This window comes from Prionailurus bengalensis, chromosome E2, assembly GCF_016509475.1.
Source record: "Prionailurus bengalensis isolate Pbe53 chromosome E2, Fcat_Pben_1.1_paternal_pri, whole genome shotgun sequence".
NCBI classification, from domain to species: domain Eukaryota; kingdom Metazoa; phylum Chordata; class Mammalia; order Carnivora; family Felidae; genus Prionailurus; species Prionailurus bengalensis.
In genome coordinates, this window is record NC_057352.1 from 6,806,404 (window position 1) to 6,868,704 (window position 62,301).

Genomic DNA, 62,301 nt, shown 5'->3' on the forward strand with positions numbered 1-62,301 from the left:
GTCGGTTAAGCGTCCGACTTCAGCCAGGTCACGATCTCGCGGTCCGGGAGTTCGAGCCCCACGTCAGGCTCTGGGCTGATGGCTCGGAGCCTGGAGCCAGTTTCCGATTCTGTGTCTCCCTCTCTCTCTGCCCCTCCCCCATTCATGCTCTGTCTCTCTCTGTCCCAAAAATAAATAAACGTTGAAAAAAAAAATTTTTTAAAAAAAACAAAAAAAAAAACAAAACAAAAGAGAATTGAAATAAAAGTTCCAAAAGAGATATACAAACATGTTCACAGCTGCACTATTCAGAAAAGCCAAAGGAGGAAACAAAATGTGTAAACATACAATGAGAATATTGTTCAGCCATTAGAAGGACTGAAATACTGACATATAGTACAACATGCATCAACCCTGAAAACACTATGCTAAGGGAAAGACACCAGAAGCTGAAGGCCACATATTACGTGATTCCATTTACAGGAAATATGCAAAAGAGTCAAATTCAAACAGATGGACAACACATCAGTAGTTCCCACAATGTGGGAGGTCGGAATGTGCGTGAATGGCTAATGGGTGGCGGATGTCCTCTTGCAGAGATCAAAATGTCAGGGACGGAGGAGCTTGGGAACTCATGACAGCATAGGAGGAGATCACCACATCCCACATTTACAACTAGACAACATGCACATCCAGGTCAATATATCAGAGAGCGATCCGAAGACTGGCAGAGCAATCTCCACAAGTAAATATAAAGAAGGTACATTTGAAAGACTAGGAAGGCCACAAAGGCAGAAGGAGGCTGCCGACAGAACACAGTGAGCTCCGCTCACAGGGAGGACAGAGAAACAGGCCCTCACACTGGCGTGTTCACATCGGTCAGACAAATCCCCATAACGTCTGGCTTTAAAAACCAGAGGGGCTGAATTCTGTGAGTTTGTAAAACCCAGTGGGACTTGAAGGCTGGAGCTTACACAGTCAGCTCACTCAGCCCTGGGTGAGCTGGGGGGTGAGTAATGGCTGAGTCCCAGCCATTAAACAGATAGCAGCCTGCACAGAGAGGCACACGAACATGGCAGTTTACCCACTGCCAGGGGAAAAGGGAGGCAGATCTGTTCATAGTGATTTCAGAGCAGGTCGGGGGACCTCTTTAAACATGAGGTAGCTGGCAGCTGTCATTTTCCTCTCCCACCCACCAGTTAAACACAGAGCCACCCGCAGGAAGCAGGGCTGCACAGACACTTGTAACCTCAGCCAAGGGCTCAGGGCAAATTTTGTTAAAGTTGCCCACAGACCCACACAGGGGCAGCACCCAGTCACACACCCTCAGTCACTGTCCCACACTGGAACCACCCCCCTGTGCCCGACAGTGCTGGTACACAGCCTCCAGCTGTCACCATGCTCAGTGGGACCTGACATAGGACTGGAGGCCCAGGGCAAATTTGCTACCACCGGTGCCTGGCTCCCAAATTCCCTGGCAGGCACTTCCCCTCACAACTGGCCTCCAGGGCCCCACTAACACCACAGAGAGCAAGTACAGTCCACAACAGGCAGAGAGTCAGTGCCCACAACCACACGGAAAGGAAAAGTGAACCAGACACAACAGCAGGGGGTCAGCGATACGCATAAGATACTCTCCCAAAGTGCCAGGTTCTGGTTAGGAGAGGACACTGCACCATGGGCCAACTCCAGAACCTCCTCTCCATACGTCACTACTTTCAAGAGCAGAAGACACAGTTGACTTTCCTAACACACAGAAACAGACACAGAGAGGCAGTAAAATGATGAGACAGAGATAACTATCGCAAACAATATAACAGGACAGGCCACTGCCAGAGATCTAAGCAAAACAGATACAAGTAACATACCTGATAGAGAACTGAAATCAATGGTCATAAGAATACTCACCGGACTTGAGAAAGACCGGAAGACACGAGTGAGACCCTTAATACGTATTGAAAGAACAACACAGCAGGGACAAAGGGCTCAATAAACACATGAGAGGGGCACCTGGGTGGCTCAGTCAGTTGAGCATCTGACTTCGGCTCAGTTGATGAGTTCGAACCCCGCATCAGGCTCTGTGCTGACAGCTCAGAGCCTGGAGCCTGCTTCAGATTCTATGTTTCCCTCTCTCTCTGACCCTCCCCTGTTCATGCTCTGTCTCTCTCTGTCTCAAAAATAAATAAACATTAAAAAATGTTTTTTAAATAAAAATAAACACATGAGAAACACATCTGGTGGAAGGAATAGCAGGATTGAAGAAGCAGTGACCTAGTGACCTAGAATTAGTGACCTAGAAGACAGAGTAATGAAAAGTAAAGCTGAACAAAAGAGACAAAAAGATTTATACAAAACAAGAGCAGACTTAGGAACTCAGTGACTCCTTCAATAATAATATTTGTATTACAGGACTCCCAGAAGAAGACAGAAAAGGGAGCAGAAAATTTATTTGAAGAAATAATTACTGAACATTTCCCTAATCTGAGGAAGGAGAGAGACATCCAGGTCCAGGAGGCACAGGGAACTCTCATCAAAATGAATAAAATCAGGGGGAGTGGGTGGCTCAGTTGGTTAAGCGTCTGACTCTTGACCTTGGTGCAGTTCATGATATCACAGTTCATGGGGTCGAGCCCCACATCGAGCTCCTTGCTGAGGGCATGGAACCTTCTTGGGATTCTGTTTCTCCCTTTCTCTGCACCTCACTTGCTCTCTCTTGGTCTCTCTCTCAATATAAATGAAGAAACTTTTCAAAAAGTCAATAAAAGCAGATCCACCCCAAGACCTGGTGTAATTAAATTTGCAAAATATACTGATAAAGAAAGAAATCTTACCTAAAGGGCCACAAGACAAAAGAAGTCATTAACTTATGAGAGGTAACCCATAAGGCAGCAGGAGATTTTTCAACAGAAACTTGGCAAGCCAGAAGGGAGTGGCCTGATGCATTTAAAGTGCTGATTTGCAAAGTCCACAGCCAAAAATATTCTATTAAAAAGGCTATCATTCAGAATAAAAGGAGAGACAGAGTTTCCCAGACAAACACAAACTAAAAGAATTTGTGATCATTAAACCAGTATCCTGCAAAAAATATAAAAGGGGAACACTGAGAGCAATGGAGAGATCCTAAGTGACAGTATAAACGTAGGGAGCACAAAAGCAGTAAAAATGAATATTTCTGTAAAAAGTCAATCAAAGAACTCACAAACAAATTGATATAAATATAATAACATATGCCTAAAATCTGGGGAGGACATAAGAAAAGGAGCAGGGGCATCTGGGGCTTGACAATAGTCTATTTACTGAACAAAATGCCAAGTACACAACTGTGATCACTTTGTGAACTTTCCTTGAGCTACATACTTATTACCAGTGATTGTGCCTTTATATTTTTTAAAAGATTTTTTTGTAATTTTTTAGAGAAACAGAGAAAGAGAGAGACAGACAGACAGATAGATGGAACTCACAAGCCAGGGAGAGGGCCAGAGGCAGAGAGGAGAGAGAGAGAGAGAGAGAGAGAGAGAGAGAGAGAGAGAATCTCAAGGAGGATCCACATTCAGTGTGGAGCTCAATGGGGGACTTGATCCCATAACCCTGGGATCAGGACCTGAGCCAAAATCAAGAGTCGGACACTCTACCGACTGAGCCACCCAGACACCCCAGGCCTTTGTATTTTTCAAATGAATCTCACCATTCAAAAGACGGGATATGCTAAATAGAACAGTGTTGTTCTTCTACTGGAAAGGCAGTGTTGCACACTACATAATGCAATGACATTGTGCTTAGCTTTTAAATGTATGCTAAAATTTCTAGGTAAAACTAAGGAGCAATATTACAACAATGATACAACTTCCCAAAGAGTACTCAATTATTGTATAGAATTATAACGTCAAATTATATTCAAATATTCATACAAAAACACAGATGAAAAGAGAAAATAAACCCCATTGAAACCAAATGTCAAACTGTTATATTAACCTTAAATAGACTAATTTATCCCTTTATTTTCTTTCACAGAAAATACTCATTTATTGGAAAATAATGTTTGTTTCATGATGAGAGTCAAAAAATAACACCATAAGCAACGTAAAACCTCTGGCGCTGCTTTTGTAAGGAAACAGCTGAGAGGCTTCTGTGTCACTTTGGGAGCAGACCATCCTCAGGATCTCTGCGCTCCTGTGACAGCTGTGACACAGCATATATGGGCGGTATGTGGCTCCGGTCCTGCTGGAGGCCCAAGGAGCCTACATGGTCCACACAAGATCCTCTGGCCAACAGCATCACAGAGAATTTGAGGGCAGCAGGGAACCACTTCTGAGAAGGGACAGCAGGGGACAGCCTTGTCCCGCCTAACACTGGAGTGTAGACCAGTCTCTTAGACTCATGGTCCTGCTGGAGTGGATGCCCACTGGCCTCGTGCTCAGTTTGTTGCCCAAATGTCTCAGCCAACAAAAACCCGAGACTCTTCCCAGGACAACTTGACCCACCAATTCTCACTGGTGTGGCCAAAGACAAGAAGGAAGTATCTGTGGTCTCAGCCCCTAAAGGCTGCTGGCTGAATCTTTGCACTTCAAATCCTGTCCGTACTGGAGAAAGCAGCCAGGGTGAGCACCTCAAGCAGTAGTTCGGAACCACAGAAGAAGAGCAAGATGCTGTTCATGATGCCTTCCAGGAGGAGCATAGAGGTCTCTAGTCCACATAAATAGAATGGATCCATGTCCCTCCCTTTCAAATGGCTCTCCCTTCAGGGCTCCCAATGGAGTGGAAGTCTCCACCATAAACTATTCTCTTCACTTTGGAGACTCAAGTGTGCACCTCCAAAAACTCTTTCTTGCCATTATTGTCAAATCACCTTCACAAAGGAGAGAAATTTTTCTTCTCCAGATGCCAATTCCATGGAACTCCTGGCTTTGAAGATTGTCACAATCACCTGACGATGGAAAAGAATCAGCTAGGGGCGCCTGGGTGGCTCAGTCAGTTAAGCGTCCAACTTCAACTCAGGTCACGATCTCGCGGTCCATGAGTTCGAGCCCCGCGTCGGGCTCTGGGCTGATGGCTCAGAGCCTGGACCCTGCTTCAGATTCTGTGTCTCCCTCTCTCTCTGCCCCTCCCCCGTTCATGCTCTGTTTCTCTCTGTCTCAAAAATAAATAAACATTAAAAAAAAAAAAGAATCAGCTAAAATGTAATTCTATGCTGTCCACTACCCTCTCCAGTCCAACCTGTACATTTCTCCCTGAAAATGTTTCCACAAGCTCACCTCCCATGCTCCCAAACATCATACTTCACATGACTGACTCCCGCCCCTCTGGTATGACATGTACACAATTATACCTGGCTCCCCAAAGCTTTACTTGCTGACTTTATTTTCCCTCCAGCACTATTCTCTGCAGTGTCACTGATGACCTGGTCCATTTTCATGCTCTTTCTGGTTTTATTTTTAAGATTAAATTTTTTTTTAAGTAACTCTACAAACAACATGGGGCTCAAACTTACAACCCTGAGATCAAGAGTCACACACTCCACTGACTGAGCCAGCCAGGCACCCATTCATGCTCCTGTTCTTATAATTCCATGCCTACTTCACTTCTGGGAAATTTACTGTGACAAATTTAATGGACACGCTCAAAGCCTTCTCAATGATATCCGGATTGTTTCAGGACCCGGATATTACACTGCATAATTTCTGAACTCTTTCACTGCAAGCATTTAGCACAACTTCAATCACATGAATACTTAAAGATAACTATGTTTCATTACAAATACTATTGCAACTTATTGCTTAATTGAAGAAGATGCTCAATATGTAATGTTTACCATTCTCGGGTTAGCCTCTCATCATTGTACTGGGGACTCTGAGAGTGAGGAATGAACTACCAAATGAGTATCACCGAAACACTTACAATTTACATCTTACTCATAGAATGAGGAGACTTTATATTCTTTGTCCAGGAGAAGCAAACTGTGGATACCCTGGGGTCACGACTCATGAGCAGAAAGGGGCTGATAGATGGAAAACAGAGAGTGAATCCTGAAGCAGTGATCCAGAGAACCCAGCTGGGATTTTCAAAAAGACCCAAAATAATATTAAAGATAGAAGAAAAGGTGTTTAAGCAGACAAAGGGGCTCATCAGGAGAAAAATGGTTTTGGTGCCTGTGGACACAGGGGATGATGTGGCAGAGACATTGGTCTGATGAATCTGTTGGACCTCCTGCTTGTGCCATGATGAAAACCATGCAGCCGCTGGCCCAGAGCACAAGCCCCAAATATAACACATCAGGGAATGATAACAATGCTGCATACAATGAGTCCCCAGCTTTGTCACAACAAACAGCTGAACAGTATCCAAACATTTTCCTGTTTGTGATGTTTTTGTTGCTCAAAGTATGGGATACTACTCAAAAATATGGGATACGGTGTGTTTACCAGTATTTGCAAGACTCAGCACAGGACAAATGAAGGGACAAGGCACTTGAGAGCTTTCCCTTAAGCGCTGCCCATCTGGAGTTCCAGGCGCTGATCGTGATGGCCTGAAAGACACTTGAGAGGCAGGTCGCACCAATGGACACACCCCTGGCTACGCCCTGAACATAAGGGGAAAATTTACATCCAAAATCACTGAACATGTTATACCACCCAAAAGATGACACTGTATGGTGTATTCCAAGAGAGAACAGGACCAGAATGTTGGCTACAATAAGCTTCTTGAAAACCAAATCTGTGGGCCTTGGCCTACACCCAGCGAAAGAAAGGAGGTCACAGTGGTAAAGAAGAGAGAAGTTCCCCAGGATTCCAAGCACAGTCTGCACTAAGAAGATCACTCCTACTGCCAGATCCCTGGTGGCCATGCTGTGTGTCCTCAGTGACTGATATTATCTTCTGGGCTAGAGGATCCTGTGTGGGAATAAGAGGCAGGGGCCACATGAATCATGTCAGCTGAAATCCAATATTCTCCACTCACCAACACTTCCTACTTTCAAATAATTAAAGTTCTTCAGTCATTTGAGGTCTTCCAAGACATGCATGAACAACCATTACAGAAGTATGTGTGAATCACTGTTATAACGACCACCCAGATGGTCACTTCTGATTTCTCACAAATACATGAGGCAGGCATCATTGCAATCCTTGGAAAGATGAGGACCACAAAAGCAGAGACTCTCTCTGAATTTATTCACAATTGAGGGGCAGAGCAGGAATTGGAACCTGGGGGGCCGGTAACAGTTAGTGTATTTAATCCATAATATGCAAAAATACTACTTAGCTGGGTTCTTCAAATAAACCAGATCTAAATTAGTTTTATGTCTGCACATGGTCATTTCAATTTATAATGGTGTTATTTTATTTTAAATTTTTGACAAGTTTCCACTTATTTATGAAGTATTTTTCAATAGGTAAACATTAACTGTAAATCCCACCCTAGAGACCTCAGTAAACTGTAGATGCACAGACTGTAAACTACAACGCTGCAGGTTCCTGCCCCGTGACAACCTGGAATTAATGAATGTGAGAGGGCTCAATATTGGAAACGCAACAGAAAGAATCATTTGCTTTCATTCCAAAAACAAAAGTGCAATACCACAAGACATAGGAGCTCTGTAAGTACTGTCTGATTAAACTGTGTGCATTAGAAACAAAATTAGTACTGTCTCCAATGTATACACACACACACACACACACGCACAATTAATGCCTGAGTTAAATAAAATTAGTAGCAATATAGCAAGCTTTGTGAAAGATACTGAAATACAAGACACATGGAAAAAAATGTTAAGGCAAGAACTTTGTATATTGTATAAGTGAAATAATCTGGAATCTGGATTGGTATTATATTATGTTGGTATTATAATAATATTTAAAATTCATTTTTTATTTTAGAGAGAGAAAGAGAGCATATGTGTGGGAAAGAGGGCAAAGGGTGAGAGACATAGAGAGAACCTTAAACACGCCCCATGCTCAGCACCAAACTCAATGCGTGGCACCATCCATGACCCTAGGATCATGACCTGAACTGAAACCAGGAGTCGGACAATCAACCAACTGAGCTACTCAGCTGCCCCAGGATTATAATATTTTTAGGCAGCAGAAGTATCACAAGATGCATTTGAGCCTAAAAATCTTGCCCTGAAACCTAAGTTATATTTTACTTAAAAGTTGTTTCCCTGACATCACTGGGAAAAGGCTGTCTATAATCAATTGAGATACAATTCTTTAATCTTTTAAGGCATCACAGATGTAGACTTAGAGAAAACATTTCAACTCTAGCAACTGTGATCAGATACACTTTTTTTGCACACAACCAGATTATTACTATACATGCATCCAACTATTTAGTACAAATATGGATGTGTTGTAAGTGCACCTTAGAACCTGACAATTATGCCTACAGTTCATTAAAATAGACTGAACAACATACTGATTCCACAAATACAGCCCTTAAGCACATTAAAAATCAGATTTCATGACCATTTGGGTGAAACCACATACTCACTGTCAGTGAGGATTACACTACACGCCTTAGGAGCCATCAGGGTTGGGTGTAGGTCTAGGACCCCATCTCTCTATACCAGCTCAGTTCCTGGCTCAGGAGGTAATCCAGCTTCCCATGTGGCTTTGGCACTGAGCCAGATTCAAACGCAGAAAGCCCCCTTTGTTCAATCTGGTCACTTACCTGGACTCCTGACACAGTTCCTTCCCTTACAGAGTCTACCTCTCAGATGAACACAGAGAAAACCCACCTACTTCTTCCCGCTGCCTGCATGATAGGCTCTGTGTGATGGTCAGAGAAGTGAGTACGTGTGCAAGATGGGCAGCTGGGCCCTGAGATGTCTTTATGACTCTGTGACCGCCCCCTCCACTCACAATGGCAATTAGCATTTCACCTGAAGCAGCACTGACAGTGACAGGCTTGGGACCTGAGAATATTTTTGCAAACTTTCTCCCCACTGTCCAGTTACCAAGAACAACTACAAGTTTCTAGCTAGCACCTCTAGAAACCACTGGTGTGTGGGAAAGGACGCAAAGCCTGAAAGAAAGAAGAAGCCTGGGCAGGAGCTCACCATGGGCCCAGAACAGAGAGCGCTGGACAGGAGAGCGGGCATGAGTGAGACACGGAGTCCAGGTCAAGGGCTGGGGTGACAGGGTTGAGAGAGAGAAGTAAAGGTTTTCAAGTTATAAACACATGGCCTGTCAGGGGGAAGAAAGGACATGGCATCTGACCTGGTAATCAGTATTAGTCTGAGAAAGACTTTTTTTTTTTTAAGTTTATTTATTTATTTTTTAATTTTTTTTAACTTTTTTAAATTTATTTTTGAGACAGAGAGAGACAGAGCATGAACAGGGGAGGGGCAGAGAGAGAGGGAGACACAGAATCGGAAGCAGGCTCCAGGCTCTGAGCCATCAACGCAGGGCTCAAACTCACGGACCACGAGATTGTGACCTGAGCTGAAGTCGGACGCTTAACCGACTGAGCCACCCAGGCGCCCCATTAAGTTTATTTATTTTTAGAGAGGGAGAGAGCGAGCAAGTGGGGGAGGACCAGAGAGAGAGAGAGAGAGAGAGAGAGAGAGAATCCCAAGCAAGCACTAGGCTGACAGCGCAGAGCCTGAAGCGGGGTTCAGTCTCTCAAACCCCAAGATCGTGACCTGAGCCAAAATCAAGAGTTGGATGCTTAGCCCACTAAACCACCCAGGTGCCCCAGACTTTTTCCCTTTGATCTTCAAATCTCTAGGCCTCTTTGTTATTATCTGGAAAAACCATACTTTGCAAAGAGGCCTATTTTATGCCATTAAAATACCCATACCTTTATGGATTGCATTGTGTCCCATCAAAATGAAATGTGCTAGGGGCTAGCCTGGGTGGCTCAGTAGGTTGAGTGTCCAACTTCAGTTCAGGTCATGATCTCACGGTTTGTGGGTTCGAGCCCTGTGTCAGGCTCTGTGCTGACAGCTCAGAACCTGGAGTTGGCTTCACAGATTCTGTGTGTGTGTGTCTCTCTCTTTGCCCCTCACCCACTCGCACCCTGTCTCTCAAAATAAATAAATGTTTAAAAACAAAAGCAAAAACAAAACAAACAAAAAATTAAAATGAATGTACTGAAGTCTTGTCCCCTGGTAGCTCAGAATATCTAAAGAATACGACCTTCTTTAGAAATGGAATCACTGCAGATGATATGAGTTAAGATGAGATCACACTGGAGAAGGGTACACCTAATCCAACATGACTGGCATCCACAAAAAAGGGAAAATTTAGGGGCTCCAGGGTGACTCATCAGTTAAGTGACCAACTCTTGATTTCGGCTCGGGTTGTGACCTCATGGTTCATGAGATGGAGCCCCAAGACAGGTTCTGTGCTGAGAGTGTGGAGCCTGCTTGGGATGCTCTCTCTCCCTCTCTCTGCTCCTTCCCTGTGTGCTCGCTCGCTCTCTTGCTCTCTCTCTCTCCTTCTCCCTCTCCCTCTCTCAAAATAAATTAATAAACATTTAAAAAAACAAAAAGGGGAAATTTAGAGGCAGACATGCACACAGGGTGAATACCACATGAAGTTATGATTCCACAAGTCAAGGAAGCAGAAGCTGGGAAAGTGGCCTGGAGCAGACCCCCCAGGACCTTCACAGGGTGCACGGGCCTGGGGACACTTTGATCTTGGACGTTTAGCCTCTAGAATGACCAGACAATACACTTCTGTTGTTTCAGCCACTCCATATAAGGTCCTTGTTATGACAACCACAGCAACTGTCACACCTTCCCTTCCACCTGCCTCCCCACAGGCAGACGGACATGAACGCAGAAAAGGCCACCTTTCTATGTCCTTTGCCACAGGGGGGATTCAAACACAAACAGCTCTGATCTGAAGGTCATACCATGAGTTTCTCCTCTCCTGTCTTCAGAGACACTGCCCTCCTAGAAACACTCAAATCCTGCTACAGCACTGGGGACCAGACTGTACCAAGATCCTCCAACAAAACTCAGGCACAGTAACCCCTTTTACCTCCCCATGGGTCAGAGTATGATGTAGATTTACATTTTCTACTTTACATTTTCGGTTCAACTGTTCAAAATGAACAGTGACCATTTAATAAAAGGTAAAGGGTATCCGGATGGTGGAATCTTGCATGTTACAGCCATTTGGAAGGTCAAGTTCGCAAGTATGCAGAGAATGTGAGAATGTGCGAAAATGGTGAAGTCATCCCATCTCAAGAACCACTGAGACCATCCTCATGTGCACAAAGCAACGTGACCAATTATCCACCCCCCACCATGTGTGGAAGAGCCAACATTTAACTCTTTTTTTTTTATTAGGAAATATCACTATGTTTTCCCAATAATATAGGAATATTGTACATTATTCCCCCCAAATACAGAGAAACTTAAAGCTCTTAGAACCCTACCCAGAGGGGCGCCTGGGTGGCGCAGTCGGTTAAGCGTCCGACTTCAGCCAGGTCACGATCTCGCGGTCCGTGAGTTCGAGCCCCGCGTCAGGCTCTGGGCTGATGGCTCAGAGCCTGGAGCCTGTTTCCGATTCTGTGTCTCCCTCTCTCTCTGCCCCTCCCCCGTTCATACTCTGTCTCTGTCCCAAAAATAAATAAACGTTGAAAAAAAAAAAAAAAAGAACCCTACCCAGATAATCACTATCAATATTTTTTTTCATTCAACGCTTTAAATGTGAAACAAGGAGGGTTCTGATAACATGAGTCATTAATCATTTCCATTGAATAAACAGCAGTTTCGGGAATTCAGGATCTATTTCTATTGGCATAATGATACCGCTTTCATACACCTCCAGACAAACTCTCAACCAATTTGTAGGAGAAAGTAGGGGGTCAAGGTTCTGAGACTGCAGATACATCCAAATGTTTGGCCTTTTCTTATTGAATGAATGAATGAATGAATGAATGAATAGGAAAAAAGGAATGTTTCAATCTTATAAATTCATACCCCCTTTCCTGCTGTGCTCCTGAACATACTATGGACATGAACTCTCCTGTGCTTCTTACCCAGGCCTGCTCCCCACTCACTTGTGAGCATTCTTCCCTCCCCATTATCTCCCCTCATCCCCACAGAGACCAGCGGGTGCTATACTCTCAATTTCGAGGCACAGCTTGTCCCCTTGTTCCATCAGGGACCCTCAGTGCCCTGGGACCACACCAAATGCTTCATCTCCTCCCGAACATTTCTAACCCCTGACTCTCACTCCCACCCTCCCCTCCTGGCACCTCCTTCTCCTGAGCCCCCTTTTCCCAATGTTCTACTTCTTACCCAAAACAGTCACATCCCACACACTCAAAGTTTCCCACCACACTCCCCACTTCCAGTGGCAAAGCTCAGAGTACTTTTTCAATGCCGAACACATTAAATGTTGCCATTGTGGCCTATGGTGAGGAGTCCAAAGGGCAATTAGGATCCTCTTGTCTTGCCTCACAGGACTGGAGATATGCATGAAACTTTCGTCTCTGAAAATGTTACTGGGATACATATCCACCTGGTGACCATGTGAGTGACTGTGGGCAAGTGGGACATGTCATCTTGGTGGGTGTGTGCATCGTGAATGCGTCAGAAACATGGACATCTGCATGGGGTGAGTGTGCGTGTGAGGGAGTGAGAGAAGGACTTATTTCAGTACATATTTCAGTGTTTGAATCTGTAAGCGTGCATGTATACGTTTGCACACAATCTGAGTAAACACTGTGTGTGCATTTGTGTGTTTGGAGATGGGTTGTCAGACAAATGGCTCTCTTCCCTGATGTGTCAACTAGGGTGTGAGTACAGAAGAATTAACCACACCCAAAGGGAGGTGTGGCCTTTGCCTCTGCTGCAGGGAGAGACCTCTTGAGTGTTTAATGTCCTGCCCCACGAAAGTGTCTTGGCTTAGAGGCTTCTCCACCAGACTGCCTAACACTGGGATTTACAATGGGCCTTTAGGCCAAAAGTATCATGTCAGCTCTGGAAGGGCTGGAGACGAAAGGTATCAGCTCACCTTGGGGACATAATGGGGACTAAGGTCAGCCATACAGAAGGTAAATGGAACAGCTCTACTAAAAACTCTGGGCACCAAGGCTTGGGTGAGCCTCCATTGTTGGCAATACTCCATGTTTGGCAATAGTCCATGTTAACCCAACTCAACCCCAGAAAGCAACACTCCATGACTCCACAGAGAGAGGACAATGAGGGGATCCACACTGGGTACATTTCCTGGACTCTGCCCCATGCATCTCTTCCCCATCCTATGTTCATCTGTTCACTTTCCCTGTAATAAACCACAACAGTGAGGAGAACAGTTCTTGATCAGTTCTGTGAGTCCCTCTAGAGACCTACGGAAACTGAGTGAGGTTTGGGGAACCTCCAAACCTGCTGCTGGGGTCAGCTGTGAGTGTGGTCTTGTGTGGACCGTGGTCCCTCTAACTTCTCAGCTGGAATAAAATGCTCAGGGGGAAGGGATGGTAGACATAGGCCAAATGGTGACTTCTCTATTGGAAAGCCTCAAGAATCTATTTTGGCTCTTAACTTTAGGTTTCTTCACTCATTACATACTCAGTGAATGCTCCCTAACGAAATTTCAGCATAAGTCTAGAGAACTCTGCTAACCATTCACTGCAGCTGAACTAAGGAAGTAGCACTGGCTTCTCTGATCGTTCAAAGAATGGTACAATCTGCCTGTTAAACTGGTGCTTTCACTTGTGACAGACATTTCATGGACATCTGTCTCGATGGATTGTTGGTTTGTTTGGACTTCCTCACACAGTTGGGATTGAGACACTATTTTTCTATAAAATTTCTCTATCATCATTTCCAAGTCAACTTGTACTTAGCTCTACTAATGAATCCAATCATTTCTAAGATAAATGACTCATGTCAAGTTTTCACTTTTACTCTTCTGTCACTGGACACTGTTTTTAGTTACTTTCTCTGAGATCACTTATCTTGAATACTTCAAAAATGATGCAGCTCAGGGGTTGAAGATTACCACTCAAATTGATTTGGGGTAGAGAACTTCTGAAGGATGCAGTGAATCCAGTAAGATACACCTGTTTTGCTGTCTCCCGTGAGTCAGACCTCAGGATTTCCTCTCTCTTTCCTAGGAGAACCTGTCAGCCTTTAGAGAGCATGAAAAAATAAAAGGGCCGATTTGAAGATATTCAGAAGGAACTTTTAATTGGTCCTGATAAGTACCAACTGGGAAAATGTTTTTTCATGAAGATTCTCAGCTCCACAAGCCTGAACTGTAACTGTGTCTATAGGAGAGATGGTCATTGCACTTTCCGGGGAGGTGAGGTCACAAATTCACAAACCTTTGTCTGAGTCTGGCTGCCTCTTGCAGACATGAACTGGCTGTCGTGACCTCCACACAGAACCAACTGTCCTGACAACAGGAAAGATTCCAGTGAATATTTGTATTTCAGTCTAAGAGGCAGAGTTCTTAGGAAATGAAATCTGAATAAGTACTTGTGTGACCAAAAGGATTCTTCTGGGGTAGAAACAGATCCAATGGTTGATCTAGAGGAGGGGGAGGAATAATTCCTCAGTAAGGAACTGAGAAAGTGAAGACATGGGTGTCCTAGTCCCTACACCCATTCCTGATCCCTCCTAATATAATGTAATGAAATTCTTACCAAGAATGATCGTTGGTGAATGATACTAGTGATAATAAAATGGGTTTTCATAGCTTCTCAAACACTGTAGTTAAGAAATTGATGTGCTATTCACATTCCCTTACAAAAACCATGGGCTACATTCACTGTATTATGAGAGATGTACTTATAATGCCTTCATGCTTATAATAAAGAGTACAACAGAACTATCAGAATAACCTCACTTTGTGCAGAAACCATGTATCTGAATTTATTTCTGGAATAAAGAAAGTGTGTTGTAAAACTCTAGTTCTGGGTTTGTGAGACACTTGAAACAGTTATTGTGTCTCTACTGAAAACATGTGCACTTTCGGTGCTCTAAAGGTTACCATGAGACTGCTTTCCTGCTTCAAGTTAGGGAAGCAGCATTTGGGGAAAAGTGAACTCACTCATTATGGTTTCAGAAAACACTTGGGAGGACCTAATGCATGTATATTATTCTCTCTGATTTAACTATATTCTAACCTCAATCCCAAGCTCACTACTCACTTCACTATGATCAACTTCTACTGTGCATAAAATGTCACATTCGTGTTATGTATGTCTCTTGTAGTTTACCGCACTGCACAAATCCTGCCCCATAGCTAATAGTTACACTAACTTGTGCATTAAAAAACTAAGGAGTATGTGATCTGAAATAAGTAATTATTTGGCGTCCGGCCTGCCATGTTTTATCACATATTAGTGTTTCATGCATCGTGATTTAGGAACAAAGTGACATTGTTCCCTAATGTCCATTGTATCTGTGCTCCAGCAGGACAGCAAACAAGGCTTTCTGCTGCCAAAGTTAAGAGTGACACAATCTTGTGTTGATAAAATCCAACTTGTGCAAGGGCAGGTTACTTTAGGATGATGCTGTGATTAATGGATCTGTGTTTTAGTAGAATCCTCAAAACTTCATTCATATGTCACATTGAATTATACAACAAGTAATTAAATAGAAATGGAAACCTGTTACAAACAAAACTCCCAACGATGTAAACTACAATATCAAGGTCTAAACCTAAAGAGAGAGGTGAATTATGTCAAGGCACAGCTGACATAGTTGGTTAGTGGAGCACAGTGGTCAGAGCACAGTCTATGAAAACTTCACTGTCAACTTCTGGTCCCCACTCTGGGGTGAATTTAGACAGATCGCTCAATTGCTCAACCTCTGTGTACCAAAATTCTCATTTTCTGTACAATGAAAATTATGCAATGCCAATGCGTACCTCATTCAGGTATTAAGACCTACCAAAATACCAGAGGTACAGCATGATAGGACGAATCATGCAAAGTAATGCTGTATAAATATTTTAACTTGAACTCTTGGAATCTCCTTAACAATAACCACAAAAACTTAATTATTTCTCAATGAAAATCTTGGACTTTATTTGATATGATTAATATTGTCCACACGATGAGTGCTCAGGCAGGCTCTTCAAGCTCTCAAGATGATGATCAGTCACTGGGAACTGACTGATTGGCATCAAAGCATTTGCCAATAGGAATGGTCCACTTAGCACAGACCATACAGGGATTCCGGGCACTTTCTCTCTTCCTTACTGCCATCTTTTCCTTTTCCACCTTCATTACAGATTCAGGTCCACAGTTCTGATCTGCAAGTACCTGTTGGCATCCACTTTCTGGCCATTCTCCTTAAAGGTATTCGAAGATAAAAACAGCAAAACACTTCCTCAATGCTTCGGAATGTAACTTTGTTTTCTATCCACGCAATGTTAACAGAGCGTTTCCAATGGCACCACTGGCCTCCTAAGCATCTCCAGCCATTCTGATCAGCTCAAGTAATGACAGGCTTCACATTTTCTCTTTAATATTTAAATCAGTAATAGATTCAGAATTGATTTATCCCATGATGTATCTAATGATTCACATTGTGCTTTTTCCAATGTTAATAGCAAATTTCAGTTTTCTGAAAATGTTGTATTAAGCATATACTAAGCTGACTTTTCCATGGAATATCCTGGTACTTCTCTCCATCTCCTCCTGCCTCTTTAAGTCTCTGGCAATCCCACAGGAGCAAACCACCAAAGTTGCTCTTGATGTCAACATTTTCAATGAGTCTTTTTGTTCACAGGAATGACTGTTGCTCTAATATAAAGGAAAATGTGTTGAATGGCAAAATAGCTTCTAGGGATTTGGCAATAGTAATACTATTCTTATCACAGACAATAGTTGGAATCCTGGGCAATGTCTCTCTTCTTCACCATTATCTAATACCACACTGAAGGCAGGTTGAGACCCACAGAATTGGTTCTGAAGCACCTGATTGTATCCAACTCCTTGGGCATTCTCTCTAAAGGAGCTACCCATGCATTGGCAGCTCTGGGATTGAAATATTTCTTCGATTATTTGGGATGTAAACTTCTTTCATAAGTTCAGAAAGTGGGCAGGAGGGTGTTCATTAGCAGCACCTGCCTCTTGAGTGTCTTCCAGACCATCATGATCAGCCCCATGAACTCCTGTTTGAAGGAGCTTAAAGTCAAAGCCCCAAAGTACATTGGCTTCTCCATTTCCCTCTGTTGGATCATGTGCCTGATAGCAAATTTTATCATTCTTCTGTATGTGTTGTATGTGTCTGGGAAACGGAGGAGCAGAACATCATAAAGAAAAGGGATTTTGGATACTGTTCTACATTCAATCATGAGACAATCACAGTTTCCGTATATGCAGTGTTGATAGTATTTCCTGAAACTTCCTTGTGTGGGCTCACAATCTGGGCCAGTGACTCCATGATTTTCTTCCTGCACAGGCATAAGCAGTGGGTCCAGCACATTCGAACCACTAATGTCTCCCCCAGATCCTCTGCTAAGTCCAGAGCCACCCAGAGCACCCACATCCTGGTGAGCACCTTTGTGTCTTTTTACATCATATCCTCTATCTCTCATGTTTATATTGCTTTTAGTTATAATCCTACATGGTGGTTAATAAACACCTCTGCCCTAACTTCTATATGTTTTCCAACTGTCAGCCCGTTTCTGCTTATGAGATGAGTTCCTACTATAACCGGCATCTGCTTTGTGAGGGTAAGAAACACAAAATCCCCTACTCTTACCAGAAAAATGTAAATGCTATGTTTTTGCATAAAACTCAATTGTTTATTCTCATCAGACACAAAAAGTCAATACAGAATCCGAAAGAGAAGACACATATCTTTCTAAGGTGGAGCCTATAAGTATTTGGGATCCTCAGATGCCTGAATGTGGACACTACATAAGCATAGTCAAGGTGAATGAATCAGGGTAGCCTCACGTGGCGAATAAGTTTAAGAATTCTCTGAGCTTGCACCAATGGGTTAACAAGGCTTAGGATGGAAAGCCACCAGAGGGCAAAAGTGCCCCCAGCATAGAACAAAGCAGAGAGAGGAAGCCGCTGTCACAGGACAAAAGCATCTAAGACCAGGAATAGGCAGAAAGCCACTGCAGCAGAGCTAATTAGTGAGAAAAATATCTTGTTCATCCTGAGGTAGCATGCCCTATCTTAGCCCCTAGAAAAAAAAAGATAAACAGACAAGGTGCCTGGTGCCTGCAATAAACGGCCCGTCTACTCAATGCCAGGACTTTGATTTGTCTTGACCCTAACTCCTAACACCAAATACCTTCAAAACCCCCTTTCTCTCACACACACGAGTTAATGATCACTGTTTTATTGTCTCTTTCTGCAGGTCCGTCACGTTTGTAAGTCCTTTGATCCTAATAAATACGGAGCAAAGACCCTTACTCAGGGCTGTTGTCTCTTCCCTGACATTAGCCTCTCTCGTATTCAATTCTGCATCCACTCTCTTGCTGGACAACAGAGAACTCCAGCCTCAATGTTGGCAACAGCCTTGTCCTGATTAATCAGAGCACTTGAACGAGTGATAAATTCATGGGAAATTCTGCCAGGAGCTAATACAGTCCAGAAATGACTGCTGGATATTGTTGGAAGACAGGTCTACCATGGGTTTCTCATTATGTTCATGTCTTATGAACAGAAGTATGGACAGCTTTTCTTCTAGACCGTTTCCTTATGTGTGTTTAGAAAAGGTCCTTGGAAGACAGGGACCGTGTCACTCTCTGGAACATTAGGCTGACTTATTTGCTGTACAGGGAACAAAGATAATGTCTTCCTCATGGAAAAGAGTACAACAGATGTGTTAGCAGTTCTCTTTAAAAGATCTCATTTTGCTGTACTCAGGCCTCCATGGTTGTGATGCAAACACACTGCATGTGTAGCACTCATCTGGGCCCCTCAGCATCACCATGATTGGAATTAGGTCAGAACAAGGAAGGGAGCCAAGAGAAACTTGCTATCAGGATGTTCACGCTGCCTGCTGTGCCTTGAGCAATAAAGTGTTTTGTTTTCATCTATAAATCTCCCATTTTTTGCCAGTAGCTGTAAGAGTTACAGGCCAGGGGTGCCTGGGTGGCTCAGTCAGTTGAGTGTCCAACACTTGATTTCGGCTTGGGTGATGATCCCAGCGTCATAGGATCGAGGCCCATGTCAGGCTCTGTGCTGAGCTTGGAACCTGTTTAAGATTCTCTTTCCCTCTCTCTGTACCCTCTCCCCTGCTCACAGTCCCTCTATGTGTACAAAATGGAATGGAATGGAATGGAATGGAATGGAATGGAATGGAATAAAAATGAGTTGCAGGCTAATCTCAAACACTCACTATTCCTGAAATAACCATAGCTGTCACCCAAAACAAACAAAAGATAGATCCAGAGAGAAACACATAGATGATAGAAGATAAATAGATAGAACTCTTTAAAAGTTGGATTATCCTGAAGCAAAAGCTTACCTACTCTCTAAATCACAATAAATTTAGGTGTTCAGGTCAGGACGAGACTTGAAAGAGCCAACTGATCCCTATCCAAATGTAGAAGAATATAGGTTGTTTGGGCAGGCTGATGACATGGCAGAGAGAAGAGCAGGACCAGCACTGCATAGGAAGAGGGCAAAGACCAAGACACCTCCTAGGCAGAGCAGCCCGGAAGGACCATGGAAACAAAACAACTACTGAAAGATGATACTGAGCACCTGGGTGGCTCAGCTGGTCAAGCGCCCAACTTCACCTCAGGTCATGATCTTGCAGTTCATGGGTTCGAGCCCTGTGTCAGGCTCTATGCTGACGGCCTCTGATTCTGTGTCTCCCTCTCTCACTGCCCCTCTCCCACTCACGCTGTGTCTCTGTCTCTCAAAAATGAATAAACAGGGGCGCCTGGGTGGCGCAGTCGGTTAAGCGTCCGACTTCAGCCAGGTCACGATCTCACGGTCCGTGGGTTCGAGCCCCGCGTCGGGCTCTGGGCTGATGGCTCAGAGCCTGGAGCCTGTTTCCGATTCTGTGTCTCCCTCTCTCTCTGCCCCTCCCCTGTTCATGCTCTGTCTCTCTCTGTCCCAAAAATAAATAAACGTTGAAAAAAAAAATTTAAAAAAAAAAAAAAAAAAAATGAATAAACATTAACATTTTTTTTCAGTTAAAAGGTATCAATTCTTTGCCATAGTGTACCATTGTACCTTTCTCTCATTTCTACAATGTCTTTTTAAAATCCACACAGGTCACAGATGTTTTTCTGTGTAAGTGGATTCTTTAGGGAATGTTCACTGGAGCCTTCACTTTGATGCCTGTCCTTATACACAGCACTGTCTACATTTATGGGGAAGGTTGAGGTGAGAACACAGAAGATTCTGATAATATAAACTCCTGGAAATAAGCACAAATTCCTGGGAAACCTTTAGCCTTTCAAGGTTATAGAACTGGTCAGGTAAAACTCGAGATCTCCAAAGGATGAAGTTAGACCCCCGCTGATATCTGGGTCATGTGTAGAATAGACAGAGTTACCCCAAGCACAATGTTTTCATGATGGGAGAAAAGAAGTGAAATAAATGGATGTCCAGAGATGAGCAGAGAGATCAAGTTGGCTCCCCAAGGCTCAAATCAGCTATGCTGAACCGTGGGGATACTGATATAATTTTTTGTGTGCTGTCTTGAGGCTCCCAGTTGGGAGGCCCTGGTTAGAAGCTAATCATCTCCCCCTTGCTGACCAGCTGATTAAATCCACCATCAAACCACACTGAGGTTTCTGGCACGGTAACTTGTCCAAACCCTAACCTCATCTCTTCAGCTCCATGGTAGTCTTGAAAAACAACCACCGAGCAACTAGAGTAACACTGAAAATCAGCAAACTAGCAGCCACTGGAGGGGGCAAGAATGTCTCTGGAACTCCTCAAAAGCCCAACCCCAGAAAATTTTCACTGTTTAACTTATCTGTTAGCTTGCTGGAAATAATACATCTCATGGTTTGTCTTTCTTTGATCTGACACAGATCTCTGATCTCAGATCTTTGATCTGATCTCTGCGAACACTCCTACCTGTGGGCATTCATTGGAAATAGTCAGTGGCTAATGTTTACAACTGTAGAGTTTGGAAAGTGACAGCATGTGGGTATGTGATATAGTAGGATAAGAAGGAGGCACACAGGAAGTGGGAGAACAGGATAGCAGGGTGATGTGAGGACCTGGAGGTGTGGGGTACAGACAACACGCAGGAAGAGGATAAAAGGCAAAAGGGTGTTCAATGCTGCTCAGGAGTTAAAGTGCAAGGCCAGGTTTAAGATTATGAGGGGATTAAGTGTGCAGGGAAGTTAAGAGTAAGAGAGTTAGTTACTAGGATCTGGGTGGAAAAGGTATACAGGGTGTAATGGTAACAAAGGGAATAATGGCAATGGAGAGGTGATGGGCAAACATGGTAAAATATAAGAGCTAAATCTATGAACGTCAAAAGAAAATATAAAGGTCCATCGTGATGATTTCAGATTTGATTGTGGTTTCATAGACATGACAGCAAAAGCACAAGACACAGAAGAAAACCTATATAAACTGTACTTCATCATGATTAAAAACCTTTGTACATCAAAAATACTATCAAGAGAGTGAAAAGACACCCAACAGGAAGGAAGAAAACACCTGCCAATCATATATCTGATCAGAGGGTAGTATCCAAAATATAAAGAACTCTTATAACTGAACAACAAAACAGAAACACAATTTATTAAATGGCTAGGGGTGCCTGGGTGGCTCAGTCGGTTAAGTGTCTGACTTTGGTTCAAGTCATGATCTCGTGGTCCATGGATTTGAGCCCTGGGTCGGGCTCTGTGCTGACAGCTCAGAGCCTGGAGCCTGCCTCAGATTCTGTGTCTCCCTCTCTCTCTGTCCCTCTGATGCTCTCTCTCTCTCTCTCTCTCTCTTTCAAAAATAAATAAACATTAGAAGATTTTTTTCAATGGCTACAGGATTAAACAGGTATTTCTCTAAAACAGTACACAGATGGCCAACAAGCACATGAAATGACACTCAATGCCATTAGTCACCAAGGAAATGCAAATCAAAACAACAATGAGCTATACCCATTAGAATTGCTACTTACAAAAGCAAAAAAAAAAAAAGTTCTGGTGAAAACATAGGGAAATTTGAACAAAGGAGCACTGTTTGTGGAAATGTAAAATGGTGCAGCTGCTATAGAAAATAGCACGGCAGCTCCTCACAAAATTAAGCATAAAATTACCACGTGATCCAGCAATTTCATTTCTGGGTATATACCCAAAAGAATGGAAAGCAGGAATTCAAGCATATTTTACACCAATGCTCAAAGCAACATTATTCACAATAGCCAAAACATGGAAACAAACCAAATGTCTATCGATGAATGAACAAAATATGGTGTGTACACACACACACACACACACACACACACTCGAGTATTATTCAGGTTTATAAAAGAACAAAATTCTGATATAGGCCACAACCTGGATGAACTCAGAGGACATTATGCTACATCAAAGAAGTCAGACGCAAAGCACAAATACTGGATGATTCCACTTAAATGAAGTACCTGGAGAGGTCAAGTTCATACGAAGTAAAATCATGGTTGTCAGGAACTAGGGGGAGGGAAAATGGGAAGTTATTGTTTGATGGGTATAGAGTTTTAGGGCTGAGATGTGGGAAAAGGTCCATAAATGGATAATGATGACAGCTGCACATTAAATAATGGGAATGTACTTATTGTCACTGTATACTTGTAAATGATAAAAACGGTGAGGGTCAGGCTGGCTCAGTAGGTTGAGTGTGCAACTCTTGATCTGAGGTTTAGGACTTACAGTCATACGTTGGGCATAGAGCTTACTTTATAAAAAGTATCAAAGTGGTAAATTTTAAGTTATGTATATTTTACCATAATTTTAAAAAAAGGCACTAACAATCCACAGTGAATACCACTTAAACCCACCACAATGGGTATTCTATAAAACAAAACCTTAAGGGTCCCTGGCTGGCTCAGTCAGAGGAATATGCGACTCCTGATCTTAGGGTCATCAGTTTCTATACCATGTTTGGTATAGAAATTCCTTAAATAAATGAAAAACTTTAAAAAATAAAAAAAAAAAGAAACCTTAAAAATAAGACATTTTGGTGAGGATGTGAAGAAATTGGAACCCTCATACATTAGTGGTGAGGATGGAAAATGGGGCAGCCACTGGGGTTATTCTGTAAGTTAAATGTGACCAAACAATTCCACCCCTAGATATGTACTCTAAAGAAATAAAGGGGTGAGGGTTGCCTGGGTGGCTCAATCCTTTGAGCATCCGACTCTTGATTTTGGCTCAGGTCATGATCCCAGGGTCATGGGATTAAGCCCCACATCGGGTCCCACTCCACTGAGCATGGAACCTACTTAAGATTCTCCCTCTCTCTCTCTCTCTCTCTCTCCCTCTGCCCCTCTTCCCTGCTTGCTCTCTCTCTCTCTAAAATAGAAAGAAAGAAAGAAAGAAAGAAAGAAAGAAAGAAAGAAAGAAAGAGGTGAAGGACATCAAAGATACAAACGTCCAGGTATAAAATAATTAAGACATAGAGATGTAATATACAGCATGGTAGTTATGGTTAATAATAATATACTGCACATTTAAAAGTGCCTAAGAGGGGCGCCTGGGTGGCGCAGTCGGTTAAGCGTCCGGCTTCAGCCAGGTCACGATCTCGCGGTCTGGGAGTTCGAGCCCCGCGTCGGGCTCTGGGCTGATGATGGCTCAGAGCCTGGAGCCTGTTTCTGATTCTGTGTCTCCCTCTCTCTCTGCCCCTCCCCTGTTCATGCTCTGTCTCTGTCCCAAAAATAAATAAACGTTGAAAAAAAAAAAAAGTGCCTAAGAGTAGATCTTAGAAGTTCTCATCACACACAACAAAATTTGTAAACAATATGATGACAGATGTTAACTAGACTTACTGTGGTGATCATTTTGCAATATATACAAATATCAAATCATTATGTTATACACTTGAAACTAATATAACAGTATATGTCAATTATACCTCCATGAAAAAAAGAGCTGAAAAAGATGTTGAAACAAAAAGTTTACAAGAAAGTTCACAGCAGCATTATTTATAATATCCAAAGGTGGAAAGAAAACATCACATAAACATACAATGAGAAACTTTTTCAGCTATAAAAAGGAATAAAAGACTTATAAACAGTACAACGTGGATCAATCTGGAAAACCATATGCGAAGGGAAAGAAGCCAGAAATAAAAGGCTACATTTTATGTGACTCCATTTATAGGAAATATACATAACAGTCACACTCATAGAGATAGAAAGCATATTAATAGTTCCCATGGTTGGGGAAGGAGGGAATAGGAGTGAACTGATTAATGAGTATGGGAGGTCCTTTTGCAGTGATGGAAATGTCATGGACCAAGATAATGGTGATGGTGGCCCAGTGTTATGAATAGACTACATGCCACAGCATTGCACCCTTAAAGTGGCTCAAAGGGTCAATGTTATGATACATGTATTTTACCCCCAATTTAGGAAAGACACAGACCATAGCAATCCCACATCTGGGCTCTAGTGCATTATACCCAAAGCACCTCTCCACATAAGGGCAGGTGCATAAGGCTGTTTATTGCTTATTGTAGGGGAAAACTGAGATTCCCCTGAAAACAGTTCTAATTCCCCTTCTGTTAGGTCGAATGGAGCTCGGTTGGTTTCTGCTAGTGTTGAGATGAACGATATTATGGCTAAAGGTCATGCAGGAATAGTCAGATGTACTCTTGGGTGGTAATTAGTGTGACTAGTGTAAAGGATCCACTTATTAACAGTACTGATAGGAAAACAATGGCGAGTGTGACTTCGTATGAGATTGGGCTACAGCTCGTAGGGCACCAATTAGGGTGTATTTGGAATTTGAAGCTCATCCTGATCATAGGATAGAGTAGACGGCGAGGCTTGATATAGCTAGCATAAATAGTACTCCTAGATTTATGTTAATAAGTGGATATGGTATGGGTAAGGGGATTCACATGGTGAGGTCTAGCATGAGGGCTAGGATGGGTGCTATGATGAATATGAATATGGAAGATGTAAGGGGTTGGAGAGGTTCTTTAGTGAAGAGTTTTACGGCGTCTGCAATAGGTTGGAGCAGGTTGTATGGTCCTACAATGTTTGGTCCTTTGCGGAGTTGTATATATCTTAGTACTTTGCATTCAACTAGGGTTAGGAAGGCTACGGCAAGGAGAATGGGGATAATTAATGAGAGGATGTTGATTATGAACATATTGTTAGGAAGAGGAATTGAACCTCTGATAGTAAAAGTTTAAGTTTTATAAAATTACCAGGCTCTGCCACCCTAACAAACCCGAGCTCTATGGGTGATGTTGTTGAATAAACTGTCTAGATTAAGATTATATCATCTATTTGGTTAAAGGCGCTTTGGTAAAGTGGGCCTTATTTCTCTTGTCCTTTCGTACTGGGAGAAATTATTTAATAGATAGAAACCGACCTGGATTACTCTGATCTGAACTCAGATCACGTAGGACTTTAATCGTTGAACAAACGAACCTTTGATAGCTGCTGCACCATCAGGATGTCCTGATCCAACATCGAGGTCGTAAACCCAACTGTTGATATGGACTCTGAAATAGGATTGTGCTGTTATCCCTAGGGTAACTTGTTCCGTTGATCAAGTTTTTGGATCAATAAGTGATGCGATGCTTTCAACTGGTTAGTCTAGATGTAAATCACTCGGAGGTTGTTTTATTCTCCGAGGTCACCCCAACCTAAATTGTTGACTCATGTAGAGGTCTGTTGTCCCTGTCGGTTGATTGATAAGGTCTCTTTGAGTCAGTTAATTAAAGCTCCATAGGGTCTTCTCATCTTGTTGTAATATTCCTGCCTCTTCACAGGAAGGTCAATTTCACGGATTGGAAGTAAGAGACAGTAAAGCCCTCGTGTGGCCATTCATACAAGTCCCTATTTAGGGAACAAGTGATTATGCTACCTTTGCACGGTCAGGATACCGCAGCCGTTTAACTAATGTCACCAGGCAGACAGTGCCTCTAATACTAGAAATGCTAGAGGTGATGTTTTTGGTAAACAGGCAGGGCTTGTGTTTGCTGAGTTCCTTTTACTTCTTTTAATCGTTCCTTATTTGCATGCCTGTGTTGGGTTAACAATTGGTTTGATATTCGGTTTATGGTTAGGCTATATTTATCTTGTTAACTATCAGTGGTTATCCACTCTGATATAAGCTTATGCAAGGAGAAGTATTTCTTGTTACTCATATTAGCATTATTGCTTCTATTGTTGAATAGATTGACCCAGTATTAAATTAGGAGTTAGCTGCGTTTTTTGACATTAAGGTGTTTTGACTGTTGAGCTTGAATGCTTTCTTAATTGATAGCTGCTTTTAAGCCAACTATGGTTTATGTTTGTGCTTACTCTCTAAAAAAGGCTGTATCCTAGTTCTAAAAAGCTGTACCTTTTTAGATTATATTTTAAACTTACATTAGAATTTTAGGAAGTTTTGGGGGTAAGTTTAAAGTTGAACTAAAATTCTCTTCTGGGTAACCAGCTATCACCAGGCTCGTTAGGCTTTTCATCTCTACCCACAGATCTTCTCACTATTTTGCAACATAGACGAGTTCATCCTGTAAAGATTGTTCATGGATAACTCGTCTGGTTTCAGGGGGCCTAGCTAAAGTTCTCTCTGTTAGGCTGTTCTAGCTAATTCATTATGCAAAAGGTACAAGGGGTAATCTTTGCTGTGTAGTGCTTTTAATTTTTCTTTCATCTTTCCCTTGCGGTACTTTCTCTATAGAGCCAAGTTAAATTTCTATCTCCTATACTTTTTTTTTTAATTTTTTTTTTCAACGTTTATTTATTTTTGGGACAGAGAGAGACAGAACATGAACGGGGGAGGGGCAGAGAGAGAGGGAGACACAGAATCGGAAACAGGCTCCAGGCTCTGAGCCATCAGCCCAGAGCCTGACGCGGGGCTCGAACTCACGGACCGCGAGATCGTGACCTGGCTGAAGTCGGACGCTTAACCGACTGCGCCACCCAGGCGCCCCACTATCTCCTATACTTTTAAGGGTAACTAAATGTTTTATTTTATTGTCTAGTGTTAATTGAATTTATGGGTGTTTGAGCTAGCTTTGGCTCAAGATGATGAGTTTACTATGAAATCTTCTGGGTGTAAGCCAGATGCTTTGTTTAAGCTACATCTTGTTTATCCAAGCACACTTTCCAGTATGCTTACCTTGTTACGACTTATCTCCTCTTGTGGGTTTAGTGATTTGAATAGGTTTCTTTAAGGGTTTTGTCACTTGAGGAGGGTGACGTACGGTGCGTGCGTACTTCACGGCCCGATTCAATTGAGCTCTCTATTCTCAAATTTACTACTATATCCTCCTTTAGTCCTTAGTTTCATAAGGATTTTCGTGGGTGTTCTAGTTATAGAAAATGTAGCCCATTGCTTCCCATCTCATGGGCTACACCTTGACCTAACTTTTTTGTGTTAAGATACTTGTGCTTACTTTTCTTCCTTTTTAGGGTTTGCTGAAGATGGTGGTATATAGGCTGAATTAGCAAGAGATGGTGAGGTGTATCGGGGTTTATCGATTATAGAACAGGCTCCTCTAGAGGGATATAAAGCATCGCCAAGTCCTTTGAGTTTTAAGCTGTTGCTAGTAGTTCTCTGGCGGATAGTTTTGTTTAGTTAGACTATCTATGTTTAGGGCTAAGCATAGTGGGGTATCTAATCCCAGTTTGGGTCTTAGCTATCGTGTGGCTGGAAGTGTTAAAGTTACTTTCGTGCTGTATTTTTACGCTAACTGTAGCTTCTTACAGCCTAGTTAAGGTTTAACTTTAGTATGAGTTTTTCTCTGTAACACTCTGTAACCTGGAGCCTACCAGAGGAGAGTGACTGACTAAGCATTACAGCCATTAACCATTTGGTATGGAAACATCACATGACAGATTCTGAAGTGAAATGAGCAAGTTGCGAAATAATACACAAAGTGTTATCCTATGATTGTAAAACAAAAATAAAAATAACAACTAGAAAACACTTTTTAAAAAAGCCCATGGAGAGCAGGGAGCCCCCTTACCTCCCATAGACTACAATATGGACTCACTACTCAGAAACCTACCTCCTTGGGAGCTTCACAGTAGGATTACCTGGGCTACTTTATTGAACCCTGCACCTGGACTACTTTATTAAACCAGTGCTGATTCTGGGCCCTGCCAAGACCAAATGACAGAATCGCCAGAGGAGGCACACAGGTGATGGTAGTTCCCAACACTACCCAGGGATCACAACAGGACGTCAGCACTGAGAACCACTTTGCCAAGCATGGCTTCTCCAACTTTAATGTACAGACCAATCACCTATGGATCTCCTAAAACAGACACTGGGGCCCCACATGCAGAAATTATGATCTTCCACTTCCTTTCAATCGGACTCTTTGGTCACATTTCTGCAGGGTGTCCAAGTGAAGTCAGTGGGGGCTGGGCTGGCTTCTGCTCTTGCAGCAACCTTTGAGATCTCAGAACCAGCCCCAGTCTACAGAGGTCAGGGAAGGGTCACTTGGTATGCGTGGGTGGTCCCACCAGGGACTCTGAGGCCTCAGATCATGTTTGCCTGGTCTGGGAGAACATCCTGGCTGACCCAGGGCATGTAGATGCCACTGCATGACCAGGTGGGGAGAGGAATAATGAGATTCAAACCAATTCTAGCAAACGCTAACCAAATTTAAAGAGGAAGGGATATATCCCAACTTACTCTATGAATCTAGCACTCCTCTGACACCAAAATCATTACAAGAAATCTATAGAGTAGCATCTCTCATTAACCAAACATTAGCAAATAAAATGCCACAATGTATTTTAAAAGACATCTTTGATGCAGGGTACAGTAAAACCTTGGTTTGCGAGCATAATCGTTCCAGAAACATGCTTGTAATCCAAAGCACTTGGATATCAAAGTGAATTTCCCCTTAAGAAATAATGGAAACTCAGATGATTCGTTCCACAACCCAAAAATATCCATATAAACGTGATTACAATACTGTAATATAATACAAAACAGTAAAGAAAATACAGAATACAAAGAAATATAAACAAATTAGCATGCACTTACCTTTGAAAACTTTCACAGCCGGTGTGAGGGAGACGAGAGAACGGTTATTGTGTAGCAAGACTCTCACCATCACTAACGGAATCACTGCCATCTATTGGCTCAATGGAATCTTTTTCTTTTCGTTCAACTTTAACAAGGAACCTATCCAGTGACACTTGCTTTTGCCTCCTCTTGAGGATTTCACGGAAATGTGACACTGCACTGACAACCACCCACAATCCCGCAGGGAGAGAGAGAGAGAGAGAACGAATTGTGATCATGTGACACTTGGCATCAAGTACTAGTAGTATTGCAAGACATTGCTCGTTTATCAAGTTAAAGTTTATTAGAAATATTTGCTCATCTTGTAGAACACTCACAGAACAAGTTACTCGCAATCCAAGGTTTTACTGTACTTGTTCGTAGGAATTCAAGATTAGAACATTCAAAACTCAAGCCATGTATGTAATTGACCACATTAAGAAACTAAAATGAAGAGTCCCATGATCATCTCAATAGACATACAAAAAGCTTTAGACAAATGCCAGCATCCATTTCTGAAAAAACAAAACAAAACAAAACCTCCCAGCAAACTGGTAACAGAAGGGAACTTCCTCAACCTCAATCTCACAAAGAAAATCAATGAAAACATACAGCTAACATTGTATATTTAAGTTTATTTATTTATTTTGAGAGAGACAGAGACAGTATGAGTGGGGGAGGGGCAGAGAGAGAGGAAGAGAGAATTCCAAAGAGGCTCCTCGTTGCCAGCATAGAACCTGATGCAGGGCTCAAACTCATAAAACTATGAGATCATGACCTGAGCCAAAACCAAGAGTCAGACGCTTAATCGACTGAGCCACCCAGGCACTCCTACAGCTAAGGTTATATTTAACAATGAAATACTGAGTGCTCTGCTCTAATATCAGGATTAAAATTAGGATTTCTCTCCACTTCTAGTCTACCTTGTTCTGGTTGCGCTAGTCAGGGAAGAAAAAGAAATAAAAGGTCTCTCCTCTGGAAAAGAAGTAAAGCTCACTTCCCTCACAAATGACAAGGTCATTTACATAGAAAACTAGATGGGATTTAAAAATAAATTTTTTTAGTTTTATTATATAAAATTTATATTTATATAAAAATAAATAAGTAATATTATTATTTAAAAAATATTTTTTTTTAACTTTTAAATAGTTTTAACTACTGACCAAGGAAGAATTTCAGGATGAATGGACTACTCCGGCTCCTGAGTTCATGGCTGCTCCACCTGTGGTCCCAGACCTGCTCTGCAGGCAGGCATGTGTCTCTGTGCCTTTTCAGCAATTCCCCACCAAAGACTGGAGTGCTCAGCACCCCGCTGAAGACTGGGGTGCGGCTCCCCCTGTTCAGGCCACCGAATGGGTAGTAATGACCACTGAGTGGTCTTAAGCTGTTCCTGTATAATCTGTGGAACAAAATTGAAATACAATTGATGGAAAATAGATGGTTTCTCTGAAAAATAAATAATAAGAGCTCCTAAAATTAATAAAGTTGTTTGGCAAAGTTACACAAGATCCATAGAAGCATTTCAAGCTTTGTTTCCCTGTAAACACTGCTTTAGCTGCAGCCCACAAAGTTGGACATGTACCACTTATTAAATCAGTTCAAGATGGTACCTGATTAAAGACTTCCACTTTGACTCATGTTTATTCAGAAGTGTTTTCTGAGTTCAGATTATTTAGGAGAATTTCCTAGTATCTTTTTGCTACTGACTTCTAGCTTCATCCCATTACAGTCAAAGACTGTGTAATTTCTTTCCTTGGTTTAGATTTGTTTTATGTCCCAGAATTTTGTAAGATTTTTTTTTTCTTTTTTTTAAGTAGGCTCCATACCCAACGTGAAGCCCAAGGCAGGACTTGAACTTATGACCCTGAGGTCAAGGTCTGAGCTGAGATCAAGGGTCAAATGCTTAACCAACTGAGCCACCCAGGAGCCACTACTTTGTAAGATTTTAATTTTTTTTTAATTTTTTTTTTCAACATTTATTTATTTTTGGGACAGAGAGAGACAGAGCATGAACGGGGGAGGGGCAGAGAGAGAGGGAGACACAGAATCGGAAACAGGCTCCAGGCTCTGAGCCATCAGCCCAGAGCCCGACGCGGGGCTCGAACTCACGGACCGCGAGATCGTGACCTGGCTGAAGTCGGACGCTTAACCGACTGTGCCACCCAGGCGCCCCAGATTTTAATTTTTTTAATGTTTATTTATTTTTGAGAGAGAGACAGAGTGCAAGCGGGGAAAGAGCAGAGAGAGAGGAAGACACAGAATGCGAAGCAGGCTCCAGGCTCTGAGCTGTGAGCACAGAGCCCAACATGGGGCTCAAACTCACAAACTGCGAGATCATGACCTGAGCCAAAGTTGGATGCTTAACCAACTGAGCCACCCAGACACCCCACTCTGCACCCCACAGTGCACACTGGTTTCAGTGGTTTTTTAATCATACAGCTGTGCACGTATTAACACAACCATTTTTTAAATATTTCAATCACCACAAATAAAACAAAAACAAAAAACCCTGTAGCCCTCGGCCATCACCCTAAGTAGCCTTATCCCTCTCATCTCTGGGCAACATGAACTTACTCTGTTTCCATACATTTGCTCACTCGGGACATTTTCTATAAAAGAAATCTATCATCTGTAGGAAATAACCTTTACTTAGCACAATGTTTTCAAGGTGCATCTGGCCTGTGCCTTGTATCAGAACTTTATTCCTTTTTTTTTTTTTTTAAGTTTATTTATTTTGAGAGTGTGAGCCATCACACGCGCGTGCGTGCACAGGGCCCCAAATGGGCTCTCTTCACCAACCAGTGAGATCATGACCTGATCTGAAATCAAGAATCCGATACTTAAGTGACTGAGCCACCCAAGCGCCCCCTACTTTATTCCTTTTGAAAAACTTTTTAGGATGTAGTTTAATACACATAAAGCAAATTTTACCGTGCAATGTACAGGTCGAGCATCTGTCAAACAGCTCTTTCATCCCCCTGCCAGAAATTCTCCCTTTATGGGGCGGTTTGTGAGTTCGAACCCTAAATCGGGCTCCGTGCTAACACGGCAGAGCCAGCTTGGGATTCTCTCTTTCTCTCGCTCTCTTTTCTCTCTCTGCCCCTTCCCGACTGGCGTTCTCTTTCTCTCTCTCTCTCTCTCAAAATAAACGAATTAATTAGAAAAAGGTATTCTGCCTTTATCATCACATGTCTTGTCCCCCAGGCTCAATGAGACACCCTGCCCCCACAAAAACTTCCAACAAACCACGCTCCCATCCGGGGCACTATCTCTCATCCACCTCAGACGCTGAATCAAACCACCCAGGGACCTTCGAGCCCAGGGTCACTGTGCCCACCCAGCCTCCTCCTCAGCACCCAATCCCGAGCTCAGACCTCGGGCCTCACCACAGGGCTTCCGGGGGTTCTGCTGGGCCACCAGACCAAAGGTCAAGGACGGAAGCTCCTCGTGCACCTTCGGCTCCCCGCCCACCCACCACACTTCCGCTCGGCTCCCCGTACCCCTGACGCGCAGGCGCAGCAGCGGGTGGAAGAGCCCGTGGGGACATCTGGTTCCCGGATTTCCCACCTCCACCTGTGAGGCAACATGGCCGCGCCCTGACCCCTACTTGCCCTTGGCGGCAGCCGCTTTAGGAAGCGTGCCAGCTTTGGTAAAACCACTTTTTCCTTGCCCGGAGTCCAAAGCTGTCCCGCTTGGGCTGAAGCGATTGTAACTAACCACCCGTCACTAGGTCTTGCTTGTTCCCAGCGGAGCACCACCACTTACCCAGCTGAGCGGCACGCTCTGCCTGGCACACGGAGGTGGTTCGTATTTGTGGCATGTGTGAGGAAGACAAGCCATCCCTTCACAGACGTGTCCATGAATGTCCTCTCACATAAAGCCCCATCATCAATGATCTCCCCCCAGATATTCCACAAGCACTGATTCCCCAAACCTCCAGTTATTACGGAACTAGCGCATTTGCTCCTTGGTGAGTTACAGATAACAAACTACACAAGGGGAGCTTGGGTGGATCGGTGGGTTATGCCTCTGACTTCCGCTCAGGTTTTGATCTCGTGATTTGTGAGTTGGAGTCCCTCACAGGGCTTTGCCCTGATGGCGCAGAGCCTGCTTGGGATTCTCTCTTTCCGTCTCTCTGCCCCTCCCCTATCATGCTCAAAATAAATACACTTAAAAAAAAAAAAAAAAAAAAAGGGCAATTCCAAGTGGAATTGTCACAAAGGAAGTTTTATTTTCAGCAAATAGGGAGATTACAGGGATTAACTCCCAAAGCCCTGAATTCCCAAGGAGTGAGTTTCTTTTATTTAAGGGTTAGGATGAATATTCAGAAAGAGGAGTTTTGTCATCCTTTGTAGAGGTGGAAATAAGGTCATGCCTGCATCTTAAGGCAATTGGCCTATACATACATTGTATGTTATGTTAATGAGGTTTGTGCTCTTCCTTAGGCAGAGATTTTTTTTAATACATATTTTTGTATTTTAGATAGAGCTCAAACAAGGGAGTGGGACAGAGGGAGAGACAGAGAGAGAGAGAGAGAGAGAGGGATAGAGAATCTTAAGCAGGCTCCAACTCAGGGCAGAGCCCATTGCAGGGCTGGATCCCATGGCCCTTGGGATCATGACCTGACCCAAAATCAAGTCAGTTGCTTATCCAACTGAGCCACCCAGGTGCCCCGAGATTTTAACATTATAATGAAGCAGAAATGAATGTCAGACATGGAGAAGGGGCTATGTGCATGCTCCAAGAGCCAGCATAAACTGGATTCTTGGCCTCATCATCTTGGGCAAAGGGTTCAGGGCCTAGCTTACTTTTGAAACAGCACTTAAGAGTTCTGTTTTTGTTTTTGTTTTTACCACTGACTTTCTCTTAAATGGTTAGGCTACAGACTTAGTTTTTACGCTAACTTTGTTCCCTAAAAATTCTTAACTACTAAGGTTCTTGCATTTCTTTGTAATCTAGACACCTCCTAGGAAGTTCTGCAAGAATTGTGCTAAGGCAAGTAGGGCACAGATTACAGAAAATAGCTGGGGGCCTAAAATGACTTGTCATTTTAGAAAATGAAATTTAAAAAACACCAGTAACTGGTCTTTTTCTGTGGACCCCTCTTTCTACTCACAAAATGGTTGCATTTGGGGGGGGGGGTGTATGAAAATATTTGACCATTAAATATTGGGATAGTACTCAGTCTACGCATCCTCTTTTAATATCTGTTAAACAATTTTGGAGAGGAAATGAATGGACACTTTTCTAAGCCACCAAATTGATTTTGCTAATTGTCATGAACTACCTGTGGTCTCCAAAGACCAGAGTCCAAAACAGTTTCTTTGGACCACCATAAACCATCTTAGGACAAAAGATGATAATGATAATTCAATCTACCACTTGCACAATGCTCCAGGCACAGTTCTAAATGCTTTGCAAACATCAAGTTATTTAAATTTCGTAAGAGGGGCACCTGGGTGGCTCAGATAGTTGAGCATCTGACTTTGGCTCGGGTCATGATCTCTTGGTTCCTGAGTTTGAGCCCATCAGGCTTGCTGCTGTCAGTGCAAAGCCCGCTTCGGATCCTCTGTCCCCGCCCCCCCCCCCGCCCCTCTCTTTGCTCCTCCCCACTCCCACATTCTCTCTCTCAAAATAAATAAAATTTGGGGCGCCTGGGTGGCGCAGTCGGTTGAGCGTCCGACTTCAGCCAGGTCACGATCTCGCGGTCCGTGAGTTCGAGCCCCGCGTCAGGCTCTGGGCTGATGGCTCGGAGCCTGGAGCCTGTTTCCGATTCTGTGTCTCCCTCTCTCTGTGCCCCTACCCCGTTCATGCTCTGTCTCTCTCTGTCCCAAAAATAAATAAAAACGTTAAAAAATAAATAAATAAATAAATAAAATTTAAAGAATTAAAAAGCTATGGCAGAGGAATAATGGCCCCCAAAGATGCCCATGCCCTACCCCCCAGAACCTGTGAACATGTTACCTTATATGACAAAAGGGACTTTGCAGATATGATTAAGTTGAAGATCTGAAGATGGTGAAATAATCCTGGACTATGTGGTGGGCCCAATATAATCACAGGGACTCTATAAGAGGAAGGCAGGAAGGTCAGAGTCAGAGTAGGAGATGTGAAAATGGAAGCAGAAATCAGAGTCAAAAAGATTTGAAGATGCTATGTGTCTGGTTTGAAGAGAGAGGGTTTCTTATTTACAGAAAATTCGAAATAACTGCATGGCACCTGGGACCCAGATCTTGGTTTCTAATACCATTCTCCAATAAAATGAACCAGGGTTCCTTGGAGAAATGACTGACTGGAGGACTGAGGATATATATAAGTTGAGTCTGGGGCACCTTGTAGTTCAAAAATAAATAGATAGATAGATAGATAGATAGAGTGTTCAGTGACAACAACAAATCCACAGTGATGGGGGTATTTTAAAGAGGCACAGGAATCCACTGAAAACAATCTCAATGGCCAAAATTGGAAAAAATCTGAGGAACAAAATAAACTAGTATTGGATTATAACCCAAGGTATAAAATAAATGTCCAGGAATCCATACTGATATAAATGATTAAACAAATAAGGTAGAACAGATAAATCTCCTATGCAGAATTCCAAATAATTTATGTAGCTACCTCACCTTCAAGGAGATAAAGCATTAACTCTCTACTCTGGAATTGTGGGCTATCATGCACAGTGATTGCTTTCCAAAAAGGGTCAGGGACGGGGGGAAGTAGGGAAGAATGACCTTATAATGGAGAAACCTGACAAATACATCTCTTAGGTTCAAGGATGTTGACAGTATGTCCCCTTGGCATGATATGATATTTTACTTCTGTGGTCTTCCCCCAAAACATAGAACACCTGTCTAATAATAAAAAATATTAGGCCAATCCCAATAGAGGGACATTTTACAAAATACCTGCCCAGCACTTCTCAAAACTGTCATGGTCATTAAAAGCAAGGAACATCTGAGAGACTGTCATAGCCAAGAAGGGACTAAGAGGTATTACAACAAAACGTAATATGGTATCCCAGATGGAATCCTAGAACAGAAAGGGACATTAGGTAAAAAACATAGTATGGACTTTAGTTAACAATAATGTACCAGTATTGATTCATTCATTGTAACAAATGTACCACATTAATGTTAGATGTTAGTTACAGAGAAACTGGATGTGGGATATATGGGAACTCTATGCAATTTTTTTTTCCTGTAAATCTAAAATTGGTCTAAAAAACATAGTTTAGGGGAGAAAAAAGTTAACATAGCCAGGCTACCGGATAAATAGTACAAGAGTGGGGCAGTTGGTTAAGTTCAGTTGGTTAAGCATCTGACTTCGGCTCAGTCATGACCTCACGGTTCATGGGTTGGAGCCCCACTTCAGGCTCTGTGCTGACAGCTCAGAGCCTGTAGCCTGCTTCAGATTCTGTGTCTCTCTCTTTATATATCCCTCCCATTTGTGCTGTCTGTCTGTCTGTCTCTCTCTCTCTCAAAAATAAATAAACGTTAAATATATGTATATATATGTATGTATAACAGTACAAGAGTAGCTAGTATAAGAGAGGAAGGAGGGGCGCCTGGGCGGCTCAGTAGGTTAAGCGTCTGACTCTTGATCTCACTCAGGTCATGATCTCATGATTCGTGAGTTCAATCCCCACATTGAGCTCTGTGCTGACAGTGTGGAGCCTGTTTGGGACTCCCTTTCTCTCTGCCCCTCCCCCACATGTGCACTCACGCCCTCTGTCTCAAAATGAATAAATTTTTTAAAAGACATAAGGAATTTTGGGGGAGAGGAGATAACTTCTATTTCTGATCTTTATGATGAAGGAAGAACATCACAGGGGAGGGGAGGTGTTCTGGAGGCAAGCAAATATGGGAGTAGAGGCCAAATGTGGCAATACTTGTCAATTTGGAAAACACTAGCATAGAACCAATACCATCCGCTTTCAGAGGGATATTATTGAGAAAGGCGAGGAGGCAAGCCACAGGTACTGTCCAAGCACTGTTGAAGCAGGAAACCACGGCAGCTCTTGGCAAAGAATCTTCTTTTTTTTTTTTTTTTTCCTTTCCTGAAAATCATTTTTTCTGGCAGGCTGACTCCAAGAAAGCCCTCAATGATTCCCAACTTTTGGTATTCATACTCTTCTGTAAAACTCTCCCCGTCCCCAGCATGTGCTGGCCTAGCAACTTGCTTCTGAGACAAGATGATAGCAGAGACAGTGGATTTAGATGTCATATGCACAATGTGATACTGTCTATAAACCATCTTCAAATGAGTTATGAGTCATTCACAAAGCGATGAGGAAGAGCTCAAGGCATTCTATCTCAAAATACACATTTAGGAGATTTATCTGATGAAAAATGAGGGTGGACTTATGACAAGCCTCCAAATATCCATTGCAACCATAGGTTTATCTCCTTTGTGAGATCTCTGCCATTTGGCTAAAGATTCCACACACTTAACGTATCCGCAGACATTTCTCGTTTCTGACACGAGGCCACAGAATATAACCGAAAACCTTATCCTATTCACCCCTGTAACTTGGCAGGTTTGGGGTGTTCAAACCCAGCACATTCCAAAGGACTGAGCTTTTTTTCCAAGTTTATTATTTAGGAGAGAGAGTGCATGAGCACATGATCAGGGGAGGGGCAGAGACAGAGACAGAGAGAGAGAATCCCAAGCAGACTCCATGCTGTCAGCACAGAGCCCGACGTGGGGCTCAATCCCACAAACTGTGAGATCATGATCTGAGTCGAAATCAAGAGTCGGACACTTAACCGACTGAGTCACCCAGGCACCCCCAAATGGACTGACCTTTGACTAGCACCTTGGAGAGAACCTCTCAGCCCCTGGAGTATACTGCCTGAGAAGAGCGTCTTTGTATATTTGGGGTTTGGGCCACACGGTGTAGTTTATGCTAGCAATGTTTTTGGTAAACACCTGTTTTTGTTCACCTGTTGACCTTGAGGAGTGTGGAGTGTGAGTTCAGGTCAGACATATGGTTGCTCCATTCCTACATAAGCACAAGTAAACACCCTGGGCACTGAGACAAAGGTGAGTTTCCCTGGTTGGCAATATTCCATATGAGGTGTCACATTGTGGCGGAAGAATTAAGCACTGTCCATACAATTCCACTGAGAAAAGGCAACTGGAAATATATACCTGGTTTCTCCTGGATTCTGCCCTATGCATTTTACATTTGCTAATTCAATCTGTAACTTTTCACTATAATAACTATAACCATAAGCATAGCAGTTCTTAAGAGCTTTATCAGTCCTTTTTGAGAATAATCCAATGGGAAAGTGACCTTAAGGACCTGCTATAACTGTCTTCCTATAATTTTTTTCCTATGAGAACTTATTGATGATTTGGAAGTCAAGCTCACTACAATTCAACCTAAGAGCCACTGATATTTAATGACGTTTATCTTTCCATTATCAGTGCTTCATTAGGGTACTCTCAGTGAAAGTTTTCAACTGCATAAAAATCTAAAACTTTTATTCAAAGACTTTTCCAATACTCTGGTTTCTCTTCAGACCGTATAAATCTTTCACCTTTTAAAAGGCTTTTCCATGAGTGTATCAAATTTTCCTTATGAGTTTACTGTGACCTAAAATAAAACACAATTGGTAACTGAAGGCACTACCACATTGACAGTATCCATAAGGTTTCTCTCCTGTGCAGATTCTCTGTTGTCTCCTAAAAGTGCACATCTAACAACAGGTTGTCCTACAAGAACTATATTCCTATCCCCACTTGTGTTTAATGTCTGGAATACCACAGAAGGCCTTCCAGTCACTGTTTAACAGTTTCCTCTTGTATGGGGTCTGTGATACACAATGAGCTGGGATTTCCACAGAAACAATTTTCACCTTGCCTAAATCTACATGTGTCTCTCTCCTGTGACTTGCCTTGTGTTTGATGAGGCATGACTTGTGAGAGGCTTTCCTACAATCGCTGCATCCATATTGTCTCTCTCTGTATGGATTCCCTGATGTCTACTGAGTACTGACTTTGTGAAATAGCCTTTCCCACATTCACTACCTTTATAAGGTTTCTCTCCTATATGAGTTATTTGATGTCTCATGAGACTTGACTTCTGAAAGCAGGATTTTCCAGCGCCACTGCCTACATAGGGAGAATTTCCGGTGTCAAATCCCTGATGTGTACCGAGCTGAGACTTCCTGGACACAGCTTTCCCACACTCACTGCAACCATAGGGCTTCATTCTTCTTTCAGTTTGCTGATGTATCCTACAGAATACTTCACCACATTTAAGGTGTTTACATGGTTTCTCCTGCATGAGTTCTCTGATGTGCAGTGAGCTAAAACTTCTGAAGAAATTTTTCCCACATACACTGCATCCATGGGGCTTTTGTTCTGTATGAGCTCTCTGATGTCCAGTGAGCAGAGACCTTCTCATAAAGGTTTTACCACATTCAATACATTCATAATGTTTCTTTCTTTTCCTTTTCCAGTTTGATGTGTAATGAATTGTCAATTGGTGCTGATGGTGTTTCTGTATTGACTGCATTTAATTCCAGTGTAACATTTTTCATGCTTAATACGAGGAAATGATTTATCTATTAAACTTATCGGTATTCTTCACTGCACAGCTTTTATTCTGGTTAACTAACTTTGAATTAGAGTTCAGCATGTCAAAACTACCATGACTTTGCCTTAAAGTAACAAGATTTCTTTACAGATGAAACATATTTCCAGATGAACTGTGTTCATGACCTCTTTCCATGTTCTTTTTTTTTTTAATATGAAATTTATTGTCAGATTGGTTTCCATACAACACCCAGTGCTCCTCCCAACAGGTGACCTCCTCAATGCCCATCACCCACCCTACCCTCCCTCCCACTCCCCATCAACCCTCAGTTTATTCTCAGTTTTTAAGAGTCTCTTATGGTTTGGCTACCTCCCTCTCTAACTTTTTTTTTTCCTTCCCCTCCCCCATGGTCTTCTGTTAAGTTTCTCAGGATCCACATAGGAGTGAAAACATATGGAATCTGTCCTTCTCTGTGTGACTTATTTCACTTAGCATAACACTCTCCAGTTCCATCCACGTTGCTCAAAAGGCCATATTTCATTCTTTCTCATTGCCAAGTAGTATTCCATTGTGTATATAAACCACAAAATCTTTATCCATTCATCAGTTGATGAACGTTTAGGCTCTTTCCATAATTTGGCTATTGTTGAAAGTGCTTCTATAAACATTGGGGTACATCTTTCCATGTTCTTTAGCTTGTTTTGGATTTCCAAAGGCCACTGCATATGATCACCAACTTCTCAAACTTCTAGGGAAAAAAATGAATTCTTTCACAATAATGTTACAGAACATAACTGCTTCTAAAATACCATGGTTTGGGCTGACTCTCTGACAATTCTACTGTCACATGAAAGAAATCATTAAGCATAAATTTCTTTCTTGGACAAGAGGAGAAACACAATGAAGTAAAGTCATAACGTACAAAAAAAAAAAAAAAAGCAACCCAAACCAAACCAAACCAAAAACAGTTGATACAGAATCAATGGTAGAAAATTTCCAATTAGTAAAACTTTTTGGTGCTCTTCGAATAGATCTTTGCAAAATGGGCAAAGAGGATGAAGCAGAAATGTATCTCATTAACACAAGATCAGGTAAGCTGGAGAGACATCTGATCTAACATGATGAGGGGACGTAGCCATTCATTCTACCAATATTTAATGTATACTATGTATCATGTATTGTAAACAGCACTGGGGTACAGACTAAAGAGAAACGTTCTCTGCATTCCAGTGGGCAAAAAGAGAACAAAATGGAAGGAAAGAAATAAGACAACTAGAGACCAAAAAGTGGTTCAAAGGATATGAAAAAGAATGGAAGTTGATCAACTTTACATAGATAATCAGCAATGAGAAAATAAAAGTTGAGCCAAGAAACCAGGAATAAGGAATGTAAAGAATTACAGAAGGTTTTGTTCAAGTACAATGGCAGTACAAAGGCCTGGAGACAGAGGTTTCGGCCAGATCAAGACACAGAAAGGTAGCCAGTAGGTCCTGAGTACAATCCCAATACAGGGAGAAAGAAGAATTAATGTTCAAAAGGTAGATGGGAGTTAGATCATGTAGATCTGACAGGAGGAATCAGAATCTGACGCTATTACCAGTGACAAGCCACTGGGAGTTTTGAGCAGGTGGCATCATGTTCCGATTTACATTTCCAAAGGATTCCTGACTGTTACACAGATACTGATGGGAGAAGGCGGAGTGTGGGAGAGAGAGGAAACAGGAAGTTAATGTAGTAAGGCAGCCAAGAGATAACGGTGGCTGGGTCAAGAGCAACAACAGTGGAGATGTCAAGTGGATGAACTCAGGATACATTTAGGAGAAAGAAAAGACAACATTCAATGTTGAATTCAATGTGGGCTGTGAGTAAAAGGGAGGAATCGCAGAGTTTTCCTAGGCATTTGGCTTAAATGCCTAAGTACTGGCTGTACTGTTGAGGAGCATCAGGAAGATAGGTTTTGAATGTGGGAAAAACCAGGTCTATATTTTGAGGCACAAACATTTTGAGATGGTTATTGGATATCTAAGTTCAGACTCAACTGGAGATAGGAATGTGGAGGAAGATTTTGGCTGGAAGACAAATTTGGGTGTTATCTATTTAGAAATATTACCTAAAGAGAAATGACTAGGTGAGGTCTCTCTGGGAGAGTTAAAAACCAGGAAAATGATGACTCAGGCCTTTACGCATTCTGACTTTTAGGGTTTTGTAAAGAGGAAATGCCCAGAGAATGAGGGAGGCCCTTCCAGGAGCAAAAGAGAAGTGACTCATGACCAGGGAAATAAGCAGGTATAGGTATTTACTTAGAACAAATTCTGGAAGAGGCAGGTCAGAAAGCAAAATTTCTTTCAGTGGACATCCTGCTCCCAAATCTTGTCTCTCTTATTAATTCAGTAATACTGCTACCAAGTTAATTTCCCTAAAGTGCCCTTCTCTTACAATGTGGGGAAGATTCCTGCAGTCAATGCTCTAACTTTCTGTCTGAGGTTATTCTCATATAAGGACGAGAAAGAGGATCATCATGTGTCTTTTAAAATTTTTAAATCCTGTGAATTTTAAAACCAAAAAGTTGGTGGGGCGTCCGACTCTTCAGACTCTTGATTTCTCAAGTCATGATCTCACCGTCATGGGTTTGAGGCCCACTTTGGCCTCTGCGCTGGCAGTGCGGAGCCTGCTTGGGATTCTGTCTCCCTCTCTCTCTCCCCCTTCCCACTTGTGCTCTCTCTCTCTCTCTCCAAATAAATATTAAATACACACATACATAAGTAAAAAATAAAATTAGGCCAGAGAACCATCTAAACCATCTAAGCATCCATTAACACAACACTGCTGAACTGTCACTTTTTCCTTTCAAGTCCCTTAAATAACGGAACTACAGACTATAATAGCTGGCTTTCTCCTGTTACATTCCCCAAGCCCTCTTCTTGCCAATGAGACTCCTGATTCTTCCTGAATTCTGTATTTATACCTTAGTTGTTACAGATCTGGAATTCATCAATTAAGGGGTCCTCATTCTAGATCAAGAAACTGGGGCACTTAATCTTCGACTTGTAGAGACTGGTTTAAAGGAAGCTAACTTGGAATTCAAGGAATAGAGAGAAAACTAATTTTTTTTTAAATGTTTATTTATTTTTGAGAGACAGAGAGAGACATGGCACGAGTGGGGGAGGGGCATAGAGAGAGGGAGACACAGAATCTGAAGCAGGCTCCAGGCTCTGAGCTGTCAGCGCACAGCCCAATGCGGGGCTCGAACTCAAGACCTGTGAGATCACAACCTGACTGGAAGTCGGACGCTCAGCTGACTGAGCCACCCAGGCACCCTGAGAAAACTAAATATAAGCAAAATATTGTATCTTGGAGTCTCTGGATCACAGAGGGATTTAAATATCATATAGTTGGTAACAGGGTTATAACTAGGATTTTTTAGACTAGGCAAACTAAACCAAGAGTAACAACGAAGATGAATCAAGAGAAAGACCTGATCCTGTAAATATATGTGGAAATCAGCAAAGTATCCATGAATTTTATGGTTTGATTTCAGGTGAAACCTAAGATTGTGAATTTCTTTGTTTTGTTTTTGTTGTTGTTGTTGTTTAAGTGAATTCCATTATTTCAGTACATTTGGGAGCTGTAATTCATCCTGAAAATTACAATATTTATAGCTCCTCCCTTACCATTTCATTATAAAAATTTTCAAACATACACACAAGTTGAAAGAATTATACCCTGAACAGCCATATGCCCACCTCCCTGATTCTACAGTTAACATTTTGCTACACTTGCTCTATCTCATATTCGCCCATCCAGAATGAGGAACTAAATACATAAACATCAAAAGACCAGGTTGTTATGGAAACACAGCACTCAAAGTGGGTTGAAGGTCAGGAAGGGAAATCAGTATTATCCAATGAAGCAGGAAAGTTCACTAGTCAGAAGACAGCGATGAATCTGAAGTATTCTCTTTGCAGAGAGGCATGGAAGACTGGATTTCCAACGCAAGAGAAGAGGAAGGAACATACAATGGCCCTATGGTTGGCAACGAAAAAGGGAAAGATTTGAGAATGCTCAGTACAAAAAAAAATCTAAGCAAAACAAATCAAGACCCTAGATGAAGTAAAACAGGACCAAATCCAGAGGTGGGAACACAGAAGTATTTTCCTCTAAATGCATAAGCGATGAATAACATAGGAAAGCAATAACCAGAGACTCCATTTAGATATCCTTAGAGACCATCAAAAGTTTAGAAACTAGAAGATGAGTCACCTCCACAGTATTCAAAGGTGTGAGGCCTTCATGAACCAAGGAATTTACTTCTATTTCTCTTCTACCTGGATGCTTCTCATTCACTTACCTGGAAAGCTCCAAGCATGGTTTTCCTTTTCCATTTACGGTTTATCTCCTAGCTTCAATTTGAAGATTTCCATGGTCTGGTATTTTGGTACCCTATTAGGAAAAATTACAGAATACTTGGAAAAATATATTTGGGCACGATATGCAGACATTGTTACATAATACCTTTTACAGATTGTGCAAGTATACCTTGGACTAGGGCTTATCCTGAAGAGTGGGGAGAACACTCCCCCATCCATCTAGGAGACTGAGAATCTACCGCTTACAAAGTTCAAGTCTTATGTAGGGGTCAGCAGACTAAGGCCCATGACTGTAACTAAGAAAAGTTTCTACATTTTAAGTGTTATAAAGAAAAAAGGAGAATATGATACAGAGGACAGTTAGTAGCCCATAGGGCCTACAGTATTTACTACCTGGCCCTCCAGAAAAACTTTCGCAACCTCTCTTACATTATTCAGCACTTCAGATACCCCCCAAAATCAGTCCACAATTGAGAAAGACGAGGTGTCAATTGGACACCTTGAGTGACACAGGGAACCAGTCCTCTCCGCCACATTGCTAGGAGCTGCCCACTCCTCCCAGGTGAATCGCACAACTACATCTTCAAATAACAATGATCCTGCAGCAGTATATTCTTTTTTTTTTTAAGATGGTATGTTTTGTTATGTTATTTGAGAAAGAGCACACATGAGCAGGGGAGAGGGGAAGAGGAGAGAATCTTAAGCTGCCTCAACACTCACCATGGAGCCCAATGCAGGGCTCGATCCTACGACCCTGGGATCATGACCTGAGCTGAAATCAAGACTCAGACGCTCAACTGATTGAGTCACCCAGGTGCCTCGCAGTAAGTTCTTCTTTCATCTGAGGTGATTATTTGACAGTTTGGAAGAGATCTGTGGAAATCTAATCATTTCTAATGTATAGGCTGTATCTATACGTGTGAATTCACATTACATATTGTGGAAGAGAGGGAAGTCTTATATAGACATCCTGCTACTATAATTCAGTCATCCATTTACTCAATAATTCAGAAGGTTTTCTAAATTAAAGGGGGCACCTAGGTGGCTCAGTCGGTTAAGTGTCCAAGTCTTGGTTTCAGCCCAGGTCGCGATCTCACAGTTCATGGGTTTGAGCCCCACATTGGGCTCTGTGCTGACAGTGTGGAGCCTGCTTGGGATTCTCTCTCTGTACCTCCCCTCCACACTCGCTCACTCTCTCTAAATAAATAAATAAATACACTTTTAAATATTTTTTTTTTAATTTTTTTTTCAACGTTTATTTATTTTTGGGACAGAGAGAGACAGAGCATGAACGGGGGAGGGGCAGAGAGAGAAGGAGACACAGAATCGGAAACAGGCTCCAGGCTCTGAGCCATCAGCCCAGAGCCCGACGCGGGGCTCGAACTCCCGGACCGCGAGATCGTGACCTGGCTGAAGTCGGACGCTCAACCGACTGCGCCACCCAGGCGCCCCAATAAATACACTTTTAAAAAAGAAAGAAAAGGGGCGCCTGGGTGGCTCAGTCGCTTAAGCGTCCAACTTCGGCTCAGGTCATGATCTCATGGTCTGTGGTTTCAAGCCCCGTGTCGGGCTCTGTGCTGACAGCTCAGAGCCTGGAGCCTGCTTTGGATTCTGTGTCTCCCTCTCTCTCTGCCCCTCCCCTGCTCATGCTCTGTCTCTCTCTGTCTCAAAAATAAATAAAAACATTTAAAAAAAATTTTAAAAAAAGAAAGAAAAAAACAAATTCTACTGGTAGTTCTATACTCAAAATCCAATTCAGCAAATGGTTTGAGAGGCCATTTAAACCTTAATTCATCTCAGTAAATCTAGGTTTTATATCTTGAAAAAGATGGGATAACAGAAGGTATTAAAGGAACTCTAGAAGGAACAACCACTGGTTTAATAAATGCTTTATGCTGGCCAGGTATACAAATGTATAAAAATTCACTTTATTATGTGTATGCTATACCCCAATAAGAAAGCACAAACGTGCATATGTGTGTGTGTATGCACGTGCATGGACACACACACACAGGAAATAGAAAAACAACCACAGAAAGCCTCTTCATGCATACACCAGAAAGCTGCTATTGAAGCCACTACCCACTGTAGGGCCATCGAGAAATTTATTGAAATTTCAATGCCAGGAAATATTTATGTCTCTGAGTAAAGGATCTACTTTCTCTGTACAAAACTGCAAATCACGTAACATTTAGTGCTTCTCTTGCTGGAAATGGCTGCCAAAAATATTGGAGATAATCTGGGTAGCTTAACATAAATAATTCAGAGTCTTTGTTTTTTTAATTAATATTCTGACTTTTAAAATTCTGAGCAGATTCTATGACCTACACTTCCACCATTCCAAGTTTGCCTTGATTTTGACATTATAGTCAATATTTAGTTTTCTACAAATTCAGGCCTTTATCAATGTGTATTTTTCCCACTAGTCAAATCAATTTGTATAAGCCTCCACAAATGCAACAGGAAAGAAAGAAGGGATAAAGAAATCTGTAAAACTCACTTGGACCTTGGTCCTTTCCTTCTGCTCTTAGAAAATGGCCAGAACTGAGATCTTTGTCCTTTTATTCTTCCAGATTGTCACTCGGATTCTGGTCACAGATTTCACAGGTCATGTTAATGATGTCCCCAGAAATAATGCTCCCTGCTCCTGACTTCACTTGATTCTAAGGACTCAAAAGCAAATTCACTTTAAGCAGTATATCCCCCTGAGCCACACACCTTGTCAGTGGTACCACAGGTGCTGTGGTAGGCAGAATCGTGCCCACCGGAAGATATCCACTTTCTAATCTCTGGAACCTGTGAACATGCTACATCACATGGCAAAGGGGGATTCAGGATGCTGATGAAATTACAGTTGCTAATCAGATAACCCAAAAATAGGGAGATTTCCTGGATTATTCAGGTGGGCCAAATGTCATCACAAGGGTCCCCATAAGTGAAAAGCAGAAGAATCCAGAGAGATGTGATGTGACAAGAAATCCACACACCATTGCTGGCTGTGAAGATGAGGGGAAAGGGAGACAGGAGGCAAGGAGCGGGGACGGCCTCTGGAAGCTGGAAAAGGCAACGAAACAGATTCTCCCTTAGAGCCTACAGAGAAGAAAGTACTCCTACTGACAGGAAAATCCTTAACTTTAGCAGAGGAAAATCCATGTTGAATTTATAATCCATAGAACTGTAGGGTAATAAACTTGCGTCGTTTAAGCCACTAAGGTTATGTTAATTTATTACAGAACCAATAGAAAACTCATATAGGTGTCCCCTAACATAAAATCTCAATACTTTAGGGGCGCCTGGCTGGCACAGTGGGTAGAGCATCAAATGTTTGATCTCAGGATTGTAAGTGCAACCCCACGTTGGGTGCAGAGATTACTTAAAAACAAAATCTTTTTCTTTTTTGAGAGAAAGTGAGATCAAGCACCAGCAGGGGAAGGGCAGAGAGAGAGGGAGATACAGAATCCGAAGCAGGCTCCAGGCTCTGAGCTGTCAGCATTTCTGGCTTGCACTCTGTCTCTCTGTCTCTCAAAAATAAAATAAACATTAAAAAAAAATTTAGAAACCCTGAGACAATGTGCATTGTTTTAAACCACTAAGTTTGTGGTATACAGCAATGGAACACTAATACACTGAATGAGATAGAAATTTTAAATATCAAAACTAGTGAGAAGCAGCTAAGGCAATACATGGAGAAATTTATATCCTGGTATATGTTACCTACTTTTATGTACATTAGTTCACTTAATTTCACATCCCTTGGAAAGATTTATTCAAGGCACATGGATAAGGGGAAAAGCACTATTAAGAAAACAGGTTTAGGGGCGCCTGGGTGGCGCAGTCGGTTAAGCGTCCGACTTCAGCCAGGTCACGATCTTGCGGTCCGTGAGTTCGAGCCCCGCGTCGGGCTCTGGGCTGATGGCTCAGAGCCTGGAGCCTGTTTCCAATTCTGTGTCTCCCTCTCTCTCTGCCCCTCCCCCGTTCATGCTCTGTCTCTCTCTGTCCCCAAAATAAATAAATGTTGAAAAAAAAAATTAAAAAAAAAAAAAAAAGAAAACAGGTTTATTCACACCCTTTATTCTTGAGCCAAAATTATTTGCAGATAATAAGACTGCTCAACTTAAAAAATGTAAATGTGGGGAGCCTGGGTAGCTTAGTCAGGTGAGTGTCCAACTCTTGATTTCAGCTCAGGTCATGATCCAAGGGTAGTGGGATCAAGCCCCACGTCAGGCTCCATGCCCGTGGAGTCTGCTTAAGATTCTCATTCTCTCTCTCTCTCTCTCTCTCTCTCTCTCTCTCTCTCTGCAACTCTCCCTGGCTTGCCCTCTTTCACTCTCAAGTAAAAAATAAATAAATAATGTAAAGGAATTCACTGAAACTTTCACTTTCAATAATACCAAGAGCAAGTCAATTGCTCTTTTACAGTGCAACATTGAGAAGCAGGGAATATTTTTTTTTAACTTTTAATGTTTATTTGCTTTGAGAGAGACAGAGTATGAGCAGGGGAGGGGCAGAGAGACAGAGAGAGAGAGACACAAACTCCGAAGCAGTCTCCAGGCTCTGAGCTGTCAGCACAGAGCCTAACGCGGGGCTCAAACTCACAAACTGTGAGATCATGACCTGAGTTGAAGTCGGATGCTTAACCGACTAAGCCACCCAGGCGCCCCAAGAAGCAGGGAATTTTTTTAAGGTACTACTTAACAACTGCAACGAAGCATAACCTAGGGAAAAGAATAACCCAAAATTTCTGAGACACACATGAAAAAAGACACAACACATTGTAGAGGTGGTGGGTAGGAGAATCTGGATAAGCAGAGAATCATATTATAAAAAAAGTATAAATATATAAATCAAGCCTATTTAAAGTAATGTATACATTTAATATGACTCTAGTAAACTTGCCATTGGTTCACCCACCTGATGTGACACTATTATATAACCTTTTTATACTATGGAAATATGTTTATAATTAGAAATTAAGTGGTATCTATGTTATACAGATCATTCCACATGTGAAGGTAGCACAGAGATTAAACATGCTGTGGTCTTCAGTGGACATCAGAGCTCAGGCTAATTAACAGAGATGTTTTTACTTGTATAGAACAAACCTGAAAGGAAACCTCCAAGAAAAAAATGTAGGGTAAACTCAGAGACAAGAAGGACAAAACACATCTCTTATAACACCTCACTAGATCTTACCTCATTACTGTTTGTTAGGAAGATAAGGACAAGATTGTTAATGCAGCAAGACAAAAGACTTTCATGAGTACCTTGAGCAATATATGGGCTTGAAGGAGTGAAATGGATTTGGATCAGCTGGAGGAATGTATCATCAAGTCTATTCCTAGTAGTCAACATTTAAGCCTCAACCTTAACCTACCTACTCTCCAGGGATGCAGGGTCTCCAAGGCTCCAGCCTCTTGCCTCTTCTGTACATATGTCTCCAGACATAAAATGGCTTCCTCCCAAAACAAAAACAAAAACTGACTCCAAGTTAAGTCCGAAATCCAAACCAGAAACACCCGTTCACTAACACCCTTCACCCCAGGCCTCCCTGTGTCTGAGCCCCACAGTGGAGTGTGATCCTGGACAAGAAAGCACATTCACTGATACATACCTACCACTCCAGTTCTTGGTTGCTGAGCCCCACAAACAGAATCACTCACACTGACAACCAACACTAACAGACCCTCTGCCATTATTTTTTTTTCTAGTTTCATCTTTTTTGTTTAATTTATTTTAGTTATCATACAGTGCAATATTGGTTTCATGAGTAGAATTCAGCAATTCATCACTTACATACAACACCTAGAGCTCATCAAAAGTGCCCTCCTTAACACCCACCACCCATCTAGCCCATCTCCCACCCACCTCCTTCAATCAACCCTCAGTTTGTTCTCTATCATTAAGAATCTTGTGGGGGCGCTTGGGTGGCTCAGTCGGTTGAGTGTCACACTTCAGCTCAGGTCATGATCTCACAGTTTGTGAGTTTGAGACCTGCATTGGGCTCTGTGCTAACAGCCTGGAGCCTGCTTCTGATTCTGTGTCTACCTCTCTCTCTCTCTTTCTCTCTGCCTCTCCACTGTTCACCCTCTGTCTCTTTCTCTCTCTCAAAAATAAACATTAAAAAAAATTTTTTAAGAGTCTTGTGGTTTGTTTCCCTCTCTTCTCTCCCCCCCTTCCCATATGATCATGTTTTATTTCTTACATTCCATATATGAGTGAAATCATATGGTATTTGTCTTTCTCTGATTCACTTATTTCACTTAGCATAATACATTCTGGGTCTATTACTAAAGGCCAGATTCTCCAGCGAAGCAAAAGAAATCCCAGAAGGGCCCTTTACTGGCCTCACAGGCACTTCACTCCAGAGACACGTGCAGAGCCCTACCCACTTGACGCTGAACTTCTCTACACTCCACCGCATCTACCACAGGCTGGACCGCCTTCCGAAATGATCCCCATTCTCAAGCTCCCCCACCTCCATGGTGGTTAGGGACGCTTCAGGTGGAGCTGGAACCTTCACGACGTTCCTGGAAGTCGAGTTCCGCCCCCAGATGCTCAACACAGAAGTGGCCACCCCCACCTTGGCGATCTGGGTCCAAGCGGCCAGCAGGAGGGCTGCCAAAAGAAATTGAAATCGCTTTAGGGGTGTCACCTTGCCTTTGCCTGCCATCTTGTTGGCTCCTAGCGCTGTGATGAATGCCTCAGAGGCCGGCACTGGCCCTGCGGTTTTCTACCGAGCCTTTCGGGAAGATGGCGGTGCCCGTGAGGACTAGGCAGGAGCATTCCCACAGTCAGGAAGTGCAGCTGGCGGGGAAGACCCCGGCAGCTGCGGGCTAGAGGCCTTCGCATGGCCTTCGAGCTTTGCAGAAGCCAAGACGTAGGAAAGGCGGAGGCCAGACCGCGGACCAAATAACAGAGGCTCAGGCTCCGAGTTCTGCCAAAACTTGACAACGGGGCCCAGCGCGGGTGAGAATCAGTAACGTGTGAGAATCAGTAACGCGGGTCCGGATTAGGCAGGTCAGAGACCTACTGGAGGGAGGGAGCTGCGAAAATGGATGCCCTCGGGGGCCTGTCTAGGGGGCTGGACTGGAGGCTGCTTCTAGTAAGTAGGAGGGAGCCTCCCTCCCCATCTTCTGCCACTCTCCCCCCATCTCTCTTAAAAAAAAAAAAAAAAAAAAAAAAAAGAGGCATGACCTGACTGTACATCAGCAGGCAGTTTGGTGAATTAAACACATCCCTTCACCAGAAGTCAGGTCTATAGCCGTTACAAAAGCCAATTACAGGGATGTCTTGGTGGGTCAGTCGGTTAAGCGTCTGACTCTTGGCTTCAGCTCAGGTCATGATCTCATGGTCTGTGAGTTCGAGCCCCACATCAGGCTGCGTGGTGACAGTGCAGAGTCCGCTTGACACTCTCCCTCCCTCTCTCTCTCTGCCCCTCCCCTGCTCACTCTGAGTCTCTCTCAAAAATAAATAAACTTTAAAAAAAAGGCAATTATAAAACTATCAGTATTTTTTAATGACTTCTTGAAAGCATGGCATAGTGATCTCCACACAGTATTTATATGATCTTCTTATGGCAAAAATTCATAAACATAGGCATTTCAAAATTTTGAATGGATTAAAACATAATTCTGAGTATATTAAGGTTTTGGACTTGAGATCCAGAGACTCTTCACTGAGTATGTATCCACTAAATTCTAATCAAGAGATTTATTAACAGTATCAAATATACTGCCTCATGCATGGCCACAGCCCCTCAAACTAGGGAGCTCTAAAATGGAAGTCCTTTTCCCCTCCAGACTGACCTTCTCTTATTCTCTTTCTCATCCAGCATCACTATTATGCAATAAATCAAGAATGGAAGTGTGAGTTACCTGGACTGTAGATCACTGGAGGTTGATATGACAACATCAGGGATCAACCCAAAACATAATCTATGTATTATCTTCACAGTCACCACCAAAAAATACATGAAACTGCAAGTCTATAAAGGGCTTAAACAGAGAGACTGGGGAACCTGGCCAACTGAGGGAAAGCCGCACTGAAGAAATGATAATTGAAGATGATGAAGGATGAAGAAACCAAAAAATGAGGGGAAGGAGGAGTCCTTCTTCAGAAGGAATAAGAGTACTTTTATTATTACCACTTTTTCTGCTTTGTCCCTTTATAAACAGTTATTAAGTCTCTCACGTCACAATGAAAACACTCTGGGGTAACAAGTCTGTTCTTTAGAACCATATTTCCCTTCAGTGACAAAATATACTTTGGCCCGTTAATATGTTCACTCACTTTCCAAATCTATATATAATTAGGGTTTTTTTTCTTTGTGCTAGAAATATAAAATCATGGAAACCAACACTCCAGTATAATCTTCTGGTGTGATGGAAATGATGACAGATTTTCTCATTGTCTCATGTTTTTGCTCAGTGCTAGTGCTGTCCAGTTCTCTAGCCACTATTCACATATGACTGTTGAGCACTTCAAATGCGGTCAGTGTTACTGAGGCAATGATTTTTCATCTTCCTGGTTCAGAATTTTTTAAACATTAAAATTTAAGTAAAGCCACTAAAATTAGGGAATTTATAATCTCCTTAAGGAAATAAGAAATAAGCATTTTTTCAAAAAAGAAATACACATTTAAAAAATAAAATTATTATTAATTTTATTAATAAATTTATTTATGGGGGCACTTGGGTGGCTCAGTCGGTTAAGCGTCCAACTTTGGCTCAGGTCATGATCTCATGGTTTGTGAGTTCCAGCCCCACATTGGGCTCTGTGCTGATAGCTCGGAGCCTGGAGCCTGCTTTGGATTCTGTGTCTCCCTCTGTCTCTGCCCCTCCCTCACTCACACACACTCTCTCTCTCTAAAATAAATAAACATAAAAAAAAATATTTTTAAGTAACTTGTGTACTATAATCTTAATCATTAGTCTTTCCTCCATCTTCCAAAATATGCTCCTTGAACCAATTAGTCCATGTCTATTCCACTTAATATAGATATTTATGTCCTTTCACTAGATTAGCTGGTGTGTAAAGGTACCACATAAAGATAATCCATGGGGCACCTGGCTGGCTCAGCCTGTAGAACATGTGATTTTTTTTTTAATTTTTTTTTAATGTTTTTATTTATTTTTGAGACAGAGAGAGGCAGAGCATGAGCAAGGGAGGGGCAGAGAGAGAGGGAGACACAGAATCCAAAGCAAGCTCCACAGAGCCTGCTGTCAGCACAGAGCCTGACGCGGGGCTCGAACTCACAGACCGTGAGATCATGACCTGAGCCAAAGTCGGATGCTTAACCGACTGAGCCACCCAGGCGCCCCAGAACATGTGATTCTTAATCTCTGGGATGTGAGTTCCCCAGCCCTATGGTGAACAGAGAAATTACTTGAAAAAAGTTAAGTTAAAGATGATCCAGGTTACCTCAGTGCTCTCTTCAGGAGACCAGGGGCTTTTTCTGTTTTGGCCACCACTGTATATTCAGCTCCTAGAACAGGACCCAGTACAAATGAAGTATTTAACAAATACCTGCCTGGCTGCAGGCTGTCCCACTATGACCACATTCCTATTTGCTAGAAGTCTACTGATGTTTAATGGCGTCTGACAAGCCACAGAAGCCACCTGCACAGTCACCACGTTAAAAAGGTTTTTCTCTTGCAGGACAACACTGGTCTGTGAGGACCTGTGACTGAAGGAGGATTTTCTACCTTGACTAAATCAATTTTCTGATGTTCAGTGAGGACTGACTTCCCTCAAAAAGATCTCCCACATTCAATGCAACTATATGGTTTCTCTCCTGTATGAGTTCTCTGATGTATAATGAGCTGGGTTAGGCTTTCCCACATTCACTACGTTTAAAGGGTTTCTCTCCTGTGTGAGTTCTTTGATGTTTAATGAGACCTGTCTTCTGGGAACAGGATTTTCCACATTCACTGTCCACAAAGGGAGTCTTTCCTGTGCGAAATCTCTGATGTGCTAGAATCCAAAGCAGGTTCCAGGCACGTCTTTTGGCTGAAGCCTTTCCCACACCCATTGCATATATAAGGTTTTTCTCCTGTATGAATCCGCAGCTGTACCATGAGATTTCCCTTCTTGATGAAGCCTTTTCCACATTCACTGCACATAAAAAGTCTTTCTCGTGTGTTTTCTGATGTACACTGAGCCATGATTTCTTGAGGAAGGCTTTGCCACATATAGTGCATTCATAAGGTTTTTCTCCTATTGATGCGTTCTCTGGTGTTCAGTGAGCATGAACTTTCTGGAGAATGTTTTCCTTTAAGACTGCATTTGTGGGGTTACCCTCCTGCATGAAGATTCTGGTGACCAGTGAACCAGGACTTCTGAATGAAGCGTTTCCCATATTTACTTCATACGTGAGGTTTCTTTGTTTTTTTAATTTTCTGATGCTTGATGATTTGGCACTTAGTGCTGATGAGTGTTTTGCTTTCAGGGGATTTAATTTCATTCTGAAATTGTTCATGATTAACGTGAAGAAAGGATTTCCCATCTACAGTATGCTCTGCAGTGGTTCTGCTCTGGTTAAGTAGTTAAATTTGATTTCATACTTTTTCCATGTAAGCCGAACATATCATGTTTTTGCCTTAACACCAAATGAGTTTTGCTCCGAAGAAGAGAATTTTCAAATGTGTTACGTTTGTGTCATTGTTCTAGGCTATTTTCCATGAATTCATTTTGTAAGTGCTCTGGCAGATGACCATCAAGTTTCCAGATTTCTAGAAAATAAAAAAAAATAATTCTTCCACCATATTGACTAAAATAAAAGTATTTTTTAAATGTTTATTTTTATTTTTGAGAGAGAGAAAGAGTGTGAGCAGGGAAAGGACAGGAGTGAGGGAGACACAGAATCTAAAGCAGGCCCCAGGCTCTGAACTTTCAGCACAGAGCCTGACGTGGGGCTCAAACCCACAAACCATAATATCATGGCCTGAGCTGAAGTCAGATGCTTAACTGACGGAGCCACCCAGGCACCCCTAGAATAAAAGTATTTTTTAAATAGCTTCATTTGAGGTGACTTCATGATGAACCTATTATATGAGTATAAATAAAACTCTGTGTTTAATGTTCCTTATATATTAGAAAAAAACAGTAATAATGAATAAACACAAATTTGGTAACTTTCCAAATATTGCAGAACATGCAGCCTGTGCAATACACACAATTTACCGTGAGCAACAGACTACAGGTTGGAGGGTTGCCTCATCCAAACTGGTAAGAGACTCCTTCACTTCACAAGTCCTTACTGGTGACTACCGTGAACTGGGCATGGTGCTCATGTTGGGGACACACATGAGTCCTCGTGTTCAGGAAGCCTACACTACAGTTTGGTAAAACCACTTAAAGGGCAAAGAAAGACACAAGGAGAACAGCTGCAGGTTGTGAGAATGAGTGGGAAGGATCACTGGAGATGGAGAGAAGTGCAGGAAATCAGGTTACACTTGGAAGACGGGCCTCCCTGGAGGACTCATTGTCATTGTCGTGGTTGCCCTTGGGGAGCAACAGTATGATGCAGCAGAGAGCTCCAAGCACATGTAACCTACACCTCAGAGAGATGTCCCCTTTCCTAAAAGAGAAGCCCCAGTCCCAGCACCTCCTCTTCCATTACTACCATCATCATATTCCAAATACCATTTCATGGCAGCACTTTTCACCCTCTAGACATACAATATATCTGCTTATTGGATCAGGTTTATGTTTTGTCATCTTAGAATGAAAGCTCTTTCTCTGTTTTTATGCTTTTTCTCACTGCTGTTACACTAGGCTATCAGGAAAAAATTCATTAAAAAAAATGAATCAGGGGCGCCTGGGTGGCTCAGTCGGTTAAGCGTCCGACTTCGGCTCAGGTCACGATCTCACGGTCCGTGAGTTCGAGCCCCGCATCAGGCTCTGGACTGATGGCTCAGAGCCTGGAGCCTGCTTCCGATTCTGTGTCTCCCTCTCTCTCTGCCCCTCCCCTGTTCATGCTCTGTCTCTCTCTGTCTCAAAAATAAATAAATGTTAAAAAAAAAAATTAAAAAAAAATGAATCAAGTAAGCAATCGTGTGTGGAAGACACTGGGGAGTTTAGGGAAAAAAATAGAAATCTCTGCGTGAGCAAGAAATAACTATTATCACAGAGACACAGAGAAGAATTTCATGTCTGACAAGTAGTATGGTTAACTGGGACTTAATGTCATCAGGATATAATGGGAAGAAAATGGAAGCTTTCAGGAAGCGAATGCAATGGTAACAGCGACAATAACCAAAAGGAAGATCAGAATTAGTAAATATACAAAGGAATTAAGATAAAGTAGGCATGAGGCATGATCTGCCTTAGGCTTGAATGGAGAACGGAGGATATTAAAATATCTTTTAACATTTGTGAACAGCTGAGGAGTGCCTGAGTGGCTCAGTCAGTTGAGTGTCCAACTTTCAATTTTGGCTCAGGTCACGATTGCAGGGTCATTGGATCGAGCTCCGTGAGGACTCCATGCTGAGCCTGGTGCCTGCTTGGAATTCTCTCCCTCTGCCCCTCTCCCCTACATGCACTTGACTTCAGCTCAGGTCATGATCTCATGGTTCGTGGGTTCAAGCCCGCATTGGGCTCTGTGCTGACAGCTGGGAGCCTGGAGCCTGCTTCCAATTCTGTGTCTCCCTCTCTCTCTGCCCCTTCTGCTTGCACTCTCTCTCCTCTCTCCCTCCCTCTCTCTCTCTCTCAAAAATAAATAAAACATTAAAAAAAATTAAGAAAATGCATGATGTAGGTGGCTCAGTGGATTAAGTGACCAGCTCTTGATTTTGGCTCAGGTCATAATCTCACAGTTATGAGATGGAGCCCTGCATTGGGGTTTGCACTGACAGTGCAAAGCCTACTTGGGATTCCCTCTCTCTGCTCCTAACCCACTCACACTCTCTCTCTTAAATAAACTTTTTAAAAATGCATGATGTATAATTATGTTCATACACAGTGGTAATGTTTAGGAATGGTTAATTATATCATAAAATTATAAAGAAAAGCATGAAAGTGTTTGCTACACTAGCAAGATGGTAATTACGGGATATAATTGGGAAGAGGTTCACAAACAGCACTGGGGTGCTGGCAATGTTGTTTCTTAACCTGGGTAGTGACTGTTTATATATGTATATTTCTTTTATACTGACTAACTTGTAGATATTTTAAATTAACAAAGAAAGGGAAGAGCTGAAATATACTAAAAGACTGTTATGTTAAAAGGCCAATAATACGTATTTGCCTCACTACAAATACCTATCCAGTCAAAGGAGAAAGTGTAAACAAAGAAAATAAGGAATTAGTGAGAGGTATGACTCAAATAAGATAAAGGGCTTTTTTTTTTTTGTCTGAAAGATTACTATGAATATTTTTATGCCGCTAAATTTAAAGTCCTGGATTAATGTTCCTAAAACATGTTAACTCCAGACAATATAGCAGGTGAATTTTAATGATAGGCAATAAGACAAAGATGTCCACTACCACCCCACTTTTGAACTCTATATTGCAGAGGAGTGCCAAAGCATTAAGAATAAATTATAAACATTAGAAACTGGAATGAAAAATTAAGGTTATACTCAGACAATCTGGGCGCCTGGGTGGCTCAGTCAGTTAAGCATAGATTTCGTGGACCTCAGCTCAGGTCATGATCTCACAGTTGGTGAGTTCAACCCCCGCATGGGGCTCTCTGCTGTCAGCACAGAGCCCCCTTTGGATCCTTTGACCCCTCTCTCTCTGCCCTTCCCCCGCTCGCATTTTCTCTCTCAAAAATACGTAAACATTAAAAAAAAAGTTATATTCAGACACCATCATCATGGACATAAAAAAAGAGATTCAAAGAATTACTAACATAAAAGAGAAAATGCTCCCCCAGAAACCAGTAAGCAGATTTTCACAGATAGCTGGCTGGAACCGCCCCACATACTAAGCTCATTTCACAGAAATTCAGTCATTAGCAATCGGAACTGGGGCCACCACGGCTGACTAACACCAACCGGTACTTAGTAATAAACCGACACGTGGGTCACCCTGCAAGACGGATGGATACTAAGCAAAACGGGCATTCTGTTGGCAAAGAACAAAGTGTGGACGTAGGGCAGGCAAGTAAGCAACAGTGTTCCCCGCTGCTATGTATTAAGAGGTGAGTGCGGGCGCTGGCAAACATTTTTCTGCAAACGGATAGATATTACACGTTTTCAACTTAAGATCTCTGTCGCAAGGACTCAATTCTTCCTCTGCCCCGGGAAAACAGCCACAGACGACGACTAACAGACGGCGGTGGCGATTTAGCCCCTCCGTCTGCAATAAGTCAACCCCTAGACAAAAGGCTTTACAACAAAACAAAACAAACAAAACCACAGAGGGTTTGGAACTACCCTCCTGCGCTCTGCAGTCTTCGGTCCCAGCAGCCCAGCTAAGAACTTCAACCCAAACTCCAGCCCCCGGTCCTTGGCGTCCAAAGCTGCAGCCCTGATAAATATCTCTGTACCAGACACCGATCACACACGCCCTTATTAATCCGAAAACCGGGCGAGACACCCCGATGTCATGAGCACCCACCGGAGCCCCAACATCACTGAGCCCCAAATTAAATACCCTCCCGGAACCAGACACTTCGATCATCGTAAATGATCTGCCCCGCCTGCTGCAGGACTGCATACGCTCTACAGCGCGGATACCGTCGTGATCTCTACAGACCCTTAACGGTCTTAATGGCCCCAAAAGTACCCCAACCACAGACACACCTGCCTGGTTCCCCTCAAATACCTCAAATCAGAGGCCCACCTGGTTCTCCTTAAATACCTCCACCTCGGCGCTTTCTACCCTCCCCGACCGTCCCCGGCAGTGATTTTACGGATCCATGCTACAGCAGGTCCACACGTCACCCTGTGAGAAGCAAAATGCCCACCGTGAACAACAACAACAACAACAACAACAACAACAACAACAACCACCACCACCTTCCAAGGACAAAACCACACACTGACCTAGCTGCCGTCAGATCCGTGGGGAGAACCTGAACGCGGATCTCCCGGCAACCCCTCAGAGTACGGCGGCCGACGAGCACTGGAGGCCCTCAGAGATCCGCGAAGGACGAATTTCCGGTATGTCCCATGAGGCATTGTGTCCGCGTCCGCTCTCGGTGGCCGTGCGGGCGGCCATATTGGGGCGTCCGACGTACTCAAAGCAAAACGGTGGATTTGCGGCCAGAAGCGGGAGTGGCCGAGATGAGAAGCTTCTGAAGTTATCTCTTATCCTCAACGTGGACTTTCGCGGAAGATTGATAAATTTTCAAAGTCTGGAGCTTCGCGAGGCACACGTGGTGCGGGCTACATTGTGTTGGACGGGCTTGTCAGGAACTTACATGACCGGACGTATATTATCCACTTTGTGTTTAAAAAAAAAAAAAGTTTCCAAACGAACTAGTAGAGGAGTTTAGGTGTCGATACGGCAGCAGAGAATGAACTAACACCTGGTAAGAAAAAGTAATACGTCCGGTAAACGGACACCCACGCAAAACTTATGGCGGAAGATTGCTTGCAGAAAGTGGTTTTTAAGAACACAAGATTTCCAGAAACTGGTACAGCGTGAGGCTGGTCATCACCCACCAGAGGGAAAGAGCGGATGGACGAACCTAAATTGGGATTGCGATTGGTGTCTGGGAGAAAGGCCACCAAAAGCGGGCCTGCAAAGGTCCGATGCCAATGAGAAAGGCACAGCCTGAATCCATCCAATCATGTGAGGGTGGGGGTGGTTAGTAACCCAGGACTTAGGACAGAGAGCGCCAAAATTAAGTGTATGTCGGGCCGGTGTTAAAAATGCGGAGTCCTGGACTCCAGCCCCAGAGGCTCTGGGTTTGGGAGGTGTTGGGATGGGACTCAAGAGTTTGCGTTGTTTCTCAGATATCAGACGCGGGAGGCTTGTCAGAGACAATCCATAGAAACCATTATTAAATGTTATGTGGTTACAAATACTGATGGGTGACTCCCCTCAGTAGATTTGTCTTAGCTCAAATTATACCCAGAAAAGCCCATGGAGGGGTAAGGAGGAGGGAATAGAGCCTTGCCTATAACTACCTATTCATTAATATAAATCAGTATTACTAGGCTTTATTTTTCTTCATAGGACTTAACGCTTTCTTACATTACATAACACACTTACTCTGCCTCCATAAAGGCAGTTCCTTTGCCTGTTTTATTCACTCATGTATCCTCATTGTACAGAACAGTGCCCTGCGTTGTGTTGGTGCTTTAAAATATACCTGAAGGAATGAATACCAATATCCTAGTATTTCATACTGAATTCTGAGACAGACACGGGATGGGAAATCTCTCCTTCCAGAGAGAACCCACTGTTTATAACTTGGATAGGTGAATAACTATATGATAGTTACTTGATAAGGAGAGGCCAATCCCAGAAGAGGGAGAGTAAATAATGAAGAGAAAGCACGTCTCAGTTCAGCAGTGAACAGTGGAGCTGGAATCTTTGATATGGTGGCAACTCTCAAGGGTGATAGTTCTGTAGGTAAATAACAAAGGTTCTTCTCCATGGCATCCCCTAGGGATCTCACTTCCCATCTCCTATATTCTCTATTCTTACAGACTGAGGTTCTTGTCCTCCTGTTTATGATATGTATTCTGAGGATCCATTTTCTTTTCTGCTCTGCCTGGTTTATATTCAGTTATTGAGTTGCTAATCACACTCAGTTTGGAAGGAGACATCTGTATTATTTAGAATTGCCTCTGAAGGACTCATTCCTTCTTTTGATGACAAAACATTCCGACTAGTCCATTGGCTAATTCACTCACTTTCCAAATCAACATATTTGTCTTAAGTTTTCTGTGCTGGGAATATAAAACCATGTAAACCAATACTCCCCAAGATAACTTTCTGGGAATTATAATAGATTTCTCTCAGTCTGTGCTTTTTAGCCATATAGTTAGCTATATATAGTTAGCCATATAGGTAGCTGTCCAGTGAGGTAGCCACTAGTTACATACTGCTGCTGAGTACTTGAAATTTGGTTTAGTGCAATTGAGGAACTGATTTTTTTTGTTTTTAAAACTTTAAAATTTAAACAGCAAAAAAAATTACCAAGGAATTTTTAACCTATTTGGGAGATAAGACATGGACATGAAAAAAATAACTTACTTACATCCTAAACTGCTTTAAAGTCCATTAAGAGTCCTTGCCCTCCCTTGAAGCAATATACCCTTTGGACAAGAAATTCTCATAACCCCTTGAGCCAATTATAGTGATCATCCCTTATGCATGGTTTGGCTTTCAAGGCGTTCACCTGAGGTCAAATGTGGTCTAGAAGCAGATGATCCTCCTCCTAACATCCACAGTAGCCTAACGCTAAAACCATCACAACTCCTACACGTCACTTTATATCTCGTAGGCGTTTTATCATCTCACATCATCACAGGAAGGGTGAGGACAAGACAATAAAATGTTTTGAGAGAACACATTCACATAACTTTTATACAGTATGTTGTTATAAGTGTCCTATTATTACTTACTGATGTTAATTTCTGTGTGTAATTCATAAATTAGACTATCACAGGTGTCTGCATATAAGAAAAAACATACTATGGGGGCACCCGGGTGGCCCAGTTGGTTGAGCACCTGACTTTGGCTCAGGTCATGATCTTGTGGTTCATAAATTCAAGCCCCACACTGGACTCCCTGCAGTCAGTGCAGAGCCTGCTTCAGATCCTCTATCCTCATTTCTCTACCCCTCCCCAGCTTGCACTTGCTCTCTCAAAAATAAACATTTTTTAAAAAATAAATTGGGGCTCCTGGGTGGCTCAGTCAGTTAATTGTCTGACTTCAGGTCAGGTCATGATCTCGCGGTTTGTGAGTTCGAGCCCTGCATCAGAATCTGTGCTGACAGCCCAGAGCCTGGAGCCTGCTTCTGATTCTGTCTCCCTCTCTCTCTGCCCCTCTCCACTCACGCTCTGTGTGCCTCTTTCTCTCCCAAAAATAAACATTTAAAAAAATTAAAATAAATTAAAAAACAACAACAACAACAACATACTATGTATAGGGTTGAGTACTATTCTAGCTTCAGGCATCCACTGGGGGTCTTAGAATGTATCCTCAGCATATAAGAGGGGACCACCATACTCTCTATCTTCTATGGACTACTTGTGTTTCTCCCCCCCCGCCCCCCGCCAAAATTCATATATTGAAGCCTAATCCCAAATATGATGGTTTTAAGAAGTGGCCACTTGATGGGATGCCTGGGTGGCTCAGTTGGTTAAGTGTTCGACTTCAACTCAGGTCATGATCTCACGGTTCATTTGTTTGGGCCCCGCGTCAG

General features: G+C 42.5%; 2 long non-coding RNA genes and 3 pseudogenes across 2 annotated transcripts; 2 read left to right on the forward strand and 3 right to left on the reverse strand.

Annotated features, from left to right (window-relative positions):
* Positions 1 to 5,810: 5,810 nt before the first annotated feature.
* On the reverse strand, positions 5,811 to 6,903 carry LOC122494790 (annotated as a pseudogene).
* A 9,009-nt stretch (positions 6,904 to 15,912) lies between these two features.
* Positions 15,913 to 17,785, forward strand: LOC122494797 (annotated as a pseudogene).
* Positions 17,786 to 26,610: 8,825 nt separating this feature from the next.
* LOC122494809 lies at positions 26,611 to 47,781 on the reverse strand. The gene is made up of 4 exons (XR_006300276.1): positions 47,599 to 47,781; positions 42,431 to 42,432; positions 38,606 to 38,616; positions 26,611 to 26,747 (listed from the first exon to the last, which is right to left on the reverse strand). It is a non-coding gene; the product is annotated as an uncharacterized LOC122494809 (long non-coding RNA).
* Positions 27,512 to 44,642, forward strand: LOC122494814. The gene is made up of 3 exons (XR_006300281.1): positions 27,512 to 27,619; positions 41,553 to 41,560; positions 44,630 to 44,642. It is a non-coding gene; the product is annotated as an uncharacterized LOC122494814 (long non-coding RNA).
* Positions 47,782 to 53,225: 5,444 nt separating the features above from the next.
* On the reverse strand, positions 53,226 to 59,138 carry LOC122495265 (annotated as a pseudogene).
* Positions 59,139 to 62,301: the final 3,163 nt, after the last annotated feature.